The following is a 71,564-nucleotide window of genomic DNA, read 5'->3' on the forward strand; positions in this document are numbered from 1 at the left end:
GCCGACGACGGTGATATGCGATCCTTGCGCGATGCCTGGGTCCGGGTATTGCTGATGGAGGTGATCGCGGATCACCATACGGACGTCATCCAGGGCTAGCGGAATGTCGCTAGGAGGAAGCTGATGTGCGGCGGTGGCGAGATCGTCGGCCTCCTCGTTGCCGGCGATGCCGTATGAACCGGGCGCCCACTGCGCACGAATATTGCATCCGTGCTCTGCGAGGCGCACAATCTCGGAATCTCGCACTAGCGGTTACAGGGTGTGCCGACTGTGCCGCAAGCCACGCGCTCCGTGTTGACATTCCTTTTCGTCGCGGTACACTGTGAAAAAATGTGTGTAAAATTACACATTACAGAGAAATTGGTAGCCACTCAGAAAATGTCTGTTAGCGACCCAAGACAACAGCTGTTCACGAATAAAACAGACATGTTCTGTTCTTACAGTAGCTGCACCCGAAGTACCAGTCACAGGACCCTTCGCTTTATAAAAAAATTGCTTTAGAAATGCATGCACTTTATAATTCATTTTGCATATTTGTGCTAAGTCTAGATGAGCAGATTTGCCGACCGGCGAGAGAAGTGCGTGCACTTTTTTCATGATGTAGCGGTGGAGCCACTGGCGATATCCCGGTTCACGCCCGATTCCTCCGGCATGGCTTCCGAGATCAGCCGGTAAAACGCACACACACACACACACACACACACACACACACACACACACACACACACACGCGCGCGCGCGCGCGCGCGCGCACACGCACACACGCACGCACACACGCACACACGCACACACGCACACACGCACACACGCACACACGCACACGCACACAGGGCCGGTGATCTGGGAGACCATGCCTTCGGCCTTTGCTATGCATGTATGAAGACGATCCACTTCAATAATTTTAAAGTGAGCATAACATTATTGCGAGTGAAGTGAACAAGGAAAAAAGAGAGAGACGTCTGCATATTAATAATAGTGTCAGGCATGCAGGATTTGGAATATCTGGCTAGTTCAGCTCGGCCGTGATAGGTGCAGCATCAGTTAACTCCGAGTACTTGGCAAGTTTAAACGCCGCGTTACGGCAGTTTTTTTCTAGTTTCCTTCTGAAAATGACAGCGCAATCATGTAACAGTATTTCATGCATTTTAAAGCAGTGCATGCTTAGTGCAACTGCACGGTTAACAGGGATCTCGCGATTCGGAAATGATCAGCAGAGTAAGCTTACATATTTATATACGACACTACACTCCAAGCGAAGCGAATTAAACGAACAGTTACCGACAGGAGAGTTTATCAGCACTTCTAGTAAAATAACTACGTGTCCATACGCGCGTCGCAGCGCTACGCTTCTTTCTTCAGCTTTAACCACTCGCCGTTTTTACTTTATTTTTCAGGGAGGAGGGCCTTCACCATGAATGAAATGAAGGCTTGCGGTATAGATTGAAGCTTGCTGACACGATTTGTTAGCTGGTGTTATATGCTGCTCACATCCGATCTCATATGCACCTTGAGCCCCGGACAGTGACTTCCGTACACATCTTCCAAGGAGGTGTACCTAATTCGTAACGATTTCTTTTTTTGCCCACGATAGGGATATTTCGTCATCTTTGTCGTGGGAGTTAGTCATAAACTTTGCTAATCTTACGCGGCGCATCGACGACACAAATAAAAATCAAAATGACTGCCACTTCTCCTCCACCTTCAACACTCCCCCTCTCCCCTAATTTCAATTCCTTGGGAAACCCCTCGCCGCGGGAAATAGCTAAGTGGTCAGGCAAACTCGCCTATGCTTTGTCACACTAACCGAGCGAGCGAATGTGCAAGCAATCGCGAAGCTGTCCAAAGCAGCAGGTGGGGACGCTTCCAATTTTCACGCAGACTGGCATGAGGCCGCATCCACAGCTTGAACGGGCGCGCCGGCCCCCAAAAAACGCTAGCACTCGGTCCCCATAGCGTTTGCGCTGCATAGCATGCTACGTAGAAAATGATTTTGATAGCCTAAAAGCTTTACCTTCAGTGACAAATGTGCAGTCCCGTTCGATGAACTGATCCTCGAAATTGTATTCTCACACAAGGCGAAGTGCAGTACCTACTTGGACAACTCGCATCTTCTAAACAACTTGCGACACCACGGCACAAAAGCAATGGTAATTTAGGCCTCTTCCCCGCCAGTTTTAAGCTGGCTATAAGCTTTTTTCCTTCATTTTTATCATAAAGCACTGGGTCTGCTGCTAACTGCATTGTTGTTAGAGCAGACGGAAACAGAAGAAAATAAAGTAGCTGTTGTCTCTTACCTTTAGCGTTTCATTGCCAAATAGTAAATATCGGCTTCAGGATATAGCAAAGTCGGCTTCAGGAAAAATCGGTATTATGGCTGTTTTCCTTGCTGATTTTAAGATAGCATAGAAAAATAAAACAAATGCATTATGATAATGCACATGATGATGATGATCACAGCAGACGAACAAGTTAAAACGAGCGTCCTCAACGGCCAGAAAGGTAACGAAAGTTGGCTCTCGCATGCGAGCGCCCCACCATCTGCGCTGGTCTGTAGTTCAGTAGGTATTTGAACGTTATTTGAATGTGCAGTGAAACAGCGTGCGTAGACAATTTCCCGCGTGGATTAATGTGCATTGTGTACTGTGAAGTCCTTTGGTTTGCTGTGCTCCTGATCTCAATATGGTTTCCGTGCGTGCGATTTCTGCTTGTTTTACCGACCGAACTGTTTGCGAAAGAAGGTAAGCGGTGCCAATTGTTCTTATTTGGTATGGATAATGTGCTATACTTCTTTTTATAAATGACTTGTAGCCAGGTGGTACTTTTATTGTATAGACAACGCGCGATCATGCCCTATACTCAATTTGTCGTCGCCGGACACTGAACAGCGCTAGTACATGCGTACGTACCAACGTTACTATAGATGCGTACGCAGTATAGTCATTACTTTTATCAGGAGCGTCAGCTGACGGTGGCACGCGTGCGTACGAAAACGTATTTAAGGAATACAAACATGGTTTTCGCCTTGATCTCTTTTGTATGAATGTAACAAGACGGTTTGATATCATTTATAACCACAACTTTAGCCGCACACGTTAAAGACGCGTTGGCAAACGGTTGCTAGCTTGTCTCGGACTTCTAGCTGGGCAAACTTTTAGGGCGCCGATATACTGAGGGATGTTGTCTGGGCTTCGTTAATAGCATCTGCGTTTATGCCGGGCAAGTTATTTCCTTTAGCCTCCTACAAGCCACTGCCAAACGTCAGATTTCATATTTAACGAGGTGATTTTACGATGTAAATGGGAGTTTGCACGGAGGCCGAGGCTTCGAAATACAGTAGGTGTTTGAATTACTTCTGAAAATGTCAACCAGTCTATCTTTTATTCCTTACACAACTGTTCAATGAAGCCAAGAGAAATTCTCCTAGTATGGTGGCTATCTGCAGTCGGTGCTGCAAGGTGAGCACTAAGGTGCCCGCGCTTCGCGAAATTTGGGGCTGTTACTGCGACTTCAGCCGCAGTCTTAGAGGTGTTTTAAGCAACGTGTGACAGTTGCTGCGCGTCACATCGCCAGTAAGACTAGGAAGGTAAGCATTAACGGTCAGAAGAGATGCGACCTGCACACGGTTGACGAAGCGGACCTGCAAAGTATTTTGCACAGCCATGTATTACCTGCGTGAAGGAATTTTATCAAGCCAAACGTGGGGGTAAGCGGCGTTCGTGTTTCTTCGATTTTCCCACGTGAAACCACGGAAAGACGGGCTTTCAGTTACGGCCGAGATCTACACCCAAAAGCTCAACCCCGAGCATCCTGCCCTCTCGTACCCCATGCAGGCGTAGAGCGCACGCGAACTTAGCAATACGTAGACGAAATCTAAGCAGTGAAACAGACAGTTTTAGCTGTGCGTCCGCAACGGCTTAGCGTATACACAAAGAGCTTGCGGGGATGGTAGTGCTCATGCGCAGAACTCAAGCGTGAGCCCTGCGTCTTGCGTACCTACGCAAGCCAGCGGACTTTGCGTTGCGGTCTTAGCGTGGCTTGCGTGGTTAACGTTGACAACATGGCGGTGTCCTGCCCGCACGCTTCGGAGCAAATACTGCGTCGCGCTGCATTTTTCGACGCGGTAGCTCGCTCTAAACGGTTGCATTCGCTTTTATTTTGCGCATTCTCACTCATCCGTAATGATATTGTCACAGGCCAGACGGAGCACAGTCGTAGACGTAGAGGGGGACCGCAGAACGGCCGAGGTTTTTTAATCGCCCAGAACAGAGCCAGCTCGAGCGCGCCTGACGCGACCACTTCGTCCTCGTCACGGCTTAGTGCGCAGGTAGCTCGAGCCAGGTCCGTGGCATTAGTCCCTCGAAAAAGAAGAGCATCGTCCCGATGCGAGGGTATGTACACAGCAGAAAACGAACAGGAAAAGCAGGAAGACGTTGTTAAAAAAACGAACAAAAAGAAATAAATTAAAACGCAGAACCCGAACACAGTTTAAAGTGGAGCGTCATCGCTCTCACGCGAGAAGTATGGCTTAAGTCGCATTACATGCACAATGTCAGTCCGTGGTTGCCGACGACCGGTAGCCACAGTTCCACGTGGAACAACCTCATAAGGTCCGAAATATCGGTGCAGCAGTTTTTCGGACAATCCCTTTTGGCGGACAGGGGTCCACACCCACACACGGTCACCGGTGTTGTAGGTAACCTCCCTGCGGCGCCGGTTGTAACGTCTGGAGTCCGTGTCTTGTTGAGCTGTGATGTGCAAACGAGCAAGCTGGCGAGCTTGCTCGGCTTGTTCAACAAAGGAGCCCGCATCTGGTGTCAAGTCATCATCCACGCACGGGAGCATGGCGTCCAGCATCATCCGCACTTATCTGCCGTAGACTAGACGGAATGGTGTAAAGCGGGTTGTTTCTTGAGTCGCAGTGTTGTACGCGAATGTGATGTACGGGAGTATTTGGTCCCAGGTTCTGTGCTCCACATCCACGTACATGGAAATCATGTCGGCCAGTGTTTTATTCAGGCGTTCTGTGAGCCCATTTGTTTGGGGATGGTATGCTGTCGTTGTTCGATGGCTGGTGTGACTCAGCTCAAAGATGTCGTGGACAAGTTGAGCTGTGAATGCCTTCCCTCGGTCTGTGATGACGACGGACGGAGCGCCGTGTCGAAGCACTATTGCACGCATAAAGAAGTGCGCAACTTCGAACGCTGTGCCTTGAGGGAGAGCCTGCGTTTCGGCGTAACGCGTCAGGTAATCCGTTGCAACAGCTATCCATCTGTTTCCTCCCGACGACAAGGGAAATGGTCCGAGGAGGTCCATGCCGACTTGTTCAAAGGGTGTGTTAGGAGGCATGATAGGCGTTCGAGCTGGCTCTGTGGCAATATAATTGAAAAATTGTGGCTGTTTTTCATAAATTCAAGGATTTCTTGATGTTATGCCTAACTAAAGTATGATGCAACTTAAAAAAAAAAGAAACAGCAGTTGCTAACACTAGGCCACGGACTGCGGCGTCTGGTATTACTACGCTAACCAATCAACAGTAAACGAAGTCAGCTTTTTAATGTTTGACTATCTTAAACAATTGCCTGTTACGAAAACTCTAGAGCTCATCATGGAGGGGTATATAGGCGCGCTTGCCCATAGAACAAACAGGCGCAGACACACGTCATGGAAGGAGAAGAAGCAGCAGCAGTCGGACGGCGCAGAAGCACCGATCCAGAAGTGGTAGCTTGAGAGTTGGCTGAAAAGCAGCGAGAGCTTTTCGCTTATCTAAGCTTAACCTTAGCTAAGCCACAGCCAATTTTTTTTTCTTGTGGTAAGCTTTTTATTTAGGTATGCAAGAAAAGTGTCAACAACGCACTCGTGGAGGAATTCTGTGCAGTGGTCCTGAATGTGGGCGGAGCTTCACTGTCGTCATAGCAGTGACCCTACACGAAGTACTTCTCTAACGCACTGGAATTTACATTGAAATTTGATTCAGTTGATTTACACTTAAAAAAAGAAGCAAAGTATTCGGATGCATCCATTACTGCCATCAATGAAACAAAAAAAGTTTATTCGGCACAAAGTTCAGGAGCTTTGGCTTGCTGTCACTAAATGGCGCCACTTTATGTTACGCTTCTCGGGCGCTACGCTAGCCACTCTCAACTAAAACTATCGTTACCAGGACGGGCGGCAGTGAGTGTAAGATGCGCCCGTAGTGTGCGCAAAGCTTTTGCGGACGCACAGCTAAAACGCGCGGCGAGGCGCGAGCCAGTGTAGGCTAATTATGCAGCGAAGTGGCCACGTGACCAAGCTCAGCCAATGGGCGTCGCGGCGGGGAAGAGAAAATCGGCTAACGAGGTACTGTCGTCACCCCAGAGATGGCGCTCACGTCTCTGAGATTAAAGGGGCGACATAGCAGGGCCGCATCCCCGGAGCAAGTTTCCAACTGTCCTTATATAAAAACGTTGACTAAGGCCGGTCAAACTATGTGCGCGTGCTCTTGCAATGAGAATAGAAGTACATTCCGTATGAAAGGTGACATAAAAGTGCGTGGCGCTGCTGGCCGTCCGCGTGCTTTTGGCCCATAGGGTTTCTAAATATTACCTATAGAGGGCAAGCTTGTGCCACCGTCTATGCGAGTTTACTTCATCCACCGCGGCAATACCGAAAAGACAGCGTAGCGTATTTTGCTTGGGCCTAAAACACGACTACGACTGCAGAAATACAAATTTTCGCAAATTATATGTTGCAAGGAAGCGTTGTTTTGCAATCAGTATGTCCCGTAATGAAATATGCTTGCTGTACATTGCAATAAATTAGCAGAAAAACAGATAGGCGTAAACGAGCGAGAGAGGGCTTTCCCTTCATGCCGCCAAATATAGCTAGCTTTGGATTTTTTGGGGGGTTGGAAAACTTTATCGTCCAACAGAAAGGGGAGTTTTTTAGGCGCCACGTTTAGACGACGGCCAAGGCGTAGTATGTCGTAACTCGAAATGTGTTATAACGAGCATAACATCAAACAAATGCACACAATAAAGGATCAGAAGCGTTCCAGAGAGCTCAGCAGGGCGGCACAAAGGCTTTCGCCTTGCTGCAACTGAAGTGCTCCCCCTGGTTTTTTTTTTTTTTTTCGATCGTCCGTTGTGGTCCGCAGGAGATCCGCCCTCTAGCGAAGTTCATCACTGCAGCCTTGGAATCGCTGACTATAATTTCCGCCTTCGTGCCCGCAATCGCGAGCGCGATGACACCTTGCTCTGCAATTTCCGGGCAGCCCGACTTGTTTGAGGGGCTGGTTCTGAGATGCATTTCGGCGCTATAGCTACCGCTGTCACCATTCTCCCGTTCCCACAGTTAGCACGTTGACCACGTCGTCTATCAGATAGTCCTTGAAACCTCTTCCGAGGGCTTCAGCCCGTTTCTCTCTGCGATCCCTGTGGTGGACGAGATGCATGTTCTTAGGATCGCCTTGTGCGTGACGTTGTCGAATACCCTCGCCAACTCTAGACCCATGATGTCCTTCGTGTCCCGCGTGTCGGCGTCTAGAATTTGATGCTGACATTTTCTGGCAATGCAGCTGCCAGAAAATTTCTGTATTTTTCCTGAAAAATTTTTTGCAGTGTAGTATCTTTGCTTCACAGTCACCTCATAATTTCAAAGCCGTTCAGGTGCACACCGTATCATTATTTTAACGCGTGCTTTAGAAGCTCGACGACGCAAGCACAACGTCAAGAGACATGCTGCCGTGATAACTGGCTTGCACGAACATTGTTGTGTTCGGAAAGTTATGTTGATGGAGGCGAGGTCCCTTTCGAGGTCCACAAATGCTTAGCGAGATAGTGCATATCCTGTCTACAATTGGTTCTTTAAATTCAAGAAATATCTTCTAAGAATTTATTCTTCAGATGCCGTTGACACGACACCCGCCAAGGCGAGGTGCAGTGCTGGTATAATGGACGAAGGTTCCGAACGGTATATAGCCGTACCTCTTTTCATTAGTGCGCAAACTGCAGCTCAAAATCCATTCGTGTTCATGTGAAGAAGTCGGCGCGAAATATCCGAAATTTTACGCTTAGAAGCTGCCAAAACCGACTCCTAAGCGGCCGAAGGAACATATTTGGCCCAGCATACATGCAGCTACGGCTAAAGAAGCCCGAACAACGAACTTTCCAGCTTCCATGACGGAACACGGCATTCCCTCATTAAATCAGCTCCCTGAAAGTTTGCAGAAAGTCACGACGAACTTTTTGCGGTGTTTCAAACTGAAAGATCGCCTTCAAATCTCAGGTTGTTTGGTATGCCCATTTTGTTGAAAAGAAAAATAACAAAATGCAATTGTTGAGAACCTGATTATAAAAGGCTTAAGGGAAAGGTTTCTCACAAAAAGGATAAAAGAAACCTTAGGACATTAAAGCGCTAGCTTCTTCTTCTTCTCCCTCGGCAAAGCTTTGCTCATGCTTCTTCGTATTTCGTGCTTCCTTCGCCAATGCTCTTGCGCGTTGGAACTTGCTTAATGGTAAGGGGGGGGGGGGGGGGGGGGGGGGTTAACGCCTCAAAGCCACTCAGGCTATGAGGGACGCCGTAGGAAGGACTCGGAAATTTCAACCACCTGGGGTTCTTTAACGTGCACTGACATCGCACAGTACACGGGCCTCTAGCCACGAAAGTCGAGCGCCGCGGCAGGGATCGAACCCGCGTCTTTCGGGCCAGCAGCCGAACGCCATAACCCCTGAGTCACGACTTGGATAAAGCTGGATAACTATAAGAGCTCTAAAAGAAAAACCGCTATCGGAATACGTTATATGAGTCAGAATGTTTCATAGATGTGTATTCTTAAACAAATGGAACCGGCTAATCTTGAGAATTTTAGAAAATGAAGACCCATTTCCTTTGTGATTTTTTTTTATTTTGCTGCCAATGCTTCCTTCAGTTCAGTAGCCCTCGCTTCTTCAGCACTTAAAGATAGAAATAGTATGGGAATGTTAGTTGTGATAAATTATTTAGGGAAGCGATAGCGTTAAAAGCAGTCTATTTTACTGAATGCGCATCTCATGCGAATGACAGCAGTTTGCCAGCGCGTTGTTAACGAGCCCGGGCAATATTGTGGTTGTAAATGCTACTAAACTGTCTTATTTCAGTATTCCAATAGAGATCAAGGCGAAAACTGCATTTGTATTCCTTAAAATAAGTATTCGTACGCCCGCGAGCCGCCGTCTGCTGACGCTCCTGAAGCAGCGGGGCGAGTAGCAGACGACGTGTGCGACCGCAGCGCCCCGCCTAGGCGGCGATCGCGTGGGCACCCTAGCGCGGGTCCGCTCCGCTCTCAGGCGCACCGGCGGTCTTTGCAAACTGATCCTATTTAGAAAGCTGGACGGAACCGAGGCTGCTGGGTGGCTGGTGGTGTGGGCCCCGGTACCAGCGTGCCTGGCATGGAGTTCTGGCCTTTGCGTCTCGTTCTTCGCCGTGCAATATCCCTGTAAACAGAGTAAACTACTGTTTTCAATTTTTTTTTTTCTGAGATTCAAAGTTATCGGTTAGATGTACATGAAAAAATAACGCTGGTGATACGATACATTCCATATGGGACGATATATTCCATACGGTCACCCTACCACGGTGCTTCGAACATTGCTTCGGACTTGGGCGTGTTGCCGAGGCGTTTTTGAGGTGTTCGAGCAACAGTGTGCATGACTTCGTGACGCGAGATCCGCGTGCCCTCGAGACTGCGCCTTTCGCCCTCTCGCGCCTGCGAACACAAGTTCTTTCTGTCCCACGTGCTGATCGCGTCGGTGGGTTCGCTTGACGTCCGCGAATTCAGTTCATTCCTGGACGGTTTTTTTTTTTCGGGTGTAGACCATGCCTCCGAAGAAGACGGCGGCTAAGGCACAGCCTGCGCCTGCCAAGGCCAGTGTAAGTTGACGTTTTCTACGTATAGATTTTTGCTTCACCAGCCTCACGGCGCCGGTACACGTGTATCGAGTTCTCCACTGCCTGTGCCTGCCTTTCTCATGCGTCGCTCCTTTTCGCGCAGGCTAAGAAACCCGTGAAGAAGGTCGTCCCCGTCGAGGAGGATGAAGACGAGGACGATAAAATGGAAGATGACGAGGACGGAGAGGACGCAGATGCCGGTGAGTGCTGCATAACGTGGCGCTCCATTGAGCGATCGCGCCGGCTGCCGTCGCGGTGTCGCGGCGCGACGCCGTTGGCGTTGGCGTGGCTTCTAGGACTAGTTATGTAGCCGCTTGCGCGTGGAATCTTTTCGCCGATCTCGCTCGCCTCGCGCGTTCGATGGGGATCAGGAAAAATGGGAACCTGGAGACCAGGTTTTTCCATCCTACATATGCCCGTTTTTCGGCATTTTTGGTGGTGGCGGTCCGCTGATGTATCGGGCGCGAAATGGCGCCCATAGAGACGACCGGTGCTTGTGTTCTGTTTTATCTTTTTTTTTCTTCCGTTGAGTGGTCTTTGTTTATAGTACTCCGCTTACGCTGTGGGTATCGTATTTTCCCGCAGATTGAGAAGTGTTCATTGAGACTGGTGTCTCAGGCCTCGTGCACCACCCCTCATACTTAGCTTTGTCGTGGCGTAATCCTGTGCAAGCGCCCTAGGCGGACAAAGCTGGCGTGCTGCACGCGCATATCTCAGCTCGCGGACACAATGGACGTGGCTCCCAACTTCTAGAATACGTTTTCTTGCGCCGTTCGGGGCGAATAATGTGATCTTACCGCATCGGGCCTAGCATGTTTTTCGGGAACCTTGGTGGTGGTATTATCGATCCCTGGGTTTCGGCCGCGGTCTGGATTGCCGGTCTGAGTTTGATGGCGTCTACGCTCAGACCGCTTCGCGAGTTGTAGCCATTCTATTGCGCAGATCCCTACATGCTTCCGTTTAGAACAGGAATCTTTTGTTCGTTACATCAGCCAGTCACGTGGCGCCCGAAACTTTAGCCTCGCGAAGTGGTGGGCCGATTTTCCCGCCGGATGCCGCCGTAGCTTGGCACACTCGTCATTGCGAAGACACGAATGAAATGAAATAATTTTTATTAGTGGTGTTTGCGACGGTTAAGCGGACTCTATCCTATCGCTGATTTTCGTTTTTTTTTTTTTTCAATTTGTAGGGGAATTTTGTCAGTTAGTTACTAAAGCGTGGTCTCAGATTGGGGCAGTTATGTCGTCTGCTGTACTACTCGTCTGACTCCCTGCAGTACGCTGCATTTATTTTTCCGGAACTCAATCTGGGACCAGCTTTAGACTGCTGCCAGCCTACCTTGTGTCGTGCGAATTTCCGACGTGAGGAAAAGGCTCTATCACTGAAATAGCTACGGTTTTAAAATAGGCCCAAACACCCGAAGGCTGGGATATTCTTTTTAAGTTGACTTAAAAAGCCATAGGCTGATGGAGTGCATTTTCAGTACACATGTCTCTGAAAATGCTCTCACTGCGTCTTATGCATGCTGTCTTGGCTCGGTGTGTAGTCACGGATGAAACTTCAGGTAATGCGAAATCGCGGTAAAAATATTCCTGCGGAGGCAAAGCAGGCCAATGAAAGCATACGTGCATGAGGAGACACTGGTGCTGCATCCGCTGGAACAAATACCAAGTCTTTTCCCGTAATGTTTTGTTGAAAACGTTCCGATTATTCGCCTTGTGTAAACGCGTTTGAAAACGGCCTCGTATAAACGTCAGTTGAGGCAATTAGCTTTGATTGAAAGCATCGTTGGTCAGGAAGCCGCAATAGTTTAGCGAGTTGCTAGACCGATGTGCGTACTACTAAGCAGCATATAACGGTCAGTGTGCGCGCAGGAATTTCGCTTCAGCTACGGCTAGCTATTTTGAGGGGCTACTGCGCTGTTTCTGATATCGAGGTCTTGTGGGGTTACAAAAAGCTAGTAGTGGTGGCATCTTTCTATTCGCTGCACAGCGAGCTCGTTTAAAGGCGTTGAATGCCTGCTTTGACATCATATGTCGTTTTGCGTGCCCTGCCTTATGATTCTTGTAGTAATTGGCTGCACATGTGATTGCAGAGGTTGCGATTAACTGGCGCTTGACACGCTATGAAGAAAGCTGAGCGAGCATGAAAGGTGCAGATTTTTTTGATCTACTCGTGCGATAAGCCAGTGCCGTCTCTCGCTGTCGAAGCAGCTCTGCTTGAAGCGTTCCGGCACGTGCGCAGCACTGGCCTCCTAGAAGCGCGTTCATCACGCTTGCGGAGCGGCCGGCGCGGGTGCCGCGGGAAGCGATCACGTGGCCAGCCTGTGCGCGCGGCGCGCGGGTCAGAGAAAGAGTGAGGGAGTGTTCTCTCTCTCTCTCTCTCTCTCTGCCTCGGTCGCACGTGACTCAGTCGGCGCCGCGCGTGCTTGAAGAACCGCGGGGTAGGTTTGCAGTACGCCAGTGGTGCTGCAGGTTTGTCGAAACGCTCGCGAATCCCGCCCCCGCGGCGCATGCACCGTCTCTCAAGTGGCGGCGGCATAGCTTCTGAACCAATGACGGCCCAGCGTTGCCACGTGACCAGTAGTAGCAGAGTGTACGCCGCACGTGGGAACTTTTCGTTTAAAAAATTGATAAGTGGTGTTTAATGCTTCAAATGCAACATTTATATTTATTTAAATTATGAACAGAAATGTTTGCAGACTACCAAAACAGGTTGCAAACGCATATCTTTTGCCAGCAACATTGGCTTTCGCAGCCGTCAACGTTTCTAGATAAAGGGTGCGTTCCAATTCTCTAGACGTCCGACAAGACGTCCAGTGTGACGTCTAGGAAGCCGTCTACATGTCTACATATTGGAACGTGTCTACTTCACGCGCCGCCTTGCGGCATATAACCTGAACTAACATTTGGGAATAGTTGCACTCCTATGTTCTTAAAAATTATTAATAAAACAAGTTAAAAACGCGCTGTTAGTAGTTTGCTAGTTATTATTTTATCTTTCTGCAATAGTGCGTTCATCGCTACCGCTTCAGCCAACGTTTCTAGAACCAGGTAGTAACGTTGGCTTCAGCAGACGATCTCACCCGCACGATTTCCTCTCGCGCGATTCACAAATATAATCGTAGGTCCGTGCCGCCGCGGTGGCTCAGCGGTTATGGTGCTCGGCTGCTGACCCAAAAGACGCGGGTTCGATCCCGGCCGCGGCGGCTAGGATTTCTTTGGAGGAGAAATTCTAGAGGCCCGTGTACTGTGCGATGTCAGTGCACGTTAAAGAACCCCAGGTGGTCGAAATTTCCGGAGCCCTCCACTACGGCGTCTCTCATAGCCTTAGTCGCTTTGGGACGTTAAACCCCATAAACCAACCTAATCGTAGGTCCACAAAGACGGCTTTATTTGCCACCAGTTCCTATAAAAATCAACTTAACGGAATGACTGACACTTGAAAGATGGTGCGTCTCCGGGCTCCAGTGCCCGCCAAGAGCACGGCTCACTCAGCTCTGACTGCACCAACTGCGCCATCTTTAGACAGGAAGTTAGCCTGCATCGATGTGGACTTCGGCGAAGCAGTCTACTTGGACGGCTTCGTGAAAAATGGAACGCGTCTCAAAATGGCGGCTGTCCGGCAAGACGTCTAAGTTGTGGGTTCCTAAGTGGACACAGGCCACCACCCACCGCGGGTTCGAGCTTCGCGCGAGCCAAGGGCCCCGATCAGCCGTCACCACACACACACTGGGACACCGATGCAGTGCACTCAGCCTCCGCTGGGAGGAGAGCGATTCGCCGCAAAGAAATAGGCCTCCAAGTTCACAAAGGAGACGTTTATTCACATCGTCCTCCAGCAGTACACACACACTCAATAGTCACCCCGTCCCGGGGGCGCGCGAGGAGCAAGGCTCCGCTGCGCGCACGAAGCGACTCGAGTAATGCGCACCGCTAGCACGCCGCTGCAGGAGAATGTCCCCGCGGCAGTGCTGTGATCTCTCTCTCGTGTCGACCGTTGGGCCGGTTGCGAGAGAGAGTGGGCAATCAACGCAAGGTACGCCTGTCGGAGGTCGCTGGACCCCGCTGGACAGGCTCGAGCCGCTGCAGGTCAGAGGACACGTGCGGGCGAGCTCGAGTAAGCACTGGTCCGAGCGGCCAAGGGCCGGCACGGACAAACAGTAACGTACGCACCTTACGCTGTCTCGGAGGGATCTCTCTCTCCGGGGCCCCGCTCGGACGGTCGCGCGGCGCGCGGCCGCCCAAAGCGGGGTCCCGAATTCCCGCCAAAAGGCGCCAATGGCAAAGGCCCTTGGGGAGCCGGGGCGGAGCTGTGGCTAAATGACAGTGATTAGTCACCCAGCCGCCTCTCCACCGCCTGAGGCGGGAGCAAGGGAAAGAGGAGAAACGACGCGGTAGGCCGGCACAGCCGCGCAAAGGCGACGGCGGAAAGCCAGATTCCCACAAAGTCATAGAGTTTCTTACTATTACCTAGAGGGAAAGCTGGCAAGCCGTCTATGGGAGTTTGCACAGAGGCCCCTCGTGACCACTTCAGCCACCATGGGCGCTCAAAGCATCATGGGGCGGTGAGCTATCGACTGCAGAACTACAAGTTTTGGCCAAAAAAAATAATGCAAAAATAAAGCTGTTAATATCCTGTCTGTAAATTGCCCAAAATAAGACACTACTCGCTCTCCTATTGGCCAAGTATTGAACATTATAAAAACATATTTCGTGCTCAACAGGCGCATTTTTAAAAGGAAATATGTTTTCAAAAAAAATTTAGTTGCCTAAATGCTTCAAAAGGTTTTTTAATGGCATTTTGCAAAAGTGAAACCTTTTATTGGCGTTGTGTGTCGTTGCGGTTTCACTACTATGGTTTTTACACACTGCATTCGCGCGAAAGTCGTCTGCGCACACACGAACAGCGTTTTCGGAATGAAACATCTCAATAGTGCCACTCCGTGTTCCCGAAAAACTACGACCGTCTCGCAACAAGTAGCTCACCGCCCCATGATGCTTTGTGTCCATGGTGGGTGAAGTGCAGCGCCACCAGCTTTCCCTCTAGGTAATAGTAAGAAACTCTATGGTCTACTTGGGAGTGTTGGAACGCACCCAAAGACAGTTGACAAACTGCGCCGGCGAGCCAGGAAGCAGAGCGGCCCCACGCGATCGCCGTCTAGGCGGCGGCGCTGCGGTCACTTTAGGATGAGCGCGTCGTCTGCTACTCCCAGCTCAACGTTTTTAAATAATATTATCAACATAAACTACGAGGAGGCAAGCGGTACGTCATGCTTCTCTAAACTGTGGAAAGAAGGGCTTCCAGTTTTTTCCGATAATTACAGCCAAAAGCTCAACCTCGAGCATCTTGCCCTCACGTACCTCAGACGTAGAGCGCACGCGGACTTCGCAATTCGTAGATGAGCGCGGCTAGAAGCAGCCGCCTCCGGCGCAGACGATGCGAGGCGCGAGCTAACGTTAATCATTCGCGCAGCAAACTGACCAAGCGCAGCCAATGGGCGCCGCGGCGATGAAGAGAAATCGTGGCCTCTGAGATCAAGCGCAATTAAAGTACCGATGCTTGAGCTGGTCACGGAGGCCATGGGAAAACAAACGCGGTACTCCCACCACCCGAGAGATGGCGCTCGCATCTGAGATGAAATCGGCGACAGAAAGGGGCCGCATACCCGGAGCAAGTTTTCGAACTGTCTTTATCTAGAAACGTTGGCAGCGTGGGAAACGCGCAGCGGCGGCGCGTGTGGAACGAACGCTCGCGACACGCTTAGCAACGCCGCTCCGCTGTTCGCTCAGTTCGCCGAATTGCTTGCATGTGAACTAGTCTTCAGATTTGTAGCGGGGAGGTTGGGCAAGCCCCCACACGTTGATCACTGTCCCAGCCGGAGTTGATGGACTGTGGGCCGTGAGAATGTGATGTTGGTGCTTCATCCCAAACCAAACCACGCCCGTTTTTTTTTTTTAGGAGGCGTTGCGGAGGAATTAGTTGCACTGTATGATAGATTACCGCGATCTAGTGACAAAAACGCTGCAGTTACTGAAAATAGAGCTTTCATAAGCTTTGAAAGGTCGAACGTCAATACAGGGGTTGGCACTACCGGCCGTTTTCGCAAGCAAAACTGTGTTGCGTTGAGTCGGTTTTTAGTGCATGGACCCCTGAGACTATACTACGTCGTTATTCCCTTGCAAACTGCGCTTACAGAGTCCTTTTTGGTGTTGATACCTGCCGCGCTACTGCTGAGTGGCTTCGCATTCGGCTTCTGATTTCAAGGTCGTGGGTTGTATCCTGGCTGTGGCGGCCGTGTTGTGATGGAAGAACTCTCGTGGGTTGAATGGTGTCACCTCACATTAAAGAACTCCATGTGGTCTATATTAATTTGGAGCCCACCACCTTGACGTCCCTCATTGCCATCTGTTACTTCAGAGCATTAAACTGCACAGTTTTTCTTACTTGACGTCACTAATTTAAATTGATTTGCAGGAAAGTTCTTAAATCCAGTTTTATTTGCCTTAAATGCATCTCCTGCTGCCAGGCAAATATCCACATAGCCAGAAAGATCCATAGAATAGTTGTACAGAGAAAAAAAAAAATTGGTTGTCATCAGTTTCCAGGGCTGCCCCAAAATACTATTTCAGTAATAAATACCGCGTGTTGCATAAATAAGAGAAAATCTAAAAAAAATTCTCTCGGCCTAACCGCACGTTTGTTCGGGCTCAAATTTCGCATAGAGGTTGCATTTGGTGGTCAGTTTTGTTTTGTTGTACATTTAGGTGGGGTACTTGCCTGATTCGGTCAGAATTATTTGGAAATCCCCATCGTCTGCGGCGACGGCGAACCAAACCGAAAGACTTCGCAGCAGTGGTACGCGTTGCGCCACCTCGCATCCACCGGAGAAACGAGTCCTCTACCGGGGTGGGCGGTGGGGTGAGGAGGAGTTGGACTCGCGTAGCCTAAAGCCACTAAATAAACTAAAAGTAGCGACATCTCCGTCCTCCTCCTTAACCGGCGCTCCTTCTCTCGGCTTCTCCCGGGCGCCGACGGCGGCGGCACCTAGGCCGGGAGCAGCTCGCAGACGCTCCCAACCGTCACCTTTTAAAGGGACCATGCAAAGAATTAAAAGCCGCTTGTGAATGTTAGAAGTGATGCTCAGAAGCATTGACACCAAGTATGAGTCTTCGGAACTGAGCCGGCAATTTATTATGAATTTTTTAAAATTGTGTTTTTTAAAATTCGCGGGCCGTTTGGTGTCTTCGTATTCATGGGCGGAGCCCAGTCCCGGAGCTGTTTTCTTTATTTTTTTATGGTGCCCCGCGCGTACGAGTTGAGGGGGGAGAGGAGGAGCGTGGTTTTTAATCGTCTATAACTTCGTTGTTTTTGATTCTAGATCAAAAATTCTTGCGCTGGGGTGACGCGTGATGGATTGCCTATCTTTACGTAATCTCAATAAATTTATTTCGTAGTCCCTTTAACGCCCGGCAGACCGCGCTGCGCGCCCAAATGAACTTTGTGTAGCGTTTTGTGACTTGGCTTCGGTCAAAATGACATCATGAAATGAGAGATTGAAAAATCAGTTACTGTAGTAACTGCCCGGACCAACGTTGGTTCTTCGATCGCTTTGACTGCTGAGCACACGTTGGAAGTGGCGCGCGTGAGCGAGTTCGCGGCACTAGAATGACTACCATCGCTCGACGAGTGGCTTTCTCGTCGCTCGCGCTTTGGCGCGCAGCGGACCGCGCGCCCGCATGATTTTTGTTGCATTTTCTGCCTCCGATTCGGCCGCATTGAGGTTGTGGCGTGGGAGATACAAGGCACGAAAAAAAAATATAGAGCGTGACCCTTCATAACTGAAAAAGGAATACACAAGTGTTAACACGTCACCACTCCGCATTAAAAGCCATGAGGAGCTTTTCCAATGTCGAACTTTGGAAATGGTCTGGATCATTGCGCGCGCCCCTGCGTTAGTGATTCATTTGACACCACTTATCCACGTTACATAGCCCCACGCAGCGTGATTTTCGCAGGAATTCGCGCCAGCGACGACGGCCTAAACTAAAAATGTCAAACTATGTTTTACAGAGGTCCTTGCTTGCATTCTCAAGTATTATCCACGCAGATATCGAGTATTCAAGCGACAGGTGCGTTAATGTGCCTATGCACAGTAACGCCTGATTTCGGTTTAGAACCCTGCTTGAAAAATACGTTCAGCAATGCGCGCAACATGAAAGCTAGACCTTAATCGCAAGCAGCATGAGCAGCAGGAGCTTCAACAGCAAGTACCACACCTTTGGTGTCGAGTTCGTGAGCGAAGGGGTGCAACTGTAACAAAACAAATACGTCTAGCGATGCATTCAACATGAAGCTAGACCTGCACCGCGAGCAGCATGAGCAGCGTAGGCTCAAACAGCGAGTACCGCCCCTTTAGTATCGTGTTCGTGAGCCCAGGAGTCCAGCTGCAGCAACACAAATACGGCAAGCAATGCACGCAACTTCAAGCCTAGACCTGCATAGCGAGCAACGTAAACGGCGGGGCTCAAACAACATGCGAACGAGTCCGACTGAAACCAAGCCGACACGCCGCGCAATGCGAGCAACATTAAACCTGCACTTGAGCACGGCTTTCGTACCCGCTAGCGAACGAGTCTATTTAAAATCATGCCAAACGGCATTTAGTGCGAAGAAAGACTGCAGCCGCTGGCACTTCACACCAAATCATCCGAAAAAACACGACTGACAGCTGAAAAACGACCACTTATCTCATAAAGACGCGGATCCATAACATTATCGAAATTTGCCCGGCCGATCCTGTGCTGCCAAACCTTTCGGCGAGCCGCGTTGCTTTTTCTGGAAGGAATTGCAAAAAATCTTTTGCCACTGCCACCTCGGTTGTTGCATCCATACGCGCAACAGAAGTTCGGCATCGCCGCAACACGTCGACGCCGTCAAAGATGAAAAAAAAAAAAAAACAACGCTTCCCGCCAAAACTGTTGCACAGAAAGAAAATGAAGCGCGACTCCCAGCCCCGGCAATACCACTGCACCTTGGCCAATCCCCCCACGTGGGTATGTGCCATTATAAAGAGGTGAAGAAGAAGCCCCGGCAATGGCACCGGCGTCTGCTGCGGAGCCAAAAAGCGCGCGCTAACACGTGACTACGGCGCCTCGGCCAATGGGAGGCTCGATTCTCCGGCGGCGCGCCAGGACAGGAGGAGTGTCGGAAAGTTCAAAGCTTTTCGCTACTTTTGTTTCATTGAGGGGCTTTAGCATAGCCAAGTCACGGCCATGGCCTTCTCTTGATCGCTGTACGACCGCATTTTCGGTGATGTCTTGCGCTGCTTCGCAGCAGACAGCACCAAGCAAAGATAATTGCTCACCAACTTAGCACAGCTGGGTTTCTCCGGTGGGTGCTAGATGGCGCCACATGTACCATTGCTGCGAAGTCTCGGTTTTGGTTCGCCATCGCCGCAGACGATGGGGATTTTCAAATAATTCTGACCGAATCAGGCAATTGAGTACCCCACCTAAATGTAGTATAAAACAAAACTGGCCACCAAATGCAACTTCTGTGCGAACACACGTGCGGTTAGGCCGAGAGAAATCTTTTTTCTATTTTCTCTGATTTACGCAACAGTCTAAAGCCTCTGGTAAATACGAAGAGGCTGAGGCTACTGGCCAATGTGCACAGCTGCTACTACCTAATGTAGAGAGGCATGACTCGGGTTCCTTCTCCCAATATGTGACGAGACAGATGAGGCTGAATCCAACCAAATCTTTTTTCAGAGAATTCACATGCAAAGAAAAAAGCTTTTAAGAGGCTCATATGGTGCTAAATTTGGGTCCTGCCAGATTTATAGGGCTTTTGCGCAGCACCGTCACGCGTCCCATAAGGTGAATGCCTGCTACACGGGCGTTTTGAATGCCTTCCAACCGAATGTCATTCGACTCGACTGCCGAACTTACGCTGCTAAACGAAGTTTTTCAACGGCATTCGGTTCAGATGACATTCGAGTCGACGGAGCTCCGCGGAGACATTCCAGATTTTGGAATGCCTTCGAAACGCGAACACAGCCGGAACCGACCAATAGCCGTAGCAGTCGCTTCGCCCCGCCCACAGCCGCGTGACTGCTTTCGGCTCTGTGACTTTAGGTCCGTTCGATTCACCTGCACTACGTGAACTGGTTCTCGCGGTACTGCACTTTGCCATTCGTTTAAGCGGTGCAATATGGCGCCGTCTGCACGACGCCATTCGTTTCAAAAAAGTGCAGACGTTGTGCAGGTCTAGTTCAGCAAAACTGTGCACCTCCTCAGTGGTCGGTGCCGAAACGGTGCAGCTGCAGCCGCCATGGAAGCAGACGACGGCTTGCGCGACGATGGCTTGCACTTTGCGATAAACGGCGGAGATACTCAAATTATTCCACTCGTCGATGAGAACGGTGGCCCGCACGGGTCCGACTCTTATGGAACGTGACTGGCCACCCGAGAAGGCGGCGACGGAGGTGGGAACGGTGGCCCTCGCTGGCACGTACCTTGCATCTCTCGACCAACGTGCTCTTGACGGACCTGTACCGGCGTCTTTCCTTTGGACTAATAGTATTGTAACAGTAGTCGAAGCCAGTTATGTTAACTAAAAGGTAAAGACGTGCACGCAGCATGATGCACGTTGTGGCAGCAATCGCTTAGCTGCCGCGAGGCTGCATCGAGGCTGATGCATGGCAATGCTTCGCTGCGATGTACTGTTTGAAGATTCTTCATGCGGCTCGGGACGTTGGCGGCCGTTGATATATGGGCGCCACGCTACTGGCTGCAATTTGGTGGCGACGACCAGGCCTGCACTCGACCATTCGTTTTGGAAGCAGCCAGTGCCAAACTGCACCTGAACTGCATGAACTGGCGCTGCACACTTGCGGCACCGCCGCGGAACTTCACAGAACTGGTGCAGGGAGTGCAGGATAATCGAACGGACCTTTTATTTCGATACTGGCTGCCATGGAGGAAAAAAACTATGAGAGAGTGCGCTCAGCCTCTGCAAGCCATCCTCTTCTGACGCCGCTGCCGAGGGTCCTTTTGCGCACTGACTCATGGGAAATAGGCCCTCCTCCACAGTTACCAAGCCGCCGCGGTGGCTTAGCGGTTACGGTGCTCGGCTGCTGTCCCGAAAGACGCGGGTTCGAACCCGGCCGCGGCGGCTAGAATTTCTTTGGAGGAGAAATTCTAGAGGCCCGTGTACTGTGCGATGTCAGTGCACCTTAAAGAACCCCAGGTGGTCGAAATTTCCGGAGCCCTCCACTACGGCGTCTCTCATAGCCTTAGTCGCTTTGGGACGTTAAACCCCATAAACCAACCTAAACCAATCCACAGTTACCAGACTGCCAACCAGCGGTGCTTTTTAGTGAACGTCCGGGCTTCGATGCAGCGCAGAAGCGCAGCGCCTGTGTTGCAGCTTTGGCGGAATGCGTACCAAGCTCGAGGTTGTCTGAAGGCTCAGTGTCTCAACACTTCTGTTGATTTACACTCTTGAGTTTTTGGGTGCACTGTAGAAAACTGCAGGTAAACTTTTTATCAAAGGGTGCGGCCGCGACCTCGTCACTGTTCAACTGTGGTTCATAAAGAGAATGGAGAGGAATTCCTTTCGTCGTTATACACACATACGGAGCGTTTATTTCAGCGCATGCTATAAGCGCAGAACTTGAGAGTAGGCGAAGAAAACGAGCCTTTAAAAAAGGGCGCAGTGGCTTCCAGAGCGCTCACGACGGACGGACGTGTTTAACGTGCGCTCCGGCGCGCAGGCGGACTTCGGCCCGCCCATGGGCCCGCCGTTCTCCGCTATTCTCGAGGCACAAGTCGCGCCGAATACGCTCGCGCACATACGCGGTTCCGACGTGAAATGCAGCAGTGAAGTATTTCTCTCTCTCGCTGTCGAGAGGGGAGTGCCGGCGGCTTTACGTCTGCTCCTGCGCGGGGTCTCCCGGCCACTGCGCACAATCACTTACAAAAAAAAAGTAAACTGTATGTACTACATAGCCGCGCGCACGTAGCGTCCTGTCTCGGATTAATCGCGCGCGCGGCACACTGCACTAGCGGCCGGGTGGGGCGCCCGGCCGCGTATACCGTCCGAGGTAGCACCCACGGAGCGTTCGTATCACGCGTGCACTACATGACGAAGAGCAAGCGGGAAGTCAAGTCCGCCTGCTCGATGAACGCACAGAGGCTCACCATTGTTCTGTCACGGATGCGCGCACTGCCGCGCGGCCACAGGAGCGCTTCGAGACTGTCCAGGATGATTCCCAGTGCCCTGTAGGCCGCGAGCATCTCGCGACGCGGCAATGCAGAAGCGGCACAGCGAAGGAGCATGTGCTCCAATATCTCGACTGCGCCGCAGTCAGCGCACGCGTCGCTCGGGGATGGTGGCCGCTGCGGCGAGCGAGCAGTTTGTGCTCACCACGGAGCCGTCAGTGAACACCAGCAGATAGTCGCGCAGTTGCTCGTAGAGCGAGAGAACGAAACCGAAATCCGGCCAAGAGCTACCGCTGCCTTGTCACGTGAGGGCCTATTTCCCATGATGCTTTCCACTATTTTTTTTTATGACTAGGCTTAAGATTGTGACGTCGTACTCCCTCCTAGTTTTTTTCTTCCGCCATGCTGGCTGCTAGCTTTTTTCTGCTGTTTAACGATTAGCTCGCTGCTAGCTTTTTTTCTGCTGTTTAACAATTAGCTCGCTGCTAGCTCTTTTCTGCTGTTTAACAATTAGCTCGTGTTCTAAGTGGAGTGCTAGAAGATAATAGTACGGCAATGAACATTTACCACCGCGTGAGCATGGAATCTCCCCAGGAGTACGCTGATGAGGACGACTACACTCGGCTGTTTACATCGCTGCGTACGAACAGCTTATGCTCGTTTTCATGACATAAAACGCAATCTGCGCTTTAGTTCTATTAAGTAATCTCTTCTCTTTCGTACCGGTTGTACCCGTGCTTGTTTACGCAGTGCGGTAATCTGTGGGAAGCGCCGATGCGATCGCGTAGGACCGGCGCTTCTCGCTAATTGTCCCGGGTTCCTCCGACGTAACTAGTACTTTATTTTAAACTACTTTATCCAGAAGTATGTTTGGTGACCGGTCGCGTTAACTGAAACGGCCTAACTTATTATCCACAAGCTAGCGACGACTGCCGCTGTCCATAAAGCACTGCTCGACAGTGGTTCACACCGGCGCTTCCCGTTCATCAAATCGACTATTGCTGACATCGCAGTGCGCTTGAATAGTTGATTTCAGGGTCCTGTTGTCAAAATTACACTCGTTGACCATTTGCAGTCGCTGAAACTTGTGAATTCGCCCTTCACAACCGCCGCAATCGCAGACCGAACCCTGCGGACTCGCTAGGCCTAGTCGTCGCGGAAGGGAAGGGCCGTCGTCTACTGAAATTAATTTGGCACGCGCTTGTCGCCGTTGACTGTTCAAGTGTGAACATGTGAAATGTAGACGTTTGGTTCGCGTGTTTCCTATGCGGATAATGCAGAAGCGCGAATATATTTTCACCGTCGCCTCGTCAGCGTGTTTTCGCTCAGCCGCCGACCTGCCGAGGACATGAAGGCTGACCGTCCGCCGATCGGATTCGTCGGTGTCGTTGGCCTACAACACTTGTCCCACTACAGTCATGTTATAGTGAACTAGATATTTCATTATAATCACATGCTGCGGTTGATCGTGATAGTGTCGTTGTTGGACTAGTGTGACCGCAGTGACCGCCGCCGCCGTCGTCGTCGTACACTGAAAACGAGCTCAGGCTTCGAATGCGTTTGGAAAGCGTAGTGTAGCACATCGGGAGTCCGTCGAGTCCAAATGCCATTCGACTCAATGTCATTCGATCGTACCGGTGTAGCACAGGTACCGCGAGAAAGGTTTCATTCCACTTTGTTCCAAGGTTCCACTTTGTTCAGCTAGTGACAGGGAAGGCAGATTTGAATGTTAAAGTACACAGTAAGGAAACTTGCGTAGTACTTTTCACGTCAATCTACTTTACGTTCTGAGTTGCATGTTGCTGTTTTCACATTCTTGCTGCGGTGAGTCTGTAACCTTGGCTGGCTGTACTTTTTTCAGGCATGGATGAAGCGGTGAATGAGGAGGAAGAGGAGGCTGCAGCTAATGAGGAAGAGGAGGAAGACGAAGAGGAGGATGATGAGGAAGCTGCTCCTCCTCCAGCAAAGTCCAAAGCCAAGAACGGCCTCCAGGTCAAGGCTGCTGTAGCCCAGGAAGAGGAGGACGAGGAAGAGGAGGTTGAGGAGGTAGATGCTGAGGAAGAAGAGGAGGAGGAGGAGGAAGAACAGGAAGAAGAGGATGATGAAGAGGAGCAAGGTGAGTGATGATTTGTCTTGTAGGTCTCGTGCTGTGTGGTAGGTGCCCGCAAGCCATTTAGGTCCAAAACTTGGAACATGTGAAAATTCAATATTTGCATGGCATATGATGCATGTATTAGAGCTTGCATATTAGCCCATGTGTGTCAAATTTAACTCATGTTGAAATTTGATGTACAGTACAGTACAGTACCTTAGAAAACCTGCTGTTTCTGCCTAGGTGAACTGCCCTATAGAACTGCCTTATTGTGACCTGCCAATAAAAGGTTATCAGAGGTGACTGCCTGTATTTTTTTTTCTTCTCTAATGGTTGCATTTTATTTATAGGTGACGCTCCTAAAAAGTCCAAGAAAGCTGCTAAAGGTGAGTATTTCTTGATTGGTTTCTCAAATTTCTCAATTTTATGGTTTGTCATGGCTGTGGCAGGGGCTTCAGAGTTTACATATCAGAAGCAACTTCTCAGTAATTGCGTTCGTTTTTACTTGGTCTTAGAATTTGCTAGAATTTAATCATGCTAGAATGCTAGAAATGTGCTAGAATTTAATCAGATGGACTGGTGTTTTCTTGCAGATTTTGATTTTGTCTGGTTTTGGGGCCCAAATTCTGATCTGTGAAAAAAAAAAAAATAAGAATTGTTTGGTAATGTGAAAAATATTCTCCAAATGTGATTTTTTCTCATTAGAGCATATATTGATGCGACATTGTACTTTGACAAGATCTTTTGGCCTTCGTTGTTTGTTTTGGTACCCAGCATGTATATTCCCTTTTAAAGTGGTTTCTGGTGATTAAATTTATCATGGCAGCAGTTTGAGAAATGGAGGGCTTCATGCTTCTCGGCATAATGCATGAACAGTGCCGATAACCTTGTAGTTGTGCAGTTCTGTAGGTCCGAAATGAAGGAAGGTGCATGTTTCAATATGGCAGTATGGGCTCATTTCCTGTGCAGACAAAAAAGCTGACGGTGTAACAAAAAGCGGCAAACGGAAGGCGGCCGATGACGAGCACAGTGCTGGAGGCAGCGACGCCAAGAAACTGAAGCTAGAAGGTGGGGCACAGGCGTTTTGGCTTTCTTTGATGCAATTTTTTTTTATTCAGCTCTGCTTGGCGTGCTACTTTTGTCATTGTAATACTAAGGCATTGCACAGTAAACTTGTATGGATGATTGTTGGCATTTTGACATACACAATGGCAGCCAAAGGATGAGCACACAGGAGGCATTCAGCATGATCGCAAATTGTTTTGAACATCTCCTGTGCGCTTAATCTTTGGCTGTCCTAGCAGTTTTGTCTGAATTCTGGCATGCATTGGCACAATGCCATGCCGTCAAGCATTACTGGTGAACTTATTCGAGCAGAATAGTATTTTGTTTAAATGCTTCTGAAGCATCGTTCTGTATTGTGTTGTGCTAATTTTTGGCTGTTGCCTTTGACTACCTTAGCCAGGACGGTTGTTTTCAATCATTTTTATGTCTTTCTTAATTTCAGACTATGTTCCAGAGTCTTGCATCGACAGCCAAGGTGTGTTTTCCTTGCAGTTTACAGCCTTATTACCGCAACATCTGTGTTTCAATATTTTGTGGAAATGAAGCTGTAGTATAGGGATACCTTCCCTCTGTAAAGATATTCATCTGCATAACTTCACACTGTTACCCAAAAGACTCCACTTTGAGAGTACAGTAGAACCCCCTCTGTAGTAAAGTCGCTCGGACCAGCAAAAATCTTTGCTATATCAGGGTCTTTACTAATATATCAGTTGTTGGTGATGGCATGGCTCTGACTATGCTGTCTGGCTACTTACTAATCACAAAGTATTGGGTTATGAAAAAAACACTCAGAAATACCTGACATCTTGCTCTTATTGCCCCTTTATGTGATAGTTATTTATTTTCAGTTATCACGTTTTCAACTTCGTTTACATCTTGTGGAAGTACCGCTTTTACACGAATACTACGCCGCTGTATGTGAAAACCAAAGCTTTGCATGATGACGGTGTCTTCTTCCGTGGCCTCAGCATCATTTAAAAGGCGGTAGTTAAAAACGCGCGCGACACAGTCAAGCGCGGCAAAACTGCCTATGCAGTTCCGCTGTGCCTCTGCTTCTCGCCGCCGCTTACTCTTTTTTCCGCGCTGCCATGCTATGGACGCGGGCCCTTTTTTCTTCCCTTTTCTAGTCCTCACTGCACTTTTACTGGCCTTCCTTTGTCAGCGACCCATGCCACCTTCTTCCTATGTTCATAACCAGCTTCACTATTTCCGTGTGCGCCGCGCGCTTTGCCTCATGGCCTAGATCTTTGAAAAATTGGTTTTTGCTCGCAGCTCTTGAGCATGGTGGTGAAGCCACCTCAAAGAGTGCCTTTTGACGTATTTGGTATCATTTGCTTTGCGATCCTAGACCCCACGCGCCGCGATGTCTTCATTCTGCTGAAAGTACATCGCCACGGCCAGACACTCTTTACTCTTTACTATATCCGTTTCATCGAAAAAAATTACTATAACCGAAAAAAAATTGTATGGTAATCTATAGAAAGCGAAGTGGTACCGCAGCTTCACTTTACTATATCAGAGTTTTTAATATAACAGAATTTGCTATAGCGGAGAGAGAGAGAAAGGAATTTTAATGAGGAAAAGGTGGAGAGGTCGGCCTATAGCAGGGTTCTACTGTATTATATAGGGGTGGTAGTACAGGAATAACAATTTTGATTGCCATAATAATTAAGAGTATATTGATGGGCAGTTGGTGACAGCTACATTGTGGGAGAGTTTCAATTTCAAGGCGATTTTATTGCATGCTACATTGTACATTTGCACCGCATTTCACTCAGACCAAAGTGGAACTTTGGTTCGTGGCATTTCTTAGACCTTGAACTCATTAGAATATTGACTTTTTCATCGAGCAATTGCTCTCTTGTCAAAGTAAGTTCTGTGTCTTAACTTTAGTTGACTGGTGTTTTTTCTCCACACAGAAAAAAGAGACAGCTGTAGCCTCGTCATCACCATGGCACGGGGAGCTCGGCCAGGTGACATCACAGAACTGTCGGGTGACATCATTAACCTGGTTGTCAAGGGAGAGTAAGTTGGCCTGTGGACCTTTTTTCACTCGTGTGCTTCTCAGGGATGCTGCTGCACACCAGACTGGTGGTTTATTTGTTCTTGTGAGAATCTTGAAGTAGTGTGCGTGTGCTGTAGAACAAATCTGTATTCAGTATTCGTGCACAGTATGCTGGATATGGGCAAATGCAAAAGGAAGTCTGCGAGCCTTGTGAATGACTTAATTTTTGCGAATATGATTTTTTGTACGAAAAATTGGCCCTGCAAATAATGTTGCCAACATGTTAACTCCAGAGAGAGACAGTGTTCTGCAAAATGTCTGCTCATCAGTTTGTTCCTGTCTTCAACTAGAAGGGGGAAATGCAGTGGCATTCCTCGCTTACAGGTTCTCTTTTGAACACGCCGTCATATCTAAACACAACTCTCCTTGCTCTTCACAGCCTGCTTGTTCAGTGGGTGCCAAATGGACATGTTTAAGAGGGTGGTCGTCCTAACCTGCAGCCAGAATTTCTGTTCCTTCCATTCTTTGTGTGCAGCACTTCCGCTTGCTCACCTTCAGGAGAGATGAGAGCAATGCCTGGCACTTTCGTTTCTTCAAATTTATTTGTTATGAAATTTAAACTGCGACTTAGCTGAATTCACAAAATATTGAGCTTTCGAATGCATGAATGTAGCAACAAAAGCTTTCATCTTGTGACCTCCTATTTATTTGCGCAGTTTATATTTCTTCGTAGAGGTTTGTACACTGGCTTCCTCAAACCCTTTTGGACCAAAATCAATTGCAGAAATTTCTAAGTCTACAGCAGCAGTTACTCCTGAAGTAGTCATATGAAACCTGTCAGCACTGTCCGTTCCTAACTCCTAACTAAAAAGATCTTCCCCAATCCTGAAGTTGGGGTATGCTTGTATGCTGGGGTTGGCAGTGGAAGATCCACAAAACTTCATTTCAAATTTATGGTGAAGCAAGGTACTCTGTTGTCAAGTGTTACGAAGCACAGTAGTCCACCTATGTGAAGTATGGTCCTCATTAGTGTTCTGTTCTGAGCACAGTGTGATGCCATATTCTAAAACAGTTGCATAAATTTCTGTTATGAAGTTGTGTGCATTATCGCTGGCTTGTGCTGCTTCCACCTTTGTCAGCACATTTCGTATGGATACTGTTCAAGTTGCGGCTTAATATATGTTATGTGCAGAGAGGACAAATTATTTTGGGACTAAGGAAAAAAAAAAAGTGTCCCAGCCAGTGCAGAGAGGACAGGACAGGAGTACCTTGATTAATAACAGCACACGTGCCAATTGTGTGTCTGCAGGAGGGCATTTGCGCGCTATGTGGACGCGGAAACTGCGGAAGAGAACCTGAAGCTGCTGGAGAAGGAGGTTGGGAAAGGCAAGGTGGCGCGGGTTGAGAAGTGCACAACGCATGACACTGAGACACAAGACAACTTGCTGGACGTGTTCCGGGTGCCCTTCGAGTGCACCGTCAGCCGGCTCAAGGAGCTGTTCCCTGGCGCCAAGGTTTACGTGCTCAATGACGGGTGAGTGTCTTGTTTATTCTGTGTGAGCGCATGGTAGCATGGTTAGCAGACTCCAGGGTGGTCCATCCGTGCATGGGACTACGAATGGATAACTTTAGATGGTTAAAATTTGGCTGTTTCGACTAGTTTCGTGCGCTGGAGGGTTGGCTTTGTGTCTGCATGCCTTTTCAAAGCACATGTGTTTAGGCGCAATGTTACCAAATTTTGTCGAGCCACAGAGCCGAGGGTACTCGTGTTTTCAAAATTCGAAAAACTGATATGGCTGTTGCTGCCACCTCCAAATCTAATTGCCATCAGGTAGGTAGGTATCAGTAATAGTTGAAAAATTAATTATTTGAGTTTAGTTCATGTTTTTTTACGTCTGCCAACACTGGTGTTACTATGCTGCAAAAAGCTTCTCATTACCTCAAAGACCATATTTTTAAAAATTCGGGATCACCTTCCCTGAAACACTTGGTATATGTATGCTTTGCCGCTTGGGAGCTAAGTTAAAAGCATAGAGCTTCCTCTGCATTGCTATAGCCTTCACTGGACTGTCATTTGCGTGTGTAGCAAATGGTTGTATCAGCACTCTGCACATGCTTCTGTAAAAGAGCATGTGTTTTGGCTCCTCCTTGTGAAAATGGTGTCACATTTGAAGATTATGCTGGCCCGAATGACGCGAGTTCGATCCCGGCCGCGGCGGCTGAAGTTCGATGGAGGCGAAATTCTAGAGGCCCGTGTACTGTGCGATGTCGGTGCACATTAAAGAACCTGGGGTGGTCAAAATTTCCAGAGCCCTTCACTACGGCGTCCCTCATAGCCTGAGTCGCTTTGGGACGTTAAACCCGCATAAACCAAACTTGAAGATTAGAACATTTGGGGTACAGTAAAAGCTCGCTTATTCGGACTCTAAGGGACCGGCGGTAATGTTGAGTTACCCGAAATTCTGTACTAACGAATGGCCCAGACACTGCCAAGAACTGTTAGCATGTTGGTAAATTCATTTGGTGAATGGGGAGCGATTATCTGCTTTTAAGGGGGAATGCGGATGGTGCGGCCTTGGCGGCCGTTCTGGCGTTTGTCTCGGGCACGGTGCACATTGAGGCTCTGGTGATGGAGAGCTGGGGGACAGATTTGCTTCACAAGCAGTGGTCGGAAGAAGCGACAGCAGGGTGCAGAAGTGCAATTCGGCGGTCATAAGTGCTTCTTTACCAGCTTCGCCATCCACCTTCGACGCGGGGGAAATTGCTGGCTCGGATGCGTTCGGTGATCAGCAGCAGCAGGCCAGAGTAGACACGATGTGTCTGTCCAGTGCTGAACATGAGGAATTTCAAAGCATGCCGATGGTAAAATCACTAGTTTGTCAGCAACTTCTGTAAGCCATAGGCGACTGTGCATATAGACGCCAGCCTGCCAGTGCCTGCAACTACCTAAGTGGTCGTAGGTTTCGCGATGATCTACAGGCGCTTCTGAATAATGTGCACCCTCAGCCTCATTTTGCAGTTTGCTAAGCAAAATCGCCCTACATACCACTTACAAGATTTTCCCGGCTTCTGTTCGCACAATTTTCGTCATTGTTTTATTTCAAAGCTGAATGATTGGAGCTTGGAATAAGACCATCAACATCACTCTGATGAAGTGTGAATATTTTAGGCAGCATAAATATCACCTTCTTTCTCGCCATTTTTATGTGACTGCAAAGCATTGAAACTTTGGTTGCAGTGCTAGAACAATGAAAGTACCCTTATATCAAGCTTTAATAATAGCAGAATCCACTGCACTGCAATAAAAATTTATTTGAATCTGAGAAGCCATTTTTTCAAAAGGCTGTCAGAATAAGTTCCGAAATTCTTGGAGTAAGAATTGTCATTATATACACAAAAATGCACAACATAGTTGAAGTCATTATACTAAGATATATAATAGCTGAAGTTTCATTTCTCCAAATCCAATATTAAAATTTTTTCCTGAGGCCCTCTTCCCCCCCTTCAGAATAGTGCGCGTCAGTGAGTTTTTTGACGGTTTGTCAGATGCTTTACTGGTGCACGCAGTCAGGCATGTCAACACAGAGCTGCTCAGAATGATAAAGGCTTCTTCGGCCTCCTTCACAGTGCAACTTGGTAGCGTTGGAACCTCCTCACAGGCAGCGGCGTCACATATGAAGGGGTCCACTTCACCAGCTGCAAACAGTGCATGACGAGGACGCAGTTTTGGCCCAATAGAATGGCAAAAACGTGTGAATGGTATCTTGGGCAACTCCTCACTGCCGTAATGGTGAGATGCTTCCGAAACTGCGTAAAACCGTACTCTTGTGCAGGCTGATGCAAGGCCTATAGCTGCTGTTGCTGCATTGTGTAGAGAAGCTCTAGAAAAGAAAAAAACGAAAATACGCACCTGCACTATTTTTAAACAATGGGGCCTTCCGAAAATTGTCACTTGCTGTGGCGGCCGCAGCACAACGTGGCCACAGTCGGATGGCCACCTCTCTGTGGCCCATCCGAATTAACGAGTATCCAACCTCATAGACTTGGCTGGCGGCACAGTGGCAGCCTGAATTGGATTTCTGTATTAACTGGGGTTGTATTAACGAGATTTTACTGTGAAGTGAGATAGGCAAATTAGGTTTGCCAGTAATAGTAGGCTTTCATATGGTTGTATTTTTACTTTGTCTCGACAAATGATTGTAATTTCATTAATTTTCTTTTTTTTTTTAGGTTTGCACGATTGCATTTTGATTCTTCAGAAGATCTGCTGAATGCAGTGCAGAACCCAGAGTGCCACACTATTGATGGAAGCAGTATCCGTTTCAGCCTTGTTAAGAAATTTGGCGGACAAGGTAAGTTTTCTCTACTTTTGCTTTATTTCATGCACACTGTTACCTGTGTGTGTTAAAAAATAGCTGAAGGTTTAGCATGGCTAAGCACAGAATATTGTGCAGTAGCACTAGTTAGGTGGGCACTTAAGGTCCTTTAGCATTAAAAGCATTTGACCTAAAGGCCTTTAGTGTTGACTCCTGTTAATATGAAGTTCATGGGGGCCACAATAAACTTCGAATTAAACAAATTTTCAATGAAGCGCACAGCTCGAAAACAGCGTTTTTATTAGTTCCGAAGCAGTTTCTCAAGAAGAATAGTCGGTCATCTGGACATGGCGAAAGTATGACTATGGCTCAGACTGTCTAATATTATTGCTTGCAAGAGGAACATGAGGAGCGGCGAATTTCGCGATTTTGGAAGCCACTTTTTCACAGAAAAGTTTTTTCTCGTCCTTATTTTACCGCGGTAAAATTTAGAACAGTGTGTAGCCTTCCAGCAAACAGGGCCTTGTGTTCAGCCATGTGTACTAAACAACTTTAGTCTTTTGTAACCGCCGCCGCGGTGGCTCAGCGGCTATGGTGCTCGGCTGCTGACCCAAAAGACGCGGGTTCGATCCCGGCCGCGGCGGCTGGAATTTCTTTGGAGGAGAAATTCTAGAGGCCCGTGTACTGTGCGATGTCGGTGCACGTTAAAGAACCCCCAGGTGGTCGAAATTTCCGGAGCCCTCCACTACGGCGTCTCTCATAGCCTTAGTCGCTTTGAGACGTTAAACCCCATAAACCAACCAACCATCTTTTGTAACCATACTACAGGTGTAGTGTGCCACTAGACAGTACTTTCCTATGTCTTATACCCCTGTCACATGGGCACTTTCAATGCTCATTGAACTCTATCTGTATCGAGATTTTCGAGCGCGCTTGAAACATCCGGTGCTACACGGCATTTTCAATGCTCCTTGAGAAGTTTCCCTCATGTGTGTTAGGTGGCGCCAAATGTTCCTCCAACAGCCGTAACAAGGTGCTGTCCGGCAACACTGTGCAGTCGGGGGTAGCGGCAGCCAAATCCGTAGCCAGACGTGCGACGCACCTCTGTATCTGCTGTTGTGCGATGGAACCCGAGGGTTCGAAACGCCTCCGCGATTTCTGCGTAGACTACGGTGTTTCTCTTCTGGCGCCTCAAATTATCTAGGTGGTCTAGCCAGCAGTCGATGAGAGCAGCTGTCTCGCGCTCGCTCTACACTTTGCGCGTCGACGAGCAGGAGGACGCCATCTTTGTTGTTTACACTGACGACGAAGCTTGGAGTGTGGTGTCGAGATTATTTATAAATATGTTTGCATATAAGCAGGCATAGTGCCTGAAACTGTTCTGTCTTGCATTTTAATCAATTACAACAACAACAGTTGTAGTTTTGTTTTGTGAACTAGCGTTTATTTTTATAGCTTCGTGAGAGCGAGAGTGCTTTCGATTGTGCTTGGAACCTCGAGCACTCTTGAGGGGCCGGCATCGAGTCAAGCAGGATCGAGCTCGATTGCGCTTGAAGGTGGCCGTGTGACAACCGTCGATCTGCATTGAGTTCGATGAGCATTGACTCAATGAGGATCGAAAGTGCCCGTGTGGCAGGGGTATTACTCATAAATATGCTAGGTCTGTGTGCTCTACTATAATTGCTGTGCTCTTTGCTTTGCAGGTGGTGGCTTCCGAGGTGGCAACCAGTCTCGTGGCCAGTCCCGAGGGGGACGGGGTGGGGGTGGTAACAATTCTTTCAGCCGCGGCGGAGGTGGCCGAGGGGGAGGAAGCTGGGGCAATAGCAACTGGGGTGGTGGCCGCGGGGGCTGGGGCAACAGTGGTGGCAGTTGGGGTCGGGGTGGTGGGGGCCGTGGAGGGGGCAAGTTTGGTGGAGGTCGAGGAGACTTTGGCGGCCGCGGAGGACGAGGGGGCGGCGGACGATTTGGAGGTCGTGGCGGTGGAGGCCGGGGCCGGGGAGGCCGTGGGGGACGCTTTGGGGTAAGTGAACATCTGGACTGCCTGCCTGTCATATTTTTCCCGGCTGTTCTGTTCAGAGTGCCTGCATTTTGTGTGTGTGTGTGTGTGTGTGTGTGTGTGTGTGTGTGTATGTGCGTGTGCACGGCATCTTTCTTTCCGCTGTTGGATGTTTACAGATGTATCCTTGCATTGGCGTATATGGTAGTGGAGCTGGAATATTGGTGCCAGAAAAAGAATATATTGAAGGTTCACTTGATTGGGGTTGTTTTGATGCAAGAAGTTTCTAAAAAAATTTTTTTTTTTAATGTTGTCGCATTTGGTTTTGCGAAATCTTTTCCACCTACAGGTGAAGTTTGGGGTCTGAGAATTGCGTAGGTATCGAAAAATTGGCAGGTAAGCTCGCTGTCTGTGCTTAGGGACTCTCGAAAAAGGGTACCCATTTTAAAATGATACCCATTTTAAAAATAAATCTTCGCATTTCGTAACCATCTGCCGCAGCGGTAGCTCAGTGGTTGTGATGCTCGGCTGCTGACCCAAAAGACGTGGGTTTGATTTCGATAAAGAGGCAAAATGCTAGAGTCCTGTGTACTGTACGATGTCAGTGCACATTAAAGAACCCTAGGTGTTAGAAATCTCCAGAGCCCTCCACTACGTCGTCCCTCATAGCCTTAGTCGCTTTGGGATGTTAAACCCCCCATAAACCAAACCATAACCATCCGCTATGATGTGGTCTGTTTGGTCTCATTCGAAAGTGCACCTCTCTGGCTGTCTTTTCCACGAAAGTGCAAGCCTTTGTGCTGCTTCACTGATGAGAAAAATGGCAAAAAAAGTAGTGGATGGCGTCCTTGAGATTGTCTTGTATCATGGGACAAAATCAATGCTAGTGCCTGGCTTCAACTCCCCCATCACACTGGGCGGCCAGCCCTTTTGGCTGCAGATAGGTGCCGCCATTTTGAAATTTTGTGAGCGTGAACAATTGAAAAGTTGCAATTGTGGGACCACAATGTCTATGAGCGTGCAAAATGATCAGTGGGTGTTGGCACTAATTGTAATGATAGAGAGCGTAGCATGGTATTGGACCATAAGCCAGTGCATCGGTGCGCAGTTGGGCAGTGACTCATATTGTTGCATATTCGGTTGGCTCTGATTATTGCGAGTGATTCGTGAAAAAACTTATATAGAAAAGTTGCTATAGTCAGGTACGACTTAAGTCTACAGTGAGGCTCCGCCCGCATTCAGGACTGCCGCACAAAATTCCTCCACGACAAGAAAAATAATCTGTTGTTAAAACTTTTCTTGTTACCTAAACAAGAAACTATTCAGAAGAAAAAAATTATAGGGTCTAGAATTTTGATACCTGCCTTCTTTAAATAAAGTCAAATATCAAAAAAGCTGATTTCGTTTGCTGATGTGATTGGCTAACGGAGTAATACATGGCACCGCAGACATTGGCCCAGTGTTAACTGCTGTTTTCAGTTGTATCCTACTATAGCAATCGAGGTGCGGGCGGAAAGCAGACTCGGAGGTGAAAACAGTGCTGAATTTCATTCTAGTGTACAGTTTTTCATGCAACACTGCTGTAATGCGGGGAATCAACTCTGGGTGACATTCGGCCTGCCGCTGTGGAGAGCTTAGTGCTGTGCGAAGAAGCTTTCCTAACTGCTGTTTAGCGCTCTGTTTTTTGTGGCCTCAGGAATCGTTGCAAGTGCCTTTAAAACGGACATAAACATTGTAACCGCTCTTTTACCTGCATTCCATTTTATACATAACATGCAACATTGCTTAAGCTAGTGCGCCTTTCACGCTGGCTTTATCCCCACCCGAAAAGTAGTTCGTTGTACACCCAAAGTTCAGAGGAGCACCTTTAATTTTCACAAAGCTGAAGTAACATGACTGGCAATGTTCTGCACTTAGTTCTACCCTTGTCTTGTTTGTGTCCTGCCACTGACCGAGAAGTGACGTGTGACTCCGTCTGCGCCGTACAAGTTGTTCACAGTTGGTGAAAATTGCAATCGCAGGATTCAGTAATGAACCCTGGTCCATGATTTGTCCCACTGAGACTTTAAGAAGTATGAGTGATATGCTTTTGAGTACACTACTTAAGTAGTTTCCACAATGTTGCACGCTAAGTGTGAAGCAGTATAGAGGGGGTTGCCTGCATTGCCGCCCCTCAGTGACTAAATTGCACTGGTCTTGCATTTTTGATAAAATTTTACATTGTGAATTTCCGCTATTTTTTTGGTGTTCGCTATAATAAAGTTTGACAATATTAAGCTGTGTGGAAATTGCAGTTAGCTGCAGATGTCATGATTGGTTAGCTAAACTATTTTTTTGGTGTTCGCTATAAGGAGGTTTGACAATATTAAGCTGTGTGGAAATTGCAGTTTGCTGCAGATGTCATGATTGGTTAGCTAAACTATTTTTTTGGTGTTCGCTATAAGCAGGTTTGACAATATTAAGCTGTGTGGAAATTGCAGTTAGCTGCAGATGTCATGATTGGTTAGCTGTCTTGTTTCCAAAATGTTGGCAGAACAGAGCGGGTTGGTAATATAGAGGGTACAAATGAGCACGTGTGGGAAGCTACTGTGTTTGATGGATCTAATGGTATTAATGTTGCTGTTAGGGGAGCTGTTCTTTATTTAATTACAAATCATGATAGTGCGGATCCGAATGGGCATTGCAGGATATGTATAGCATTCATATTGACTTCAGTGGCAGCTTACATTTTCTACAGGAGTTTGTTTCGTTACTAACTTATCTTGGGCTTTATTCACCGGAAAAAATGCAGGAAGGTATTTTCGGGCTTAGTGCCATACAAGTTTATTAGTAGCCTTTTTATTTTTCGTTTGCATAGCCGAGTGATGCAGTGCATTTAGCTTGCTTCATTTAATTTCCGTGATCCCAAGCAGCATGTTTCTGTTGCACTTGGATGTTTTCTCATTTCAATTACCAGTACAGTGTGTCAAAAGCTAATTCTAGCATAACTTTGCATGTGTCTGTTCCCTTTTCCTTGTTGTGCTCTCTGCATTTTGTGAGCTTGCTTTCTTTTTGGCTGAATTTTTGTTGAATGTCTGGTAACAAGCAAGGCTGCCATTTGATTGCAGCTAGCATCTTGCCATGCTTAAAAAAGGACTGCAGTACACAGTGCTTTACTTTTACTCGGCACTCCTTTCGTAAGCATGTCAGACCTACTTGCCCATACGCTTTCCACTCCTGCTTGCATGTTTGTCTTGACTGAAAGCATGATGGCACTTTCATTTCCTACTCTCACCTTTATTCTTTCTATTGGCTAGCTTTCATCATATAATCCAATTAAGTTCTGATTAGCATGCTTGGAGCAGGTAAGCAGCCATGAGTGACAGCATGGCTGTTGACCTAGTTGCTCTTGAAAAGCATCATCAATCCTGCACTTGCACCCTTGTGAAAGTGTTTGCTGTAAAGTCAAATTTTTTTGGTTTAAGGAAACTTGGTTGAGAAACGGGCCTATGCAGACCTCATTATTTGGCCACCATTTATATAACTGCCCCTGATTGAGTGCCAAATGCTATCAAGTGCTGTGGTCGGCCAGTGCAATGTGGCAAGGACGAACTGAAACATTTGAAACTAATGTCCCTTTCGTTGGAATGTCATGTGCTTTGCAGTAAATGATCTATCTGATTTCAAGAACAATGGGACATTATAAACAAGTGAACAACTGCCAGTGCAATGAAACCTGCCTGTGCCTGTCATGGTTGACTCGCCATAACTTTAATCTTTCCAGTTTTATTATTGATGAAGGGCCAAGTCTCCACTGCTTGGACGGCAAGGTGCATGTAAGATTTCCTTGTTAACACGGCTTTCTTTGCGACTTTCCTCTCTTGTGGCTTACTCTGTGTGTGTGTGTGGAAAGTTAACTGTGGGTCAGTTCGTGTGTATGCCGCACTGTGCTATGTCTGAGTGCTTGTGTTAGAAGCGGGGGCACAGAGTGACCAGCAGCTCAGATTAGCATTGCTTCCTCCGAGGCATTAGTGGTTTTTTAGCCTTAGTTGCCTCTGTAGTAGGGTGGGGCTATCTTGTATGGCGCCTTGTGATGGCCAGCATTGCTAGTACCTTCACATTATGTGATGCACTGTTGGTGCACATTGGGCAGTATAAACTTGCTTTGACTGGTGGAGTGCTTGATGGCGCCTTTGTGTTGTCTGAACAGACTGCAAGAGCAGCCAATGAAATACTCTGTGAATATGTGCGACCATAGCTTATACAGGCAAGATCGTGCTGCATGCATCATGACATTTAGCACAGAGATGGCTCTGAGTGTGCATGTACAGCCATTGTCAAATGTTATGAAGTGCCTGTTGGTAGCAGTGATGCTTGAAGTCTTAATAATATTTAGTGGTTGCAATTACAGAGGCCCTTTGAGAAAGTCGTCTAGCATTGTTTTTGAACACACTGGGTGGCTGGTGACTCTGTGCCTGTAACGAGCATCCCAGTGGATGTGTGCTTGAGTGCCGTGCTGTCCACTCCTGTGCTGATTTAGTGGACATTCTCCATCCTCTTGCAGGGCGAAGATTGAGTAGACAGTGAAGGAAGCTACCGCATCTTCATAAACGCCACATCCGTGACTCTAGCGTTCCTTGTTTTCATCGGAGGCATTTGTTTGTTTAAATCGTCATAATCAATTCACATTGCCATGCACTGAACGCCCAGAGCCATTACAAGTTTCCATCCAGCACGCAAGGGAAGCTTGACATCATCTGTGTGGTGTAATTAAAGGACAAAATGAGCCAAGTTGTTTGTCCCTGCTTGTTTCCAAACCATCCAACTATAGTGCAATCCACTTGTGACGATCACCGGTTATCATTGAACCTCGACTGGCAAAAAAAAAATGCAAAAAAAAATGATCCGGGGCTAAACTCCTTTAAGCAAATGTGTGACATGCGAAAGCGCAGTGACGTAAATGGTGACTCTACAAGCGACACCATCGCAATGAGATTGCACAAACCTAAAAGCTATGAATATTTCGGGGGTGGCTCGGACCAAATTTTTGAAATGATCAGGGCCAAATATGGAGGTCACCATCGTGTCTGAATTAACGTTTGAGATTCATTTCTATTGAAATCAGCCAAGGTGAAATTTTGGGCGTGGGCCGGGCCAAATTTGGAGGTCGCCTCGTGTCTGGCATGCCAAATTATTGGTGGGCATCGATTTTTGTCCAAATCATCATAGGTAGATTTGTGGGGGTCGCATGGCTGTCATTTTTGGAAATGACTCTTGCCAAATTTAGAGGTGTCGGGCACGGTCATTTATGGTTGGATATCGATTTTTTTGTGAACTCTGCCAAGCCCAAATTTTGGTGGAGGCCCGGGCCGAATTCTTGCCGCTTGGCGACGCAGTTGTTATGGCAACGAGCGTTGCGCGAGCACGGCTCTGAAGATCGTATGAGTGCTTTCGCACTGAAAGCGAAACGCACCCACTTATTCCCCCATGCGCGTAAGCCACCGGCGCTCCTGTCCAGGGCGCACAGCGTCTCTGCGCTCTGTGAAAGGAGTATGGACGCCTAATTTTGGTGGCATGTTTTCTCTATAATGATGCAGAACACACTGCTATGCATGAGTTGCCATGTGGTATTTGCCTACAACCGCAAAATTTTTCTGGAACGCTGTTTCGGTTTGAACAGCTGAACAATGACTGGGGGGAGGTTATAGGCCACGTGACGCATGGAAAACCTGCGATATAATTGTTGCTTCATCGTTATAATTCCCTGCAGTGAAACCAGCTTTCCTCAAGAGCCAGAATGACAACGTATGTAGAAGCACCGATTACATAGAAGTTTATCATGCCTCACGTGACCTATAACCTCTGACGTCACAGCCATCGTTCGGATGTTGAAACCGAAACAGCACGAGAAAGAACTTGGATTATAAATTATTTAGCGGTCGTAGGAGGATACCACGTGGTAATCCGTGTATAATAATGCCTTACGCCCCGTTGCAAAGGAAACACGCACCCAAGAGAGCGAGCCACCCACGCTGGAGCTCTCGTCAAAAGATCGTCCCGCAATAGACGCAGTGAGCTTGCGTACGCAACGACACCGCGGGTAACGAATGCGCATGCGCAGAACGCAACGTATCTAGCCGCGCGTTGCGGACGCCCGCCCGCTGTAAAGCATAGCGTAGCGTATGCAACGCGGCTGGTATATTAGACAGTTTTAGCTGTGCGTCCGCAAGGGCTTAGCGTACGCAAGGAGCTTGCGGGGACCGTAGAGCGCATGCGCAGAACGCAAGCGCGGTCCGTGCGTCTTGCGTACGTACGCAAGCCAGCGGACTTTGCGTTGCGTTGCTTGCGTGGCTTGCGTGGTTAACGTTGGCAACATGGCGGCGCCCTGCACGCCCGCTTCGGACCAAATACTGCATCGCCGCTGCATTTTTCGACGCGATAGCTCGCTCTAAACGGTTGTATTCACTTTTATTTTGTGCATTCTCACCCCTCCGTAACGATATATGTGACAAATAGTCATCGTTTTTTAGATAAATCCAAGAATTTCTTGCTGTTAAGCCTAACTATCTACGGCGTACACTGTCGTCATAGCAACGACCTGCGGTAAAGTACTTCTCTAGCTTTGCGCTAGAATTTATATTTTCATTTGATTCAATTGATTTACATTAAAAAAGAAACAAAGCCTTCGAATACAACCACCACTGCCATTAATAAAAGAGGAAAAAGTTTCCTCAGCACACAGTTCAGAAGCTTTGACTTGCTGTCGCTAGATGGCGCCACTGTGTCATACGCTTTCCGGGCGCTACGCTAGCCACTCCCAACTAAAACTGTCGTTGCCAGGACGGGTGGCACGGCGCGCAAGGTGCGCCCGTAGCGTACGCACAGCTTTTGCGGACGCACAGCTAAAACTGTCTACTACTAGCTCTATGCAACGCGGGACGCTACGTGCTGCGTAGAAAACATGGCGGCGACCATCTCGCCCGCTTCGGACCGATTTCACTTCGCCGCTGCTTTCTTCAATGCGATGGCTCGCTCTAAACTGTGCTGTTAGCTTTTATTTTGTCTACTCTCACCCACACGCCAAAAATATTAGCGGCAAACGCCCCTTGTTTTTCAGATAATGAGGCGATTTTTGACCTTTTAAGCCTAACTGACGTTGTGTACGTTTATCGTCATAGCAACCGCACCTGTCGAATAATTTTTTTTAGTCATGTGCCTACTTTTGCACTTCTTTAAACATTATACATTTTTTCCTCCATTAAAAACTAATATACTATTCATATTGTCAGAAACTGAAAAATGTTCAGCCGAGCGCTACAGCGCTTTCAGTGTTTGTCACTAGATGGCGACACAACACAATGCGCTACGCGACTGCTCTGCGGCGGTACGGCCAACTATAAGTGTGACGGGGGTGTCATTTACAGCGTACGGAACGTAGTGAGCGTTGCGTACGCAATGTCGCTACGTACGCAGCAACTAAAAGTGTCTAATGTTATCGTGCGCAGCATCTCGGCGCGCTGCCAAGATCCGCGCTGCGTACCGCGCGAAGCAGAGGAACGAGCTCGGCAAAACTAACTAAAAAGAAAAAATGTGTAGAAGGGGGCAGGGTGAGTTCCCAGATATCGCATTGCGCTTGGTGTCATGTTTCACAGTTAACGAACGCACAAGCGGGCGGAAATTACGTTTGTGAAAGAAATTCCGCCCCGGCGGCTAAGCAAGCTCTTCCCTCCAGCGATTGCGACAATGATAACCTCAAGGAGGTAAATAACCCTTGGTTCCCAAGGCCGTACGCAAAGCCCCCTCACAGATTTCGCCACGCCGGTCCGCTTGCAGAGTTTTCACGTAATTTCCTTCAGAATATAAATATATTCTGACATTTGTTGGCAAACACCTTCCGGGCGGCCAGAATCCTATCGTAACCGTTATTTCAGCGATCATTTTATCGTTTATAGGGTTTCCTTTTACATAGGGGCAGTAGGAGAATTGATAAATCTGAAGAATTTGATCCTTATAAGTGGATTACACTACACATACTCTTAAAAAAAAGAGAAGCAAAGTTAAAGAGTTCGCTGAAGGGATCTTGTTGCACCCAAAGAGGGGAAAGATGACTCTTCCCTCACTACTAACTGCGACGCCAGGAGGCATGGCATGGGCAGAACCGCTCATTCTGGCCTCGCGTTTGCGCGGAGCTTTTTCTAACGATGCGAGAAAGCCATGCAGCATGTCAGCAGCCCATATCCTGCCTGCCACTCCTCTTTTTAAGCAGATGACTGGGTTTCTGCATGATGCCTATCTTTCCCTCGGCGGCGTATTTTATGGCGCATGCTCGCCTGCAGCTTCTGCTTCCAAACTCGCGCGCGTTGTATCCCAGAGTTCTAAGCGCCGTGCCAACCCTCTTCATTTTTGCCCCTTTTTTTTTACCGCCTTCCACACGCCCGATCCTTTGTCCCGCCGGCCGGCCACCTCCCGAGCTTTGTGCTGTGATGCTTTCTCTGCCTGCCGTACCAAATGTGTGCCCGTGTTAGTGCGTTCATACATCCACGGCCGCCTTGATCGAGCGCGCGCGCTCGATCCAGGCGGCTGTGACCCATCTATCGCGGAGGTTCGCCTGTTGCTTCGCGCGTTTGGCGTTGTAGCGGCGCTGTTGAATATGCGCCATATGTGGTCGGGGCTGGGCGCCCACGCAATGAGGCGGTGGCGGCCACCTACAAATTGCAGTTATGCTCCTTTCCTGTTCTGAAAGCCAGCGAAAGGTTTAGACTCCTCTGCTTTTGAGGAAAGGCGCATAACTGGCTCCCTGGGTCAGTGGACACCTCACTCGCGCTGTGAGGTACGTGGCGGTGGTGTCCGCATGCGAAAACCGTGCTTTCGCACAATATTCCGCGTGCTTAGCGCTGCTAAACCCCCAGCCATTTCTTTTCTCCCGCTTCCCCTAACGCCATAGGCGCCAAGTTTTCAATCTGCCGGGAAGGGGGGGGGGGGGGGGGGGGGGCAGTTAGCACCCTCTCTATTTTTCATTCGCCATTCTCCCTCCTCCGGGCATGCCCCTCGGCTAGAGATATTTATTTATTTTACTCTCAGGATACAGAGTACGTTACAGAGGGGAACGGCCATTCACAACAATATAGAACATAAAAAGGTAAGGGGGCGAAGTACTGATCCTTGAGGAACCCCCAGAACCAAGTGGTACAGTAGAGGAATCAGCGTCATTCATTAATGCTGACAAATTCAACACGAGAAGAAGGAAATACGCGGATCTAGTTAAGAACTGCAGGGTCAATGTTCAGCACACTTATTTTATGTAATAGCAGTGAGTTGTTAACTTTATCGAATGCTTTAGGAAAGTCAAGAAATATGCAGTCAGATGAAAAAGCGGAGTCCAAATGAAGTGCGAGTCGTAAGTGAAGGAAAGATGTCACAAGAGAAAAACTTTCGGAAGCCGTGCTCTGTTTTATCCTCCAGAAAATTAACAAGATGTGTAAATGTGTACCAAGATGTGTACCATTATTTTGCATGCTATTGATCCCCCCCTCCCCCGGAAAAATTTCGGAAGGATTTGGGGGGGGGCTGGAGCCCTTCAGCTTATGCCTAACGCCCTTGGTTTTCAGAAAGCCAGTGAACTAGTTGCTGTTCTCCGCAAACTCCGTAGAATGCGAATCACACGACGGACCATTAGCCCCAGGACCAGACACGCCATAGTGGAAAAAAACGCCGCAATGTAATCATTGATGCGTGGCGTCTTTTCCGATTGTATGTCCGAGAAGCTCTCCGTTCCGCGGCACTGCCCGCTCATCGTCGTTTTCTACGTAGAAAAAAATCCGTGCTTTCGCACTGATTCGAATGCAGTAAACATTCTCTGTCATATTTTCGTGCTGCTTTTCTAAGTCGGCGTTTAACGTAACGGCCATCGTTCGATTGTTGAAACTGGCACATCATCAAAGAAGAAATTGAATTATAATAAATTATTTAGCGGTTGCGGGCGAATACCACGTGGTAATACATGTATACTGTCATATATTAGAGAAGAAAAATCAACTAAAATTGGCTTCAGCTTGCCCGCCAGGTGCGCGGATGACTCGCACATTTTTCTCAGCGGTTTTGCGGTAGCTATGTTGAACGGCTGTTATTCGTAAATTGTAGGAAATAACGCTGGTCGCATGATGAGCTGCACTTGTGGCTTAGAGTATTCTTTGGATAATCGAATGCAAAGGACAAATAATATCGAAGCAGTGTCACCGCCATCGCGGCACATGAATTTCAGCGAGAGAAATTGAGATTACAGCTAAGCCACCTTGGTACATCGGCGCATTCCGTCGCTTCTGCTAGGAGAAGTGAGTGAACTGTGAATCGAGAGGTGTTCAAGCATCTGTGCACATGCTTTCCAGGCTGCAGCCTGATGCTGTGCTTCTGCGCGACTGAACCCTCCGAATAGCTCGAGGCCTGTCATTCTTGTGGCAAGAAGGGCGGCAGTCATCCCACGCGCACTTCGAAGCACGCGGCAGTATGCGAATCCAATGAAAACTGCAGCGTTATTGCCTCTCGAGTGGCCTAGAAAGTTCTGGCATGACGACGGCGCGGCTGCGCCTTGTCGCTGCAAAATAAACCCTCGATGGTGTCGTAGATGACCTATCGTTGTCGAAGAAAAGGTTGACAAAAGATTTACGTGAGGAAAAATACAATTCCTTATTTCAGGACCCCATTGGCCTTGGCTGCCGCTCTTGCCAAGGATACCAGTCCGCGTTGGGTCTCGAGGTCAGAGCTGGACACGGTAGCCTCCCACTGCTCCTCGGAGGGATGTGTTTGTATGTCTGGCTGTTGTGGCCCGACGTAGCCCCACGTTACATGGTAGTGTTCGGGGTGTCGTCGCACCACGGACAGACGTCTCTTATCTCTCTGGCGAAATTGGGACATACATGAAGGTTTGTGTTTGTACGTCGCCAGTCCCTACTCTTTTCCTCGTTGAGCTTGTGTGTGTTGGGGGGGATAGGCTTGCCTTCGTGTTCGGAGGAGCTGAAGGCGTTGCCCGTAGTTAGAGGGAAGGTTAGGCGCTCAATCTGCGGCCTCGTTTCCCTCGTGTCTGGGAGTCCAGCTAACTTGATGTCTACAGGTGGAGTTTAGGGTTTGGTCGTTCGCCAGAATTGGTGCAACAGTCTTGGAAGTCTGCTGTACAGGGAAAGCTGACTCGCCGACTGCGAGTCTGATGATGGACGGCTAGGGCAGTGGCTGCTGTTTCCGCTCTGGTAGGTGTGCAGTTTGGGAGAGAGGCTCTGATGATCTCACGGGAGTTGGACTCTAGCGCCACTGCAGCTGCATTTTGGAGTTTTGGTGTAGCGTCGCGTATACATAGACGGCGTTCGAAGCGTGTCATGGTCCTGCTGAGGGGATCCTCTCTGGGTGTTCAGCCGTCGTGGATGTGCTTCTGCATGTTCTTTGGGAGTGGTGCAACTTGGACGCGGGCTCTGAGAGCAGGCTCCATCTCCTCGTTGGTATGTATGGTAAGGTCAACCGGGGTGCCTATTCTGAAGATAGTGCGTCCGGCTTTGGTGGTCAGGAGGCGTTCTTTCTGGGAGAGGACCGCTTCTCGGATTTCTTCGAAGGTGTTGCGAGTCTGAGGCCGTCCGAGCACTTGTTGGCTGTGTATGGAGGTAGTGCAGAAGCATTCTTGCATGCATTTCTGATTATGGCGTTGACTTTGGCGATGTCTGCCTTTAGGAGCCCGTGAGAAAGGCGTCTAAAGGCGAGTCCCTGTTTCATTCTCAACGTGTCTTCCTTCATGCCTTTTTTATTGCGGATGATGCAGCAGATCATGCGGTAGATCTGCTGTGTCGTGGTCTTGAGGAGTTGCAGGGTATGCGCTGCCTTTCGGTCGCATTGTAGCTAAAGGCCTAGGATCCGGATGAATGGCACCTCATTGATCCGGGCCCATCCGAGGATACTGAGAGTTCCCGGGGACTTGTACCCGTATCCTTGGATGCGATGACTTCTGATTTGTCAGGTACGCAGCGGAGTCCGCAGCGGGCCACCTGTTCTTCGACGCAGTTGGCTGCTGCTTGGAGGGGTGCTTCTTTCTGGGCTAGGGAGCTTCGAGTAGTCCCGATAGTGATGTCGGCATATATGATGTAGCCGACTTTGGGAACTTTTTGCAGGGCTCGCGTAATACCGATCATCGCTGTGTTAAGGAATGGCGTGATATAATGGAACCCTGCGGCTTACCTTTGTTGGGCATGTTCTGTATGCCGAATCGTGTGTCGCCTATGCCTCTTGTGGCCGTCCGGCTACTTACGAAAGTTGATATAGTGAAAACTTTCGGCGCCGCAACCAAGGCCGTTGAGTTCGTGTAAGGTGGCATCACGAGAGACAATTAAATGCGCCTTTCAGGTCGAGTGCCATGATGTGCTCACTGCCTCTCAGAATGTTGGTGAGGACTTCTTCCTTGAGCAGAAAGCGTCTCGAGTTGAGAGGCCCTTTCTGGAACTGATCATGGTAGGGGGGGAGAGGTCTTTGTTCTCAATGTGATTTTGGGGCTTGGTCTGGACTACGCGCTCGTAGAGTTTGCCCAGGCACGACGTGACACAAGAGACACAGAGCTTGTTAAATTGGTTTTTTTTTGAGGAAAGGAAATGGCGCAGTATGTCTCGCATATCTCGGTGGACCCCTGAACCGCGCCGTAAGGGACGGGAGGAAGGTGAGAGTGAAATAAGGAAGAGAAAAAGAGGTGCCGTAGTGGAGGTTTTCCAGAATAATTTCGACCACCTGGGGATCTTTAACGTGCACTGACATCATTTTGCGTTCCGCTTCCATCGAAACGCGGCCGCCTCGGTCGGGTTCGAAAGCGTATACTCCGGCTCGGTAGACGAGCGCCTTAACCACTGAGCCACCGCGGCGGGTCACAGAGAGCTTCCAGGATGGATTTTCTTGCCAGTCTTTGGAATCGTTATAATTTTAGAGTGTTCCCAATCTTTTGGAATGACTCCATTCTCCCACAAGGTGTCATTGATGTATGTGGTGAGGGTCCTGATCTGGGGTTTGCTCAGGTTGCGGATCAAGGTGTTGTTGATCTTGTAGGCCCCCGCTGCCGTGTTGCGGGTCCATTTTCGCGTTTGGGCTGCCTGTGTAGATCTTGGTACTGGGAGGAATAGAGGCGATGCCGATGTGTTTGGCTTTTAAGACGTCAAGAAGGTCCGCGTCGTCCCTTGGGTAGATGCTATCAATTTTCTTGAGCGTTCGATTGAAGATTGAGTGGGATTTCATGGGGTCCACCAGGCTGCGGAGAATGGCCACCGTGCGGGATGTTCCTAATGCGCCGCGCCAGAACTTTCAGAACTGCTGCCAGTTCTGATGAGAAAGCTGGTTGGCATAATCTTGGGCTTTCTCCTGAGCTGTGCTATACGGATCTTGAGGGGGCGGTTCAGGAGCTGACGCTTCCAGCTTCGGACAAGGTCGGGCCGCATCTTCCATAATTTCAGCAGGTGGTGATGAACTGCTGGGGTGGTGGGCGTGCGTTGCACTTCTGTTGTGGCCGTCTTGTGGGCCTGCCGAATGCGTTCATTCTCTGAATGGGACCATCGGATAGAGTCCAGTTCGTTACTCTGGCTGTCAGACGCTTGTGAAGATGATGTACTTAGGATGTAGTGGTCGCTGCCGAGGGTTTCCCCTAGGTTGGTCCATGTTGCCTCAGCAATGTTCTTAATTATGATAAGGTCGGAATCAGTCTCGCATGACTCTGTTGCCCTCCCGTGTGGATAAAGCGGGTCTTTGAGGACTTCAATGCCCTGGATATTTCTGGCTCGGGCTATGGTGGTGCCGCGTGTGAATTAGATCTGTAGCCGCAATCGCAGTGGGGCGCGTTGAAGTCTGCTACCATGACTAGCTGGTTGGTGCTAGCTGGCTAGCTTGGCTTCATTTATGATGGCTGTGAAGTCGGCTGTGTCCAGGCGGCGGACGGGGGGTAGACATTCAGGATGATGGTGCCCTTGCGTCCGCGCTTGTTTGGGATGACTTAGTCATTTTGTAATTTATGTCGTGTTCCTCCAAGGCTTTTTCAGTGACCATGATGGCTTTGGCCACGAAAGCGGCCGCCTTTGGCATATCTGGGAGGTGAATGGTGTAATAGCCCATAAGGGTCGATGTTGTGTTGGCTCCTAGTTCTTGTAGGTAGATGTCTGGCCTTACAGGTACTACTTGGATGTATTGCTTCAGTGTTTCTTCCTGAAACCCCGGCAGGTCCACTGCTGCTGAGGGCAGGAGCGACCTCGAAACTCGCATCGTAACGAATGTTGCACACCTCTTTCAGACGCTCAGCGCTCAAATTACACGACGTGCTGAAAAAATGGACGTGTTCTGGGAGGAAGTCGTTAATCAACACGCTATCATTAAAGCCTTCAGACGGCTTATTCATGCACGCGTCCTTAAGTCCATACCGGATTCCGCATTTGAACATGAGGTGCGAAAATGCCGCATTCGTTTGCGAGTTTCTTGGCCGAAGGCTTGCCCCGTTGGACAAACGAGCTGTGTGCACCGAATGCAATGCTTGGAAAGCAGCTCCTAAGTGAGGCGCTCCCAGCTAAGGCCTCTCGTCTCTGCTTTGCTGTTCTGTAAAGGGCGATAACGACACCCTCGTCGGTCCGCTACGTGACATTGCTCGCGCTCGCCGTGGTGGACGACGCGCTCCACGAGACGCGGACAGCCGCGTTCTTGTAGTTTGAATACATCATTGTCGTTTGCTATATAAGTACCTTGGAATCGGATAGGCACCTTACAGACGGCATCACCCTGATAGGTTTTCTTCCTAAACGCGCTGCGCTGTAGGTGCGAAGAAATTTAGGAGGAGGAAGTCTATTAAACAAAAGAGGAGTTCCTTGAGCTTATGGGTGAGGTCCTTATTCCAGGGCTCCGCTGGCTTGAACTGCCCTGCGGACCTGCTGGATGAGGGCTGCTGGATGTATGCACAGCGCCTCCGCGCTGTTCGGGAGCATACGACGGTCCGGTATGGTGAGGGCGTTTAGTGCCGCAGTGTCTCCAATGCCACTCACCGCAGCAGGGAGTGGTCCAGTATCTCGCGTTGACCGTAGCCTTGGTAGCCACTGGAGGCAGAATGCCGAGTGGCGGCTTCCAAAACAGTGTGGGTAAGAGTCACTGAAAAAAAAAAAATAGTGTGGTTGGCTGGCTCGCCCGCACAGGATCACAACACTCATGCAAAAGCCGCCTGCTTTGGAACCTATGGATTGATGAACTTAGCATATATCAGCAAAACCACAGATGCTCACTGAGGCTCACTCAAAACTGTTTGGTCAACCTGCGGGCTCATTCAAGCTCGCACTCGCAGAGGCCCCTACTCACTCGAATTCATAGCCTCAAACTGCTCACAACTCACTTGAGTTCACTCAAGACTGGGTGAACAACTCATTACGACTCACGACTTGTCTGGGCTCACACATTTCTACTCACGACTCATTTGAGCTCTCTCATTTCTACTCGAATAATTTGGACTCATTCACTCATCTTGACACATCCCCACACGGCTCATTACCGCATCCACGTAAACTAAAGATGCAAAGCGCCATCTTCCACGGAATCATCATCTTCAGTCGCCCACAGACATCGCCAGGCCGCCTCGGCCTCATGCGTCCTTGGTCGCGGCAGTAATCTTTCCTTCCTTGCGCTGTCAGAAAATGAGGAGGAAAAAAAAAACTCCCAGCGCACACCATCGTCATGATAACAAAGATCATGATCTGAGCCCGCACTCACGACTCAGATCATGACCGATACGGGAGTCCGGATTCACTCACGACCATGCTGTGAATGTGAGTCCGCACTCACTCACTCACGACTCAGATCAGATCATGATCTGAATGTGAGCCCGAGTGAGGTCACTGACCTATGAAACTTAGTGACAGCAAAGCCTGCGGCACAGGAGTTGTGTTTGTACGACTATACTTAGTCAATAAGGCAAAGCTAACAAGAGTGGTATATATTGTGGGATATACAGATATCCCTCGCCGCCCCGCGCCGAGTCACGCGACGAAGCGCCCGCCGCCGGGCGTGGGGAGAGGGGGGGCACGCGGCCACTCTCCTCACCCCTAGCTCGGACCTGACGTCACGCCTACGCCCTGGCGCCTTAGGGACGGGGTGAACGACTCTTGATTGCAACCGGTTGCTCAAGGGGGGGGGCAATGTCGTAGGGGTTTAAGGAGAGCTCGTGCGGGAACAAAGGCTCTCTAGTCTCTCTCTCTTGCCGCGGCGTGACTGCCCGACTACCCCGCCGACCCCGCGTCCTGCCCGCGCCTCTCGGACTATCCATCGCCGGTCGACGACGACTTGGTAAGCTGCTGAACCATCTATTATCGGATAGAACATTCTTCCGCAGTGTGCTTTGCCTGGCGCTAGGTTAATAAACGGTTTCCTAGCGTACTGTGTTCGTTGCCTACTTCGTCCGAACCCGCCGTGGCTGTGACTCTGCGCCACTGGTTGGGGACACGAGAACGCCCGCGCATAGGTGGCACGGAAGCTTGCCTTCCCGGCCGGCTGCACGCGGAGTAACCCCATAATATAACCTCAGGTCGGAGCGTGTTTCTTGCTCTGGTGAGAGGTCGAACTCCCGCACTTGTGTCCGTAATTCCGTCTGCGGTGAAATAGCATGGATGGATTCCGTCATACATGCTGCTGCTGGACAAGGGACATGCTATATTTTCAAAGGAATTTGAACGGGCTAGGCGAATGAGTGGCACACATTTATTGTGTTGTGAAGCTGCGCATTGCTGAGAGTGTATAGTGACCCTTGTCTGTGTGACGGCGGTGCTTCGTCTGAACACAAAGATCTAAAAGTAGGAGGGATTAAAGGGGCTTTCCATGCGTTTAGTCAAGAGGACGCATGCGTGAGGCATGTTTCGGTAGAGCTGCAGCGAAGTGCGTATTACTTGAGCATGCTTAGTATTTTCATTTCGGGTGTATTTTGTGCACTTTCCAATAAATATCACTTGTTAAATAATCCTATGTCCTGTCCTTTGTGTTGTTTCGTTTGTTTTTTTTTTCGCTTTAAAGTATACGAACTCGGTCTATGTGCATTTCTGTTGGTAATGTTCTTGTGTTGAGTTTGTTGCCCTTCGGGTACTGTAGGGGCCGTAAGACTCGGGTGGCAATGTTTCACAAGACATGTCCGCCTCCTGCGTTCTTTCTGTTGGAGGGGCGCGAATCAGTGTATAACGCGAGAACGATGTGACCGCCCATCCGACCATCCATCTGTACAGTGCTCTACACGCAGCTTCGCTGCTGTCGAGAATTTTGGCGAACGGTTTCTTGGATTTTCACCTGACTACGATACGTGGACGACACTGTCATTCTGGTCACCTCGGACTTTCGAAAGAAACTATTTAAAATAGTTGCTTTCATACAGCGTTCATTCATATCAGCGCTCCGAATCACCTGGCTTTCCTTAGCTCCACGCATGGACCGACACAATCCCGCGATGCGCGTGACCAGACGTCTTCTAGTATAAAAGGACAGCCTTAGAATTCGTGGTGGCTATTCTCATTTTTTGCAAAGCCGATGGTGGAGGTGCGCGCGTCTATCTTACGCGTCCACCAATCAGCCCCACCAAGGTCGACTTCGGCACAGGCAGGTCCTCTGCCCGCTTTGACACCAGTTCTGGGCACGATACTTTAAAAAAGCATTTTCGATACACATACCCGATGCCCTCAAAAATTGTATTTCCGATGCCGATACAAGTTACAGACCCGAAATTGACTTCCAGTGCAGATACTCGATACTGTATCGTCGATACCTCGATTCATCAGTGAAGTCGCCAAATAGGATGGACGCCTTTTCAGCTGAGTGTTTTCTTCCAATGCTGCACTAAACATTAATCGGCCAGTGGTATTCCCTTCCACGATAAATGATTTATAAATTTCTTCTTTTCGGTTTCATCAACCGAACGGTTGCTGTGACGTGTAAGAAGTGAGGCGTAAAAAAAAAACTGCAGTATAATCGCTGATACGCAGTTTTAATTGACTACAACGCTTAAGACAGCCTGCTTCATGAGCTGGTTGACAACAAACGACGTATAAAGAGTTAAGTTGCGGTTGTTTCCATGCTACACGAGACCTAAGCATTTCTAACGCGTCACAGCCATCATTCGGTTAACGAAACCGTAAGAGCGTTAAGAATAAATTCAATTATAAATTAGCGGCTTTGGGGGAATACCGCGGGGTGATCCTTGTGTACTGATGCCTAACGCATCATTTGAAAGATGAAAACACGCAACTAAGATGAGGTGTTCGTAGTCCTTTAATAAAGGTGGTGATATGATTAGCTAAGTTAAGAAATTTCTCTACGGTTTCTGTATTTCTTAGTGTATTCGACATAATGTTTTTTTTTTGTTTTTTTTTTTTTGCTCTGGAGCTCTGTTCTGGAGCTTTAAGCTCCAGTTTCTTTAAACTCCACTGTAGGCGCAGCTGGTTTCGTATGAACTTAAGCATATGATTGAAGCCATGGTGACGTTTTACCGATGACTTCAGTAAACAGCCCAGCAAAACCTTTTTGTTAGCTTCTTCATGCGAACCGGTCTGGGAGCGCTTGACTGCATACGAACAAACTTGAATTTTTTTCTAATGCTTTTAGTTTGTTACAGCAGTATTTATCGTGTTGCCTCTGCGTTTTACTGGAGGTAAATGGTGCAGGCTCTGTGCTCATGGGAAAACCGAACTGTTATTTCCTCAGTATACTGTTCTGAACAGACTCCTGATGTCGCACGTTCTGCGTTTAAATCTAGAAGGAAAACAACAAAAAATATATTGCCTCATAGTTGTGTTAGATAAAACATATCTTGCTAATGTCTTATATTTAGTCGTCACCTTTACTTAAAAGTCTTGGCAAACAGGGTTTGCTCAAACCTCCTGTCCGTAAAGTCCTGCGATGAGGCCGTGCTATATATAGAAAAGCAAATGAAAAAAAAAAAAAGCTCTGAAGGAATAGCCGAGAACGATTAAAGAAGAAATACGGGCTAGTTGGTGCTTTTGATTCACTGCCTGAAATGTGCATGGTAACAAGCACTAAAAAACACAAGTCGGTTACTTTTCGCTGTCCCTTGTGTAGTTACCATATTTCAGCCGAGAAAACTGCCGTGTTGCATTTGATGAAGGTGCCTTTTTTATCAAAGGCTAGGAGTGGAGCAGAGCCACGCCGACTCAAGGACCTTGGATATATGAATGAAGTCAGCAGCCATCGAAACCAAGGAGCATAGAGGAATGTTTCTGTTCTTTTTTTTTAATTTGTGGCGTTGACCACTTGGAGGATAATAGTGTAATTATATTGTAGCTTAAAGATAACACTCCCAAGGTTAGGTACATGCAGCATAAATACCTCCGAAAACAGAATATTGGACAGCCGTCGCTATAGCTCAGTTGTTAGAGCACCGTACACGAAATTCAGAGGTCGTGGGTTCGGATCATACCAACGGCGTGTGGTTTTCTTCTGCTTTATACTGAATTATCTTTCAGCGATAAAATAATTGCACTATTAATCTTCAATTAACACCACAAACTAAAATGAAAACGACGCAACGAACGAGGACAAAGTAGAAGAGGTAGAACGCTGGTCGTGTCCTGTGGGTTCTACTCTCATTACATCTTGAACTCTCTTAAGAGTTTGCGCAATTTTTTAAAATAGGCTTTTTGAGTTAGAAGAGCGCTTTTTTCGGCACAGCACTGTCAGTGGTTTAGTACATCAGAATACAGCCAAGACGTGCTGACTAGCAGGATAGTTAACTAGAATTGAATAGTTGACTTTTTCACTATTACTGTTAGGCTCCTTAATTACTGAGAGGCGCATAGCACACCGTAAGTAATACCCATATCGGTTTTTAGGACTTCTTAAACGCAGTTACCCTCGGCGCTGTGGCCAAGAAATTTTGGCTATTTCGACGAGTTACGAGCACTGGAGAGGTTGCTTTGCCTGCAAGCTTCTCGAATGCGCATGCATTTTGGCGGAATGTAGCCAAAATTTGTTGGGTCACAGCGCCGAGGGTAGCCGCGTTTTCGAAATTCTAAAAAACTGATGTGGATATTACTTACGGAGGGCTACACATTCTCAGTAATTAAGGAGCCTAACAGTAATAGTTCAAAAACTGACTATTCAATATTAGTTAACCAGCCCGCTAGTTAGCACATCTCAGCTGTATTCTGATGTACTACACCGCTCACAATGCTGTGCCGAAAAAAAAAAACGCTCTTCTAACTCAAAAAGCCTATATTTAAAAATTGTGCAAAGTGTTCCAGCACAACACGCCGAGAGCACAACATGCGTTTATTGCTTGGGAAATTGTATTTAAATGTTTTTCGGCCACCGAAATAACTCCGCTATCACTGTTTTGAAGGGAATGGCGGTCCTCTGGAGAAATCTCTAGGATCCGCCTCCAAAAAAGTGTGTAGCCTCACCGTTTACTTGCGAAATCGTCTGGTGGTGGCTACATCTGTTTTTCATTTTATTTTTGCCTTTTCGGGAGCTTCCTTTTCGGTGAGTCTTTGTCGTTAGGATAAGGAAATCTATCGACACAAGCCAACATCAATCTGCCCTCAGTGTCCCTTAATTTAAGCAGCGATGCGTGGGACGTGAAAGGCCGAGACCATGAGTGGAGGAAAATGGCGCTGCTATCTGAGGCAAGGGCCACGCATGCGCGACAAAACGCTTCGCCGCGAGGGGCACGGCCATATTGGACTGCAAGAAATTGTGCCGTACGGCGTGGTTAGCGTGGGCTTTGGTGGTTACCACAGCGTGGGCGTGCTCCTGCTGCAGAATCATATAATTCTAACGAAGCAAAGTGCCCGCGCTCATCCCTGAACCATAGTTGCAACCCACGCTATGACCGTTTACCCTACTTCAGTCGGAGCAGTTTTGAAGGTGCCATTTAACATTGCGGCGTGAAAGCGCACAGTCGCGTGACAATTTTTAAATCTCGCAGTATTTATTTTGCGCTGAAAAAAAAAAAAGAAATAACGCTAAAGTTAGACTACAGAAAACTGAATATGGCATTTCTCAACACTCTCTGAAGCTTTTGCACAAAAAATTTTGGTGCTTTTTCAACTATTTTTTAATTATTTATCGGCCCGTTTTGCGCTGTTTCTTCTTTCGTCCTATGCTACTTCATTTTTTCCTTTCGTTAGTGTGTACCCATTAAGTGCATTTGCTTTTTTTTTTTTTTTTTGACCAGCGCTTCTGCCTGGCTGTCGAAGGAGGGCCTTCCAGATCGCCGGACGGACGCAGTGTCACTGAAGGGCCCTGATCACCTACCTTGGTGCGCCGCGACGCGCCTGCTCACCGCCGACGTCTTCGTCCTGTAAATATATAAATACATGCCCTGTAAGTACATTGCCTGCGCAGAGATCATCTGTTTTGGCTGTCAGAGATTAATTCTCCGTCACAGTTTAGATAAGGGTGCCAGGCATACTTTACTTTTCTAAAAACTTCGATACATATTATTTTACTTTTCTCCCAAATTTGCGCTTTGGCCTTTTTACGCCCATCATTTTTTTTTTTGTTTTCGATTGGCTTGAGCCTTTTATAGCTTAACTATTGCAGAATTTTTCCTCAGCCTTCGTATTTGATTTGATAAACGTCACTACAGCAAAGGGGAATGAAGTTGTGTTGCCCTGGAATCTGAAGACTGTGCTGTAATGCAGCTTATCGCTTAATAAATATTTTTGTTCTCGGGCGCCTTTCTTCTTTCCTTTGGAGGGATAGTGCACGCACGCTGCGAAGGCTGAGCCATGCTTTTGCTAATTTGTCGCGGTGGCTCGGTGGCAAAGCCGTTCCTGCGGGTGAGCACGCGTCCTGACCGCGGCGGCCGCATTTAGATAGAGGCGAAATGCAGAAACGCTTGTGTGCTGTGCAATGTCAACGAATGTTGCAAAGTACCCCATGTGGTCGAAGTTTATTATTCGGAACTCACCACTACGAAGTTTCGCATAGCACAGGCGCAGCTTCACATTGTTAAATAATATATGCCATACTGAGAGGACATAGTGGATAAAAAACAGGGAAACAGGGACGAAGGTAGACGAAGGCAACACAGGCGCTAGACATCAACTGACTTTGTTCTCAAAAAGAACCACGAATTTATAGGTGACAAAAAGGAGCAAAAAATCAGCAATCGAATCGCATGCGTGACGGCACTTCCCGATAAAGGAACTTCAAATCTTTAGTACACAGATAAACATTTGGTTTGCTTGCACACGATTGCCTTTCAATGTGAATAAGAAAGGCTTCCAAAACCTCCCGCTCCTTCTGGTCTGCATTTACAGATATCTCACGTGTCTGCTTAAACAAAGGGGGAAAAGTTTTTTCATCATGCTTACACCGTTTGCAGTGTGCCGCCAAGTGTCCAGGGCCTGATATAGCAGCTGCCAGATTCTTGTGTTCCATGAGGCGAACGTTGATACAACGGCCAGTTTGGCCGATGTAGCATTTTCCGCAAGATAGTGGTATCCGATAGACCGTCCTGCAGGCCATAAACGGCTTCCCATGCTTGATGGGGCATGGCAGTTTCCCATTGCAGTCATCACTGACAACTCTGCAAAGTTTCCCGAGCTTGTTGGGTGCAGTAAGCACTACCTCCTCTCAATACAAACACCAAATAGCCCAGCTTTCTGCTTTAAATATGCCATACTACTGCCACTACCATTCAGCACTCCTCGCGGCTAACAGCCGAATTGCGGACACGCACGCTCTCTCCATCTGGCGTGGCCTGCATCGTCCCTGTAGGCTCGAAGCAGAAGAGTGTAAGGCTGGTAGTCTGGTAGGTAGATAGCTGCCTCGATGCCCGCTTTCAAGGAAGGGGTGACACCCTTTGTACCACCCCGCGCCGACGTCTAGTGGAGAAAGTGATGCAGGCTTCGAACAGTGTTCCGCATCGTATACGCTGGATGTTCCACGTAACTTGAATTGATACTTAAAAATGAAAATTGACGGTAGTATCATTTAACCGGATGCGAGAAAGCTGCTATAGCAGCTGGATTTGCCCTTGTTGATTTATTTGATACTTTCAGCAGGCACGTATAGCCAGGATGTTTTTTCTGGGGTGCTCAGGATAGTTTCGCGTACTACGTCTCGTCGGCGGAGGGTGTTCTGGGCGGCGAATGTCCATCGGGAGCGCTGCCAAAAGGGGGGCGGGAGTGGGGAGGGGAGGTAAGCTTGACTTCGGTGACGTCCGGGTCCCCCGTTATATACGTGCCTGGTTTTACTCTAAGCCAAGACTTGACTTAGCATTTTTCTGGAGGATGAAGGTGGGCATAGGTGGGTGGGTGCTGGATAGCGCTTTTGAGGGATGGGGGTGGGGTGGTCGAGGGTTGCAGTGGCCCTATAATCTCGGCTCGCCTTGTAGAAAAAATTCGTTTTCTTCATGGTGCATAATTCACCGAGCCGTTTATATGTTACCGTAAAGGGAGTGTTGGGCTCGACGCGCCGTCTGCAGCGACGACAGTGGCGCCAGCGGGACTGGGCTACGTGAATAACGGCCGGTTTCAGCACGCTGAGTGTGTGTGTGTATTTGTGTACGCGTTTGCTTGCGGTGTCCCGTTCTGGGAATTGTTTTGGCCGCGCACACGTGCGCCCGCCGGTGGCTCCTTACCCTCTCCTTCGAGGTCGAGAAACGGCCGTCGCCCCTCCTTCACGGCCGAGAGACACTGCTGGCTAACCTTTGCGGCAGCCTTTGTCGGCGGCTGCGGCGGGGGGGAAGCGTGGCGGCGCAACCAGGGGACGGAGGCCCCTAAATCGGTTGTCGGCGGAAACGCGTCTGTTTGGATTCTCAAGTTCGCTCAAAACCGACAGCGGACCGACAACGAAAGGGAGTCCATCATGGTGCGGAACGGCTCCGACTTGACAGCGAGAATGTGTATATCACCTTAGTTGCCGCCAAAGGACTCCTAATTCCACGGAACGATGGGTGAACAAAATACACAAATCGACCATCTGTGCGTGGGAGGACCGGCGAGAGTGTGAATGTCCCGCCTTTTTGTCACGGTTGGAGGATCGGCGAGAGGGTGATGTTCCGCCCTTTTGTGGGCGGGTTTCGTCAAGAAATGTGATTGGCGATGTTCGAATAACCAAGTTTCCCCAGATAGGTACCTGGGGAATTGAAAATGTATAAAATGTGGCTTCAGTGTGCTTCTAAGGCAGAGACTCCTGATAACCTGCTATGTAAATAAAATCGTCTATCTTGTCTGGCAGTAACCGGCTGCATCTTATTCCGCACGTTGCTGGAGAGAAGAACAACTTCGGAGACCATCCCGAGGTACGAACCACAGTGCACTAAACATATCTGGGAGCGTCTCACTTTGTAAGTTAGACTTGTGAAAACTGGTTTTCCGTATAAGTTACTGTAGTCGGAAACAACGGAAGCCCCCCCCCCCCCCCCCCCTCCCCCTCAGCCATAGGGTCGACCGGTTCTCCCTCTGCACCGATTCTCCACTTCTCCCCCTTGACCGATCCATTTGGATCTGCTAGTGTGAAATCTCAGGGGGCGGCAGATGGAAGGGGAATAACCGCAGCCTAATCGGATTAACCGCGACGTCATGAAAATCGATTGACGCCATTGGCTGGAGAGTTTCCTCTGAGAGGCATCTGCCGCTTCGTTCTCGAGTTGTTCCCGACTATAGATGCTGGAGAGAATATGAGAATGCTGGCCCATTACCTGTAAAGCGTGCTTAGTTACACAGTACAGATTGAGCAACAGTCTTAAGAACGGCTGGTCCACGCACGCTAGCAGGGTTGAAGGACGCCAGCACAGGTTGATTAATGTGGCGAATGGTGCATGTAGGTACAAAGAAATGACCACAGGGCGAAAAAAGAACAGGACGAAGGACAGAGCAGAGACCAGGGGTGGTATTCTCCCGGTGTCGCCTTTTACGACATGTCGCATTCGCTCTTCGCTGATTGGCTCGAGCCGCGGTGACGACGGCGTGACGACACGGGTCCGCCTTCCTGCTACGTCATCGTGACGGCGCCCCAATTTACTACGCTTAGTCGAACAACGGAATGCGCTGAAGCGATTCGCGCGGGCAGCGGGCTACGAAATTGATACTATAGACGCCATGGATCCCACTCTCCTTGCCTGGTTTTTGAGCTGCGAAGAAGAGTGGCGTGTCCGCGGACATCGCGACCAGTTTGCCTTGGCCGACGAATCTTGTCGGCGGCATTACCGGCTGTCGAAGAGCACAGCACTGTGGCTACCGTCTGCTGAGCCGGACTGCCACTCGCCATGCGAACTTACTTTGCACCGTCGTAAACAGACGACGAAGCAGACGTTGCCCGCTGCGACGAGATGGCCTTGGCAGCGCTTTCGCTCGCATCTACATGACCCTTCAAGGCGTTTCAATGCACGTTAGTGCAACGAAACAGTAGAGAGTTTTAGTATTGCGGGCTTTGCGTAATTGCGTGCATAGCGGAATAGCGGGTCCAGAGTGCGCATGCGCAGAACGCTAACGGGGAAATAGCGTTAGCGTACGCACGCAATTTTCAGAATTTACCGTTGCGGCAGTTGCGGCTTTTGCGCCCTTAGCGTGGAAACATGGCGGCGTCCTTTCAAGCGACAGCCGCACGCTTCAGCCGATTCAGCAGCTCTTGCGATTCCGATCGGCACGTTTACCGGCAACTACTGGTGTTTCTGCTTTTCGCTATGACTTACCTTGCGTCGACGATAAAGTTTAAGCTGCAGTTCAGCCCAGTTTCTGAGATACGCTCTCGATTCTGGAGCGCGCAAGCCTAATGGAACCTCAAGCTGCACTGCTACCGTCTGCAACGGCCCGAAACGCAGCAGAAACCTAGCAAAAACGTCTGGAACGAGACAAAAATAGATTTGGAGGTTTTTCGCGGTGTTTTATGGACTTGAATTATGTAAAGAGAGTTCATATTAAATTTTTCTCAAAGTTTTGAACATTAGACGTCATGTGATGGCAAATATTCTTGCTCCAACGGCTTGTCGTTAACATTGCCTTTATTAGATGGCGCCACTATTTTACGTTTTTATTTCATTTTATTTCAATTTCGGGGTTATTTTGCAGACGAAAATGAACGCTGCACTAATTATTCGTTTAAAAAACTCGGAAATATTATACTTTGGCAAGTTAGCGGCAATGTCGACCATTTTAGAAGGACCGCGTTGGCATCCATGTCAAGCAGATGGCGTTTAGCGTTTTTAAAACGCTACACTAAAACTGTCTGTGGGGATAAGTGTCTTGCGGCACGCTAACGTAATTTACCTTAGGTCCGCTATCACGCTAACGCTATACTAAAACTCTCTACTAGAGAGTTTTAGTATTGCGGGCTTTGCGTAATTGCGTGCATAGCGGAATAGCGGGTCCAGAGTGCGCCTGCGCAGAACGCTAATGGGGAAATAGCGTTAGGGTACGAACGCAATCGGCAGTTGCGGCTTTTGCGCCCTTAGCGGGAAAATATGGGGGCGTCCTTCCAAGCGAGAGCCGCCCGCTTCAGCCAATTCAGCAGTCCTTGCGATTCCGGTCGGCATATTTACCGGCAACTACTGGTGTTGTTGCTTTTCGCTATGACTTACCTTGCTTCGACGATAAAGTTTAAGCTGCAATTCAACCTAGTTTTTGAGATACGCTCTCGATTCTGGAGCGCGCAAGCCTAATGGAACCTCAAGCTGCACTGCTACCGTCTGCAACTGCCCGAAACGCAGCCGAAACCTAGCACAACCGTCCGGAACGAAACAAAAATAGATTTGGAGCTTTTTCGCGGTGTTTTATAGACTTAAATGAAGTAAAGCGAGTTTATATTAAATTTGCAAGTATTTTTTGAACATTAGACGTCATGTGATGGCCAAGGTGATGGCAAATACTCTTGCTCAACGTTTTTCTCTTGCTATCAAAGATACGAAACTACTGCTGCTAGTGAATCAGCAGTGGTAAATTGTCGCTTCTCGGAGTGAATGAAAGCACCGCCGACGAAAGTGCCGGCGGCATTCTGCGTTTCTTCGAGCAACTGTACGCACTTTTTCAAGCCCCGCCCTAATGCGACATGTCACAAAAGGCGACACCGGGAGAATACCACCCCAGGACGAGCGGTGATCCTTGTCTCTACTGAGTTCTTCGTCCTGTTTTCTGCGCTGCGGTCATTGCCTGTCAAACTGAAGTTGTATCTGGCTTTCTGGAGAAGTCCGCAGAGAAGTGTTTGGAACCGTTCCGGACGAAGAAATGCTGTTTCATTTTACGGTGAACAGTAATGTCGGACCAGTACGGGTAAAACAAACGAAGTACGTGACTAGATATTCGAGTTTATTAAAAATTCGTTCCACCGATTTGCCTCGACAACAGCACTATAACATTATCAGGGTGTTCTCCCTGCTTTCCTTTTCCTCTGAAGGGGTGCACTTAAAAAAGAACTACTTCGTTCATCACTTTTCTCTCAAATGAACTTGTGTAGCTTCGCCGCAATACATTTTTTGTGCGGTGGTGCACTCTTAACAGGGGGCGAACAGAAATGCACAGAGTTCGGAGCAAAATTAGTGTAAACCACTCGAACGTCTGTTATACTGTATTAGCACGTTACTTTCCAGCAGCGTCGCAGTCAAGACAGGCGCAGTCTTAAGCGGCTATGCGTGGCCCTAGTGCATGGCATAAGCATCACTGGCAGCGTGGGCTCCGCGAGCCATGCAGCTACGAGTGGTATACACCACTTTTTTCTCCCGACAGGGGCACTGTCGTGTTCCGAAACTTGCCGCTCTGCATGAGGACGCCACCTGACGAAGTACTCCTGGCGCCTTCGGGTGCGTCGTAATTCTCTAGTCGTCCGACAAGACGTCTCGCGTGACGTCTAAGGAGCCGTCTACATGTCCACATATTGCAACTTATCTACTCATCACGCCGTTAACGTCGTCTTTCGAAAGCGGGACCGTTGCGTGAGCAATACGGTCTGCTGCAAGTAGACTGACCGATAGGCGCTGACACCAATTTCCTTATTTACACGCAACATTACTGCCGCAAAAATTGTGCAAACCGTTCAACACGTGCTGTTAACCTGCATTGCAACTAAGTTCAAGAAAAATAACAGTGTATCTGTCCTTACGTTTTAGTTGAATTTTTATGCCACGAGGAGGCGTGATGAGGCGTTCATTTTTCCCCAACGCAATAGCACTATGGAATTCACTGCCTAACGACATCGCTGCATGCACTGATCACAAAACATTCCGCGAGAAAATAAAAATTCACCTCACATAGATCTTGATCACTTCTGCGCTCTTTGTAGCGAGTATTGCTTGACATATCTTTAATAAATGATGTATAACCTGCTGGGAAACCCTGATATGACTACAACCCCTTTTATGTTTGTTTGTATGTTTGTTCTTTTATTGTTATGCATGTTCCCATCATCGCCGTTGTAAACAAATATGCCCCCCCTTATGTAATGCCTTCGGGCCTTTAAGGGATCAATAAATGAAATGAAATGAAATGAAAATGAGTAGGTTTGGTTTCGTTTATGGGGTTTAACGTCCCAAAGCGACTAAGGCTATGAGAGACGCCGCAGTGGAGGGCTCCGGAAATTTCGACCACCTGAGGTTCTTTAACCTGCACTGACGTCGCACAGTACACGGGCCTCTAGAATTTCTCCTCCAAAGAAACCGCGGGTTCGATCCCGGCCGCGACGGTTGAATTTCATTGAATGACTGGCAGATTACGGTCCCGGGCTGTTCCACGTTTCAGCGAAAGTAGCACAGATGATAGTCTAGTGGATGTTTGCATTACACGTAAGACTGCTTCACCGCAGCGGTTTCTGAGTGATGTTAAAGAGCCGGTAAAAAATGGAATTGACTTGTTTCTTTTTCTTTTTTTTTCTTTTTTTTTTTTTGAAAGGGGGGGTGGGGCAGAACAGTGGTTTCAATGCATCATAAACCAATCAGAAATGCATCATGAATTCAGTATGTCTGAAATATAAATTCATGAGAATCTCAAGAGAAAAACACACATCATGTCTTAATCAGAAAATCGGTGGCCAATTTTCATCACCATTGCATCAGAAACTCAACTCAGAAGTCATCAGAAATAACTGAGGAGTATGATATCTGAAATCATTGACTTTTTATCAGAAACTCATCACAGCGCCGAGGCCTTGGCGGGCAGCGCAGTAATGAAATCGGGCCGCGTGTAAAACGCACGCGGTCCCGCCGCCAAACTTGCGCTATAATGGGCGCTTATCGCGCCTGCCTCTCGCGCCCTTGATGGTGCATGTTTGGCGGCACGCCCGCGTGGATGTCACACGAGGCGGGCAAAAAAAAAAAAAAACGCTTCATGCAGGACAGGCTGAATATCAAAACGCGTTGGCGCCCATTTGCGTCCCTCAATACGCTCCAGCTGTTTTGCTCACGGTGAAAAAAACAAAAAAAGCTTACTGCGTGTGCGTATAGTGTAGTAGCGCTGAACTGTGCTACTGGCCAGGCCCCAAGAAACGAGCATCGCGCGATAGCATCCTGTTTCTATGTATAGTTCGTGAATGTTTTTGTTTCCACCGCTCCCTCTTACCGAAAAGCTAGATGCAGTAGAGAGCTCAATCCAGATGCTGCATGAAGAGTTTGCCACTATTAAAGAGCGTCTTGATACGCAGGATAAGGAAATCAAAGGAATTAAAGGCAGAATTGGCAAGCTCGAGAGAGACGCTGGCTCAAAAGATATAACTCAGTTACAACTCAGTGTCCATGACTTAGAATGGCGCAGCAGGCGCTTGAACATTGAGATTCATGGCATTCCTGAGGCGGAAGGAGAGGACCTCTTGTCAAAAGTCAACGAAGTGGCGGACAAGATTGGCATGAATCATCTCACTGAGGCGGACACCCTCGCGCTTCATAGGATGTCGGCGAAACCAGGGAAGACAAAAGGTGTGATTGCCCGTTTTGTAAGGCAGGATCTTCGAGACGCTTGGCTGCAGAAAAGGGTGGTTCTTAAGGAAAAAGGCGACTCAGTGTACATCACAGAAAACATGACCAACTATTCGAGAGTGTTGTTGCAAGCCACAAAAGAGTGGGCTAAACAGTCTGGCTTTGCATATGTGTGGCATGTCAATGGGAAAATTTTGGTGCGTAGAAAGAGTGGCGATGGCGCTAAGGTTATCAAGAGCGTAAGTGACCTCTCCACACTTGGTAGCTAAATGCCTTTTCGTGTAGACGGAAACCCGTGATCCTTATCTTGAAATGGCGCACCTAGGACATGTTACCTTAGAAGAACTCTTAAGAGAGCTTGGTGGTCAGACACATGGTTATCTTCGTTGCTTTCACTTAAATGCACAGTCTGTATTCAACAAGGTTGCTGAACTAGAATCCTTGTTAAAAAAGCTTGAGAATTGTTTTGATGTTCTGATGATAACAGAAACATGGCAAACAAGCAGTTCTGACACTTTTGATCTTCCTAATATGACAACTTTTTCTGTTAATAGAACCACTCGTCGCGGTGGTGGTGTGTCTGCGCTAGTAAGCTCTCTCTTACAACCTGCCTTGCTTTCAGAATTTTCTTGTGTCTCAGATAATTTTGAGGTTATTTGTCTGCAAATCAAAGACGTTGTAATTGCAACTTGTTATCGTCCTCCGGATGGCTCTCTCCTTGAATTTTTTGTTTTTTTAGATAATCTATTGTCATTTGTTAACCAAAGCAGATACAATGTGATACTTGCCGGTGATTTTAATGTTGATATGAGTAGCAATTGTACGAAGAAAACAGATTTTGAAAATGTATTGCTATCTAATGGTTGTATAAACCATATTGTTTCTCCCACACGTCTAACGTCGTCCACGCAAACAATTCTAGATTTAGTAATAACAAATTATGATGCTAACCTGGTCAGTTCCGGTGTTCTCACTTACCCTATTAGTGATCACCTGCCTGTGTTTTGTAGCATAAAATTTAGTACTCGGGGAAACTTCCACCATAAAGTGTCTAATCTTTTTCAGCCTGTTACACCTACCCTCTTAGAAGCTTTTTATCATGAGTTGGAAACAGTTTGCTGGGACAACATCCTTCAGGAAACAAATGCGAACGTAGCTTATGACGCCTTTTTGAGTTTGTTTCTTTCGGTATACCAACGTCACTTCGTATTCAAACGCCACACGGGTAATAAGAGATGTCGAAAACCGTGGGTGACAAAGTACCTATTGAAGAAGATTGAAAAGAAAGAACGCCTGTTTAAAACATTTATGCGAACTCGTACAGCATCTGATCTCGCTACGTTTAAAAAATTTCGTAATGACTTGACTAAGCAGCTAAGAAAAGCAAGAGAACTATACTATCAGAACATGTTCGGTTCCAACGTAAAGCGGACTGACTTAATGTGGAATAACTTAAATGCACTGATGGGTCGGAGCGAGAAAAAACAGATAGTTGAAGAAATTTTTTACGAAGGACAGATATAAAAAGGAGAAGAAATGGTAAATATCTTTAATGACTACTTTGTTAACAGAGATTTTACTAAAAACCCGACAACATCATACAAAACTTCAGGGCAGAAAAACTCTAGCACAATATTTTTTGAACCAACAGATGCAAATGAAGTGTGTTCTCTCTTTTTGAGTTTAAATAATTCTCATGGTGTTGATGCCGATGGTATACAAATAAGACCCGTGAAGTATGTGATACGTATAATCAGCCCCATTCTAGCGCACATTTTTAATCTGTGCATTTCTACCGCTGTCTTTCCAACAAAAATGCAAGTCGCCCGTGTGATAGCCATATATAAGAAAGGTGATAAAAATGATGTATCTAACTACAGACCGGTGTCAATTCTTCCTGCCTTCTCGAAAGGTCTAGAGAAAATCATCCTAGATAGAATATCGCGCTTCTGCAGCAAGCATAATATTATAACTACTTCGCAATATGGTTTTAGAAGGGACAGGTCTACAGAGCTGGCGCTGTTGGACCATAAGGAATATATTCTAAAACAGTTTGAAGAGAAATGTATTGTTATGGGTATTTTTGTTGATTTTAGCCAAGCCTTCGATTATATTAGTCACACTATCCTTTTTGAAAAATTGCATCATTATGGTAAACGGGGACATGTTTTGGCTCTGCTCAAAAGTTACCTATCAAATAGATTTCAATATGTCGACATAAATGGTCTCATTTCTCAGAGCAAAAAAATAATTTCAGGAGTCCCACAGGGTAGCATTTTAGGCCCTGTCCTATTTAATTTGTACATTAATGATATTGTACACATCTGCTCAGATACCAAGTTCGTTATATATGCCGACGATACGAGTGCTTTGGTGCCATCACGTTCTGAAGCTGAAGGAATTACTAAAGCAAATAATGTTCTGCGCAAATTGGACTCGTGGACTTCCAGCAATAATTTAAAACTTAACGCAAACAAAACAAAGGTGGTAATATTTCGACCAAAAAGTAAACAAATTTCGTTACAAGGAACCGTAATGTTTAGATCCGCAGCCATTGATGTGGTAGATACTGTCAAGGTGTTAGGGGTATATTTTAATTCAACTTTACAATGGAATAATCATGTAAATAGTATAATCAGCAAACTGAGCTGCATAACTGGAATTTTAAATCGCAACCGCTATACTCTTCCAAAAAAAGTTAAACTAATGGTCTATAACGCTCTCTTTGTCTCCCACCTAAACTACTCTCATTTAGTTTGGGGAACAACAACGAAAACTAATCTGTTGAAGCTTGAAAGGCTACAGAAAAAAATAGTACGAATAATTGAAAACGTTGAATACACAGCACCTTCTTCACATATCTTTGCTTCGCTTAATTTATTAAAAGTAAGAAATATATACGAATACAAATTATGCAGGCAGTACCGTTTAAGCGTCCAACAAAAGAGTACAGTTTTTACTGAAATGGCAGAATTAAGGCCCAATTATCCCACCTACAGCACCAGAACTCCAGAACGATGGAAAATTCCAAAATGTCGCACTGCCTATGGACAACAAACACTCCGGTATAATCTTCCGCGATTATTGAATGCTGCAGAAAAAGAAGCCGCTGATGTATCCAGTATGTCTCTTCCAAATATGTACAAATATTTTGCTACTCATACTTTTCTTTTTTTGTGTGAATGAACGTACAGATCTATCCTTATGTTCAATTGTTTATGTTCAATTGTTTATGTTCGACTGTTTATTGTTCGACTGTTTATTGCCCCACTCTGCTGCTGTATACACTGTAAGGGGGCGGAGGATTTTTCAAGCCGCAAATGTACGGCTTTTCCCTCCGCCTCCTTCCACTTCTTTGTGGAGAATAAAACTTGTATGTATGTATGTATGTATGTATGTATGTATGTATGTATGTATGTATGTATGTATGTATGTATGTATGTATGTATGTATGTATGTATGTATGTATGTATGTATGTATGTATGTATGTATGTATGTATGTATGTATGTATGTATGTATGTATGTATCTCCGCTCGGCTGATTCATGATGTTGTGATAGTAGGTCCGGTTGAATCTGCGTCATTGGTACTTTACCTAGCCACTGGTGTCTAATGTATTTCCCGTGTTGTGTCCTCACCCGTATACCTTACGCCGTGGTTCGGACGCGGCCCGAGAATAGCCGAGCCAGTGAATAAAACTACGAATGAAGATACCGCTGCTCACGACGACCGAACCAAAGAGAAATGTCGTGCACAATCACGCAAGGCCGGCCGACGTTTTCGCGAGCCACAGCGCTACGCGATGGGATTCAGTCACTCTGTTTTTCAGTCACTTGTTCTAATCTTATTTTATGCGATAGCATAAAAGCTCAGCGGAGCACAAAGCCGCTCGCGACCGCCCGGCATCGTCCAGAAAAATCTTGATTGGCTGGTGGGCAGTGACGTTACCAGAGCCAAGAAATCCCATCCGCAAGAGGGATGGGACGTCACCAAACCGGACAATGCCCATTGGCTGGAGGGAAGTGACGTCACCAGACCAGGTTCGTCCGTGTGAAGCCTCCACCTGCCAGCAGTGGCAGGTGATGTACGAGAACAGCAACGTGAGTCTCACAAGCCCCACCAGCAACTTCCGGCAAGGCATCAACATCCTCGAATGCTACCGAATTGCCAGCGCATAATGGAATTAGATGTCCGCTTTTTTACTCGCCATTGTACGTATAGGATTTGAATGAGTTCGTTCATACTTGCGATATGTTGTGCAGACGAGAGAGAGAGATAAAGAGAGGGGAAAGGCAAGGATGTTAACCAGAAAGGTTTCCGGGAGAAACAATAAATGTGGGTCATCTGAAAACCAAGTATACGCGATGGACCGGCATGCCCTGTAATGTAGTACAGAGTGGAGCACACTCGAGTATTTGCTCTGGGGAAGAGAGGAAGCGAAATTTTAATGCAGGTACTTAGTTTCACAGATAATACTTGCGCTCGAGCGCCGCCGGATCGACATACCAGCCGTGAAAGCACAAGCATCTTGTCGCTTGCAAAGTAGCTGCGTTAAATTTTCACTTCATTTACACCACTCGAGCGCTTTAAACAAGCGTGCTCAACTCTGTGGTATCGGGCCGGAATGAAAAGCGAACAATAGAGGGCGGGGCTCTGGGCACAGTCAGCAGCACTTAGCAAGCAGTCATAACCACAAGGTGGGATGGAAAGCTGGGCTAATCGGTAACTGGATATTGTAGGCGTAACAGTGCGAACCAAGCCAAAGGACGAGGAAGCAGTGCAGACGAGCCCTGTCCTTCGTCTTGTTTCGCTTTGTTCTGTCCACAATGCGCCCAAGGAAACAAGAGTTCGCACTCAATCACGATGTTCCTTGGCCTCTGCTCGGTGAATACCGCTTTCGACCAGTGCGGCCTCGTTGCCGCTATCTCGGCACGTTCGTTAGTTCAGTGCACGCATGATGGGCGCTCGTTGCTGTCAGGCCGTTGACGGTGACGACTCATTTTCGAGTGTAATGGCAGGCCTCTTGGCTGGCGATGAGGCGATAGCGGACTCCTGTCGTGCTTCGCCGCGGAGCCCATAATCACTTGTGCTGGCTGACTGCAGTGCAGGCTGCCGATATGGCAGCGCGAGCCGCCGAAAGAGAGAGATAAAAAAAACGCCAGGCGGTGCCCTTAAATGCGTCTTCAGCGTCAATATTTTGAAGCGACGAGCCACTATCGGGCGCGTTGAACTTGCGAACGAGTTAAGATAGTGGTGATGCGGCGGAACGCCAAAAAGCTAATCAACGAGTTACGGCCACGCAAAATCACCGTTGGATGCGAACCCTCGAGCCCATTGCTTGCAAGGTGACGTGGACCGTGCCAAAGCTATGCCATGCTATGCGCTCCGCCGTTCGCATTTCGTTACGCATGTAATACATAGTTCCGCTCGCAGACGACGGGGATTTTCTACTTTACTGCTCGAACAAATCAGCTGTAAGGGGGGACCGACCGCAAATATAGTTACTGCGAAACTATAGGGCGAGAACAAAACCAGCTCGGCTCTCTTTGTTTCGCCAGTGTGACGCTGTTTTGCAATCACGTGACGTTTTGTTATTTTTGTTTTTTCTAATGTGCTCTCCTTATTGCCGCCGGTACGTGGCTTATCACTTTGTTTACTGCGGACCCTTTACACAATTCCAGAAGTCAATTTCTCTGGATTGCAAACACCCCTTTACCGTGGCTATGCGGCCCTTCATATGGGCATAAGATTTGTGCAGCGCTGGAGACTTCTATTGCAAGCCTTGTACAGTCAGGCCGGAATGAAACGCGAACAGCGCATCTCAAGAAAACAAAATATTTTACCTGCCTACTTTCAGCTGTGGTGTGCAGCTAGCCTGATTCATGTGTCTGGATATAGGGTATGCCGAAGGGCATAATCGTAAATGGGTTGTAAAGGAATATTTCGCTGCAAAGTAGAAACGTATGACATATGCGTGTTCGCGTTTCATTCCGGCCTGACTGTACGTCCAGCACGCGCCGGACGAGCAGCATTTGGCCACAACAGCATGCGCTTCATGCCGTCGGGTCCTTAAGCGCAACCACCACCAACACCTGCTGTGTTTAACCCTTGCAGGCGCCGCTCCGTATTTTGATTCAAAACAAACATTTTCCCACCTACATAGCATAACGAGGCCTCAAGAAAACCAATTTGTTTGTTTTTCAATGCAAAAACCAACGATTAATTTTCTCCTGACGTCTACAAAATTTCGAACTTGATTCAAAATCTTTGGAAAAGCTAACATCGATACCAGGATATGTTAGATAAATACGCGGGGTATTATGGAATTATGCACTTAATTTCGGTTTCGAAAATAAACTTTTCTCTAGGAAATCAGAAAACAAAAAAAAAATGATATTATTGCTGGCAGCATAATCTGTGTGGACGAAAATGGACGAGGACGGGCCACCAAGATCATTGTCTCATGAAATTTTGTTTACTGCGCGTGCTGGCTGCTGGACGGCTTTCTGGACGATAAATTAGCCTTGAACAAAGAAATTGCTACAAAGGTGTAGCACACTAAGCAAAAACTGATTTTGCAGTGTACTCAATTATGTGCATAGCTCCCTAAATGGTAAACCCTCTGATCGCGACTGCAGCACAGTGCAGAAGCGTGCAAGAAAGGCGCGCGACATTATACTGTAGCAGTCTCCAGCGTTGCACCTTATTTCTGCCGAGAAAACAGAACGGGCCACCATGGGGAAGGAGTTTTCGTTGTGCAGGGTAGATGATTTCAGAATTTTGCTAAAGGTCCATTGTAAATGTCCGGCAATGCTCTCTCCTTGCCGCCGCTAGAATATGGATGCTATAACCAGGGATGGAAACATGAGGTGTCATCATTCAGCCTCGTGCAGCCTCAGTGCTGCACGCCTGTGGCCCGTGGCTAAGCATGTATGATGCGATTTTCACGAGCAGACGTCTGTCCCACAAGAAGGCCTGATTAACGGGAAAGAAGAGACCTGCCGCTGGCTAAGGTCCTGTGCGTTTGTCGCGCATATTCACGCTCATGTGGTGGTTATGTCAGAGTTATGTTACGGTTATGTGGCAGCAGGAGCGTCGCTTCGGCAATCGCTCTGTGCTGCGCTAGAAACCGGACTCTAACAGTTGCCTCGGTGCGCTTGCAGAGATAGCGGGCCTTTATCGGTATTTACAGTATGCGAGGCAAGTTATCAATCGTACGCTCGCTAGTCCCAATCAGGCCACTCTGGCATGATCATTGTGACGCGCGACGGCTTCTACAATGTTCCTCATCATTCACGGCGTTGTAGGAGCGCTATCTCAAAAGTTAATAGCCATCCCGAAACAGAGCGTGGCCTAGAGCGATAGGCGTTCTGTTCCCGACAGCTGCCGAGTGCAAGTACTGCTTGTTGCTATCGCTTCCGCCGACCTTCCTGTTGGCGGGTACAAGTTCGATTGGCCATTAAACGCTGAGTTTGCGGCCAGCCTGCTTTTCTGTTGTCAGCGCGTTGCGTCCGTACGTGTTATTCTCAGCCACATGATAGTATTTATTGTTTCCAAAAGTCGATTCCTTACTGCTCGTTTTCCCCTGGTTACTTGAAAACTAATGATGGTGGTGATGAAATTTTGATGGCGCAAGGGCAGCTTTGGCCAAAGAATATTGTCATACAAGGGGTTTTGGTCTACTCAAGGTGGGGTCAGAGACCCATTTTCGAAGTATTTCAGTTTAGTTTAGTTTATGGGGTTTAACGTCCCGAAGCGACTGAGGCTACGAGAGACGCCGTAGTGGAGGGCTCCGGAAATTTCGACCACCTGGGGTTCTTTAACGTGCACTGACATCGCACAGCCCACGGGCCTCTAGAATTTCTCCTCCAAAGAAATTCAACCGCCGCGGCCGGGATCGAACCCGCGTCTTTCGGGTCAGCAGCCGAGCACCATAGCCACTGAGCCACCGCGGCGGCCGAAGTATTTCAACCTGGAGAAGCTGAGCACCACGCCAGGGGAAAGCTTGTACCCATTGTTCCTCGGCGGGTACCCGGCGGCACTGGAGATCGAACTCCCCGCCTATTACATACGAGGCGGCTACCCAAAAACCACTAGGCCCCTGT

General features: G+C 48.1%; 1 protein-coding gene across 4 annotated transcripts; it reads left to right on the forward strand.

Moving 5' to 3' along the window:
* The first annotated feature begins 9,699 nt into the window (after positions 1 to 9,699).
* LOC149352026 (uncharacterized) lies at positions 9,700 to 38,374 on the forward strand. 4 transcript variants are annotated; one of them, XM_089581248.1, is made up of 12 exons: positions 9,700 to 9,885; positions 10,007 to 10,103; positions 23,992 to 24,246; positions 24,573 to 24,608; positions 25,192 to 25,290; positions 25,730 to 25,762; positions 27,207 to 27,312; positions 28,602 to 28,826; positions 31,523 to 31,644; positions 33,312 to 33,628; positions 37,368 to 37,419; positions 38,148 to 38,374. In XM_089581248.1, exons 1-11 carry the CDS (start codon positions 9,832 to 9,834, stop codon positions 37,377 to 37,379), a joined length of 1,356 nt encoding a protein of 451 aa, XP_089437374.1. In that variant the 5' UTR covers positions 9,700 to 9,831; the 3' UTR covers positions 37,380 to 37,419; positions 38,148 to 38,374. The 4 variants fall into 4 exon arrangements, with proteins under 4 accessions (XP_089437374.1, XP_089437376.1, XP_089437375.1 ...); XM_089581250.1 differs by having other exon boundaries at positions 37,368 to 37,415; XM_089581249.1 differs by lacking the exon at positions 37,368 to 37,419.
* Positions 38,375 to 71,564: the final 33,190 nt, after the last annotated feature.

The sequence above is a fragment of the Amblyomma mixtum genome, chromosome 3 (genome assembly GCF_055824585.1).
Source record: "Amblyomma mixtum isolate Tamu chromosome 3, ASM5582458v1, whole genome shotgun sequence".
Taxonomy (NCBI): Eukaryota; Metazoa; Arthropoda; class Arachnida; order Ixodida; family Ixodidae; genus Amblyomma; species Amblyomma mixtum.

Coding starts and splice junctions, on each gene's coding strand:
- LOC149352026 (XM_089581248.1), top strand. CDS start 9,832: ATGCCTCCGAAGAAGACGGCGGCTAAGGCACAGCCTGCGCCTGCCAAG. Junction 25,763..27,206: donor GTCTTGCATCGACAGCCAAG/GTGTGTTTTCCT, acceptor TTCTCCACACAG/AAAAAAGAGACAGCTGTAGC. Junction 27,313..28,601: donor AACCTGGTTGTCAAGGGAGA/GTAAGTTGGCCT, acceptor GTGTGTCTGCAG/GAGGGCATTTGCGCGCTATG.